The sequence below is a fragment of the Protopterus annectens genome, chromosome 2.part0 (genome assembly GCF_019279795.1).
Source record: "Protopterus annectens isolate FY-2018-M chromosome 2.part0, PAN1.0, whole genome shotgun sequence".
Taxonomy (NCBI): domain Eukaryota; kingdom Metazoa; phylum Chordata; order Ceratodontiformes; family Protopteridae; genus Protopterus; species Protopterus annectens.
Window position 1 is genome coordinate 1,364,498,649 of NC_056728.1, and position 72,089 is coordinate 1,364,570,737.

Below are 72,089 nucleotides of genomic sequence, written 5' to 3' on the forward strand. Positions count from 1 at the left end.
AAGCTATAGAGTGGATAGGTCTTATGCTTCAAGATTTTGGGGCTTCTAGGTTAGAAGTAGATTTAGTTACGGAATTGCTTGATATTGTCCTGACGTCCAACTATTTCACCTTTAATGGTGATTTTTTTCTTCAAAAATGTGGTGTGGCTATGGGATCGCCCTGTGGTGCTGGGGTAGCCAATTACGTCATGGGCTACTGGGAGGCCAACATATTAAGAAAAATCTCTGGACTGATGGAACCTGTTATGTATTATACCAGGTTCCTTGACGACATTTTTATACTGTTTAGGGGTTCGGAAGAGGAGGCTGCAGGTTTGGCTGACATTATGAATTCAACAACTGAATTTTTAAAATTCACATTTAAATTTTCAACATGTGAGATCGATTACCTAGATGTTAAGCTAGTAAAGGACCCTGTAAACGGTGGATTGACGTCAACAGTGTTTAATTCTTTCCTGCACTTTTCCAGCTTCCATCGGTCTATTGTAAAGGGACAGCTGGTGAGGGCAGGAAGAATGTGCAGTACTATGACTGATTTTGAGAAGGAATGTGAACTACTTAGGGAAATGTTCAGTAATCGAGGGTACCCTGACCAAATGTTATTAGATCTGATTAGTGAAGTCACTATTAAGAGAACCAATGGTTTTTATAAACCTTTATTACTCTATCGAGACCAGACACAATCTGACTTCAGTATTAATGTAGAGTCAGGTGAATTGAATTTGCATAATGAGGAGATAGCCAATTTTACACCTTTTAGTGAAGAACGTGACTTCTCTCTGAGTTTTATCACCACCTTTAGTAGAAATTCTAAGGGGATTTTGATGATAATACGTAAGAACTGGCATTTTATTTCCTCTAACCATTTTTTGACTGGAAAATTAGGTAGTAAACCCAGTTTTATTTTTAAGAGATCAAATAACCTTAAGGAGTTGTTACAAAGGGATGTGCCTCAAGATACATTCTATAAAAGGAAGGGGATGTTTAAATATGGGTTTAAATCCATCATTTATAACATTGCTTTCAGTTTATGGCCATTGATCATCCTTTTCATTGATTTTGGAGAATAGACAGGTTTTATTGTTGTAGTAGTATGCTTATTAAAATAGTTTAATTGACGGTCATAACCATACGTATGAGTCATTGTAGCGTATTGATATAATGTCCATCTGTGTTGAAAAAATAGGCACTATTGTAAATGTGAGGTAGATAGCTTTTGGTTTTAGATTATACCTTTTTATACATTAACTACTGGTGTGAATAATAGATTAAGGTAGCAATTTGTATTTGTTGGTTGTATATACATTTTACAATTGACATTTAATGTGCATGTTATTTTGATGTTTTTATTAAGTTTTACATTTCTTGTTGATACTTCAGTGTATTACTATTTAAAAGGACATACTTAAAAAGACATACAGAAAACGCAAAAATTGAAAACTGCTTGCTTTCAGGAAATTGAAAGTTGTCACTTCCTGAATTGCAGTATAAGTATGGAGAACACTTGTTTAAATTATATTTCCTCTGATGAAGCCACAGATTAGACAAGGACCTCGTTTTGGTTTATTTGGTTGGTTTTTCTTTTATTTTTTTACTGGCAAATGCCCAGTGTAGTATGAATCCTGACCATGGTACAGGACATGTCTCAGTCTCCCCCTACAAACATAGATAGCTGATAGACACCAGAAACTGGAGCAGCATGCACAGTCAGATAGAAAAGGAACCATAACACTTACATCTACCCCCCTCCCTATACAGGCTAAATAACATTTACACACTACACTGCTACACAGTCCTAACAGTCTGTCAACAATCACCAGAAATACACAGACCTCCCAACTGTACAGAGTCCCACAGAATGTCCAGGCTTTGTCCTCATATATAAGGCCTCGTCTACATAACATGTCTGGCATTCTGATACATCACTGGGTTGATATCAGGAATGAAGGCACTAAATAATGATATACCATACCCATCAACCTCTTACTGCATGACATCTGTACAAAGTCTGACATACTTGGGGGACAGAGGCCCAAAAACAAGGGCATATTTGAAATATTGCTTTTATAAACTGAGAAAGTTGCTGGTGTAACAGGGTTTGTTGTAACATATCTTTTCTGATGGATATAAAGTCAAAAACACAAATGGATGTTACCATTTACTGACTGCAATCGCCAGAGTATGCTACTGATTTTCCAAAGACAGAAAATGTCTGAGGACCACACCAAACAATAGAGTCCAAACTCTGGCCATTCTGTGGATACCTCTACAGTTGAGAGTTATGTCAACCACATAACACTGTCAGACTTAAAATCACACAGAAAATCCATGTCCATACAAACCCTGTTAAACTAGCATTAATCCAACTGTATAACAGCAATACTTGCATTCTGTCCCTATGTCTGGAACATTCTCCTCCATTTTGTTGGGCTGTCTCCACAGTTTTTATTGTAAGAGGTATTTCCAACTACCCTCTGTGATGCTGTTGTTCACACACCTCCATGAAGTCCTCCTCACAGGCAAGGAAAAGGGGCAATGCCCACATGAAGTCCTCAATTATAGGAGTGTGTTGCCATGCCATTGGCTATAGGAATAACAACACAGCTGTTCTGCATGCAATTAGCAGGTGGGGGACACCAATTGGTGCACAGGCCATCAACTCCTCATCAGCATTACCTACAAAAGACAAGCTGTTGCCTATGCAAAACAGATGTATACCATACATCTTGGAGAGAGAGAGAAATAGACAGACAAACAAACACACAAACAAGCCAAAAGAAATTGGAATCAAACCAACTATACTTGGAATAAAAAAAAGTATGTCAAACAAGTAAGCATGTAATGGAATGCAGTAGGGAGTATGTAATAATGGGAAATAGTAAGTTCAATAAATATGTCTCAACAAGACTTGCAGTACTGATATATTGCTGATCAGAACCTATGGCCATAGCATCTGGGTCTGTTTGCAGTGACATAGATCACAGGTCAGGCCCCTGAGTCACCCCAGGAAAGGATGGCTCACATATGACTACTACTGTACTTTGTGTTGAACAATACTTCCTGTGACACTGCTAGGCCAGCTACTGGAATGTTATAGATATCCATATGTTAATTGTGAATACAACTATACATGCATACATACATACATACATATAAATGTTTCAAGCACAGGCATTAATGCCCTTCTAGCTTACCAATATACCAAAACACTTGTTCCCATAATAAATGTCCAGGCTGTTCTTAAAAATATCTAAACTAGTCCTTGCTTTAATGTAATTTGGTAGTCTGTTCCAAGCATCAGCTACTCTGTCAGAGAACCAATCAGTACACTTCTCATTCCTATAGACTCTTCTACATAGGTTATCTGATGATTTTCTAGTACTTTTTAATAACCCCAAATATTCCCAGAGGTAGTTGTCCCTAAATGGCCAATATACCTGAATAAGATCTCCTCTTAAATATCTGTAAGAGACACTGTACAAGTTCAGATATTTTAGTCTTTCATAATAACTTAGATTTTCACATCCATGGATGCCCTTGGTATATTTCTGCTGTACTCTTTCCAGTTTATTCATGCTTGTTTTCCTATAGGGTTTCCATATTGTTATTCCATATTCAAGTTTGGGTCTAATGTAACTAACAAACAATGACTTTATTATGTTTGGTTTCCTAAACTTTATAAATCTTTTTATACAACCTAAATTTCTATAACTATCATTAGCCAGTTGGTTGATATGATTAGAAAAATTCATAGCTGAATCTACCCATATACCCAGGTCCTTAAATGAGTCTACAGTTTCAATCACTGTGTGCTGTATTAAATAATCACCTTTCAGTTTATGTCTCCCAAATCTCATATGCTTAGTTTTTGATGTATTTATCAACATATTATTCTCCTGTGCCCAAATAGTCAATTTAGTCAAATTGTTTTGCAGACATGCCTTATCTGTAACACTTGTAATCAGTTTACCCAATTTCAGGTCATCAGCATATAGACTGTAGAACACCTCAGATGAAAAAGTAAGGTCTGAAAGATACAATCTAAACAAGTAAAGGCCTAGGACACAGCCCTGTGGGACACCTTGACTGTAACAAAGGATTTCACCTGTTCAGTTGGTGTGTGATACTTGCCATGTGCTATCTGTAAGCCATGCAGCTATACATCTTATCAACAATACATCAATAACTAATTGTCTCAGAAATGTGGGAGACCTACACAAGGTATTTGCATAGTAAACTACTGTTGCAAACATGTGTATTGAACTGCATGTGATATACTGAGCTCATACCATTCAACTGTCCAGTGTTATGTACACTGAACATATGTGTGCCTCTTATTTGTAGTCATTTACTCATAGAGTTGTGTTATGTCTGGCAAATCATTGGCAAATCTGTGAAGACTGACATTACAATATCTCCTTCTTTTTCTTTTGACTGTTCCCATTAGGGGTCGCCACAACAGATCATCTGTTTCTATTTTTCTTGTCCTCTGCATCTTGCTGTATCACACCAACCACATGCATGTCCTCTTTCACCACATCCAAAAACCTTATCTTAGGCCTTCATCTCTTCCTCTTACCTGGCAGCTTCATCCTGACCATCCTTTTCCCTGTATACTCAGCATCCCTCCTCAGCACATGTCCAAACCAACTTAATCTTGCCTCTCTGGCTTTGTCTCCAAACCGTCCAATCTGGGCTGACCCTCTAATATACATATTCTTAATCCTGTCCACCCTTGTCACACCCAGTGCAAATCTTAACATCTTTAACTCTACCACGTCCAGCTCTGACTCCTGCTTTTTTGTCAGTGCCATTGTCTCCAACCCATATAACATAGCTGGTCTCACTACCCTCTTGTAGACCTTCCCTTTCACTCTTAATGTCTTCTCTGCCACAAATCACTCCTGACACTCTTCTCAACCCTCTCCATCCTGCCTGCACTCTCTTCTTCACCTCTTCCCCACAATCATCATTACTCTGAACTGTTGATTCCAAGTATGCAAACTCATCCACCTTTGCAAACTCTACTCCCTGCATCCTCACCATTCCTCTGTCCTCCCTCTCATTCACACAAATATATTCTGTCTTAGTCCTGCTGACCTTCATTCCTCCCCTCTCTAGAGCATATCTCCATGCCTCCAGGGTCTCCTCAACTTGCTCCCTTCTCTCACTACAGATCACAATGTCATCTGCAAACATCATAGTCAATGGGGACCTGTCCATCACCACTGCAAATAATAAAGGGCTCAGAGCTGATCCCTGATGTAATCCCACCTCCAACTTAAATGCATCCATCACTAACTGTGGCCTGTTTGGCAACAATATCACATACATGGCCATTGTTAGGGTACATGGACCACATATGCGTTTCAAACATCTGGATATTCCATAGACATCTGTACAGATGACTGGTATGGCCTGTAAAATAGTTTAACATGCTGCATGTGTGGCAGATGCCATTAACACACTATATAAAGTAATGCCATTGGGATGTGATAAACAGGAGTGGATGGTACACACATCAAAATGGTATACTCCACACATGATATGATTCATAAACACACAGTTGCTAGTACTGAGATTAGAATCCCTACCTACCTAGTTATTTCTACTATAGTGTTGCTCAATTATCAGATGCGCCACAGAGCTTATATAATTTCACCTTCTCCAAAAGTACTTCTAAGGTGAATGACATCAGCAGGCCTTATAAAGCAGGATGATGGGAAATGTACAGGATGGTGCACAACTCAAAATGGTATGACACACCCATGATATGATTCTCACCCAAGCACACACACAATTGCCAGTATTGAGATTAGAACCCCTCCCTATCTAGTTATTTCTACAATAGTGTTACGCAGTTATCAGATGTGCCACGGAGCTTATATAATTTCATTTTGTCCCAAGGTACTTCTAAGGTGAATGACATCAGCAGGCCTTGTAAAATAGGGTGATGGGAAGTGTACAGAGTGGTACACAACTCAAAATGGTATAACCCACACAGGAAAAAATCCTATCTCTCTATTTGTTTCCTGCCTTTCTATAACCAGCAGAGTCCAGTTTTCAGATTTTGCTGAATTCTGGGCTGTTTTGTAATTTCTGTGTTGCCCAGACCTTACTAAAATAGAAGGAAGCTTCTCTGTTCATCAGTGAGAGTGGTAAGCTTTGAGCAGCCTATCTGTCACAGGAGGAGTGGTTTTAGCTCAGAATCTGTAGTTTTACTGGCCATTTTGGGCTATTTCTATCCCTTTCATCTTTCTATTTAAAAACCTGTGTTTGCACGGTTTTGCGCATTGTGCAGCACCGTTTGACTTGGGTTAAACTATTCCTGGTGTCAGAAAGTCTGCTCTTCTAACTTTCCCTTAGAACAAGTCTTTTTTTCTAGTTTTAGCACTCAAGACTGTTTCCTTGTGCTCAGCACTTGTTCAAAACTTGTTGCAAGCACTAAATAATCTACAAATCACTGCAGCACTCAACTTTCCTCACTTGTTAGAAGGAAAACAGTTTTTAGTACTTAAATTAATAAGCACCTATCCAGGCATGTCTAAGGGTCAGATCCCGGTATTTTCCCCCTGAACACCTGATGAATCTGGGCATCTTGAGGCAATGTAGCAATTGCCTCATGTACACTGACAACCTTCTCCTCCTACCACCTAATACTACAACCTGTGAGAGATGTACTTATATAGCCAAACTGGAAGCCAAGTTCTTTCCCGCCAAGGCTGTACTAGAAAGTCAAGAGGAGAAGGTAAACACCTGCACCACACCACACTCAACACATAGTCTATCAAAACGTACACCACCTAAACTCACACATAGTAACACAAAACACACACCTACATTTGCAGAGGCTCTCAATAAAAATCTGCACAAACAACAGAAACCTCCATAGCCAAAACACAAGCAACCACAACCCCCCAACACTACCCAAATGACACATAGCCCACAAAATCAGTGTGCCACTCAACCTCAACCCATAAGGCAAAACAAAGTACCCAACACACTAGTCATAGGTGACTCTATAGTCAGGCACACTGATGTCCCACTCACCAGGCTAAACAAGGAGAAGGTTACTGTCAGCTGCCTGTCAGGTGCCAGAATCCGCCACATAATGCAAGCACTCAGGTCACTCCACAACAAGTATAAATATGACTCTGTCATTGCCCATGTTGGTGTGAATGACCTGAGAAATACCTCCCTGGACTACATGAAAAGAGACGTAGAGGAGCTCTCGGATCATGTAGCCCAGGCAGTTATGACCCTAGCCCTGAGTAGCATCCTGCCATCACCCAGAATGATACCACAATACAAAGACAAAATGATTGACTTCAACAATTGGCTAAGCTTCTGGTGTCATTCTAAGTGGATCCAGTGTCTGTCTACCTGGGACGATATGATTGACAGACCATGATGATTTGCCAGAGATGGCCTGCACCTATCGACCCTGGGATTCCAGATACTGGCTAAGGCTCTTGCCACCCCTATAGTGCCTTTTTTAGCCAAGGTTCAGATGACAAACTCACCACCATAGCAGGTAAAAGCAAGCAAAATCTGAGAGTAATGCTATTCAATGCTAGATGTCAAAACCTCAAAATTCACTCATTCGAGGCACTCCTTAAAATGTAGAACATTGACATCTGTGCAGTGAAGGAGATCTGGTTCAAGGATCCAAAGAGCAGCCCTACATTACCAGGATATAACTCATACCACACCTTTTGGCCACCTAACCTGGACCAAAATACTAAAGGAGGAGGCATGTCCATATTCATTAAGGATATCCACATCTCTAGGCTAGTTGTTCAACATAATGCATCTGAAATTATCCAAGTGCAACTAACACTGGGCAAGACTACAATCCAGGTTGTAGCTTGTTACAGATCCCCCACCATGCCCCAGGATCCCCACTCCACATTTCTTGATATACTGGGTAATATTAAGGTACAGTCCAATACCGTAATAATGGGCGATTTCAACTACCCCACCATCAACTGGGAAAACTACTCATGTACTAACACATTTGCTCAATGCTTTCTGGAATCCATAAATTCTAATGCCCTGGATCAGCTTGTCCATACCCCCACCAGGGGCAGCAATATCCTGGAACTGGTCATTACCAATATGGGCAACTGATGTTCCATGCCACAGGTCAACTCCTCGCTGGTCAGATCTGACCACAAGCTAATCACCCTAGACATCAATATCCCACCCCCACCCCCATTAAGGAAACCATCATAAAAAACTTCTCCAAGGCCAACTTCATGCTTCTTAAGACAGAAGTGGCAAGCTTCATGACACCCATACAGATGGAAATTAGAGGTATGACTGCTGAATCCTATACAAATGCACTATATAAGCACATACACGAGTGCATGGATTGTGCCATCTCCAACAGAACCAAGATGCTATCCTCCAAAAAAGGAAGCCAATCTGGTGATCCTCTGCCATAAACAAACTCCACAACAGAAGGAAGAAGCTGTTGCAAAAAAGAGTAAAATCCCCTGATTGCAGGAACTCCCTGGTCAGCCTCAGTAAGAAGCTGAGATCCTTCATAAAATTCTCCAAAGCTAGTTACGAAAATAAAATCATCACTAATTCTAAAGACAACCACAAAGCATTCTACAGCTATGTCAAGAATCTCATTGGCGACACTCAGATCTGCTCTGAGCTACAGCACAATGGCACTAGATATCCAGAACCAACTGATATTTCCAACACCTTGGCAGATAGGTTCAGTGCAAACTTCACACCCCCCCCAAAGGCCCCATTACTATACCGAAAGAATGCAAAGCCCCTGTAATCATGGCTGTACAAGTAAAGACTGCACTTTCCAAAGCTAAGAACACAGCATCCATGGGACCTGACAACATCATAGGCTACGTTTTGCATGAACTACAGAATGAACTGGCACCCTATCTAAGTACCATGTTCAATCATAGTCTCACTTCAGCCTTTGTGCTTACTGAATGGTGCACAGCAACAATTATCCCACTCCACAAAGGGGATGCCACCATGGACCCCAGGAACTACCACCCCATTAGCCTGATGAGCCTGGTGTGCAAGGCCATGGAATGCATCATCTTGGAGCTTATAAACAAGGACATAGGTAACTTCCAAATTCTGGACCCCACTCAGTTTGGGTTTGTAAAAGGCAGGTCATGTCTCCTAAACCTGATTGACTTTTTTGAAACAGTCACCAGAGCTGTGGATGAGAGTAAGGTGGTGCACACAGCCTATCTTGTCCTTGCCAAGGCTTTTGACACCATCCCCCACTCTGGAATTATAGATAAACTCACTAGACTGGGCATAAATCCCTATGTCACAAGATGGGTGACCAACTGGCTCACTGACAGAACCCACACAGTGAAAGTAGCCAACTCCAAATCCAACTTCAGACCAGTGACAAGTGGAGTACCACAGGGCTCATTCCTGGGTCCTCTCCTGTTTGGCATCTACTTCTCAGAAGTCCAGGCTAATACAGCAGGTCTTTGGCTAACGAAGTTCGCAGATGACTGCAAACTAGGTGTCATAATAGAATTGCCTAATTATGTGGACATTCTACAAAGGGGCCTCACTGAGACTGATGCTTGGTGTCAAAGTCATGGCCTCAAGCTCAATGCCAAGAAGTGCATTGTCATCAACTTTGGGAAAATACTTTACCCATGAACTACCACATAGGCGGTAGCCTACTAAACACCAAAAGTGTGATAAGAGACCTTGGAATACAGGTGGACAGTAGTCTCTCCTTTGATAATCACATTGCCACAGTAGTCAGGAAATCCTTTTATGTGGCACACCTCATCACAAAGGGGTTCACCTACAGAAAAAAAGAGGTCATTGTTCCTCTCTACTCATCCCTCATCAGACCCCATTATAGAGTACAATGCCCCATTTGGTATGTACCTTGCAATACATCTACAACAACTAGAATGGTCACAGAAATATCTTTCTAAGAGGATTACCAGTTGCAAACAGATGCCATACTCAGACAGTCTCAAAATACTCCAGCTCTACTCCATCACTTATCAAAACCCAGATCTGTTGGACATGCTAAACTTAAAGAAACCCCAATCCCTCTGAGCCACATGCTCCAGGGACCTAAACCTTGCCACTACAATAAATAGAATGTGCTGGAGGGATAGATTCATGTCTCAGAGACTTCCCATGCTCTGGAACAGGCTACCCATTCATGTCAAGCAAAGCTCCTCATTAGCCCTCTTTAAGAAAAATCTTGACAATTGGATGGGAAATAGGAAATTCACCCCAGGAATCACTTCTGTGGCTCTGCCAAACAGAGGCACAGGAAAATAACTTTCTTGGGTGACGAAAGCAAGGAAACTTTTTTGGCTAGGCTTATATAGATCCCAGGGCCTATAGTCTAGTACCTACCTATGAACATATATTTTTCTTACCCAAACACACAGTTGCCAGCATTGAGATTAGAACCCCTGTCTATTTAGTTATTTTTACTATAGTGTTACACAGTTATTCCATGCACTACAGAACTTACTGGGCTGATAAATGGCCAAAGGTGCTGATAAGTGGAATGACATCAGCAGGACTGATAAAGTAGGGCACTGGGTGGGAACTTATAAAAATACTTCTTCCTACAAACATACACACACACTTATACACCCACACACACATTTGCCGGATCAAAGAGTAGAACCCCTGCCTGTCTAGTCATTTGTACTACAGTATTATGCAGTTATTGCACTCTCTATAGAGCTTACTGGTTTAACACCTGGCCAAAGGTGCTGATAAGGGGAATGACATCAGCAGGACTGATAAAGTAGGGCACTTGGTGAGAAACCTATCAAAATACTTCTTCCTGCAAACATGCTCACTTACACACCTATTTGCTACATCTGAGAGTAGAACCCCCACCTGTTGAGTTATTTGTACTATAGCATTACACAGTTATCGTACTCGCTACTGAGCTTACTGGGCTGATAACTGGCCAAAGGTGCTGATAAGGGGAATGACATCAGCAGAACTGCTAAAGTAGGGCACTGGGAAGTGTTGTGGGTGGGAATGTCCAAAAACTGTTTTACCTACAAACAAACAAGCACACACTCACATTTACCAGGCCTGAGATTAGAACCCCTACCTATCTAGTTATTTGTACTATAGTGTTACACAGTTATCACACATGCTACAGAGTTTATAGTGATGATAGGTGTACAATGGCACTTCTAAGGTGAATGACAGCAGCAGATATTGTGAAGTAGGGCAATGTGAAGTGTACTAAGTGGGAACAGTCTCCTAATATGTAGACCTATAGACACACACACACACACACACACACACACACACACACACACACACACACACATACATGCAGGTGATCTGATATTATAACCCCAATCTCAGTACTATTACACAATGGGGCTCACCTTTTATGCTAGCATGCAACTATTTACAACTGGTATGCCACTTCCCACAGCAGGACATCACTGTATCCAAGTCAGGGTATCCGTGTGTGACTCACTCTATCTGTGTCCCCCTGTGTGTCTCTCTCTACACTGTCTGTCTCTCACTTCCCACATCTATGTGTGTGTATGCTTAACATATGTTATCTTTTGCCCATATATATATATGTCTGTGCATTACATACAACAGATACAGATATATCACATATGGGCCACCTACAGTTAGCTGTGGGTAATCCTGTCTGATGTGTGTGTGTAGGGACAGTTAAGGTGTACATAGCTGTCTGTATGCACAGACATATATACACAATACAGTCATATAGTCCGATGTGGGTTCCAACATGTCCTGTGATTCTCTAAGTGTAGGCATGCCCAGTGTGACCTTCTGTAGTTAGAGTGGGACTCCATTCCAGAGATAAGTGTATTCTGGTCCAGGGTTTTGTGCGCTATAGCCGTACCACTCAGGACTACACAGGACTTTCCTTGGGGTACTGGGATTGTTTAGCAGACATTTTTTCTGACATACATGTAGTCTGACTCTGCATTGTATTGTGTTATTACCTAGTAGCAGACATCCTCAAATCATCACAGAGCTTTACCAGAGGAATACTAGTTGTATGATGCATAGACCAATGTTATGAGGCCAGCTATGTACATTCTTGCCCAGCAAGGCCAGTTGTGAGGTGTGGCTACAGCCAGTTGAGTGATGATGCATTGTGTAAACAGTCCAGCAACTTCGTGATATACTGGCCGGGGTTCTCCTGCTTGTGTGGTATTTTTCTAACCTGAGATGTCATATCCTGGTGTGGGCATACCTGTCACCTGTACATTTTTTGGCAGATTGTCCAGGTGTTTGGCCAGAGGTTTCATCCAGTCTACATAAACTTGTGTTGTTATGCCACATTAGTTACATATAATTGAAGAGTGATGTTACAAAATAATAGACATTATGGTTTTAGACTACATAATCTTCAGACAATTCCCACTACTGCAAACCCCTCACCCTACCAACTTTCTCAGTATGTAAGGGCAATATTTACAACACATGCCTATCATTGTGCCTTTGTTCCACTTTTATTTCTGCCCTTGTCCAGATGTCTTGCTGTCAGAGGTTGGGAGTTATGGGCGTGTGTACAGAGTGCATTCTACTGTGCAGGCATATCCATTATATGTAACAGCAAACATAAAAAAAAGAGAATTATTGAAAATAACCACTGGCAACAGTACCAAAAAGCACTATATTCACAAAAGCCTTAGCACCTCTGCTACACAGCCTTTAAGAAGTCCATTATATGTGTAGTATAATCCACATAGCACTGTGACTTACAGGTATGACAGTGGCAGAGCAGTAGGTGTCACTGACATGCATAATAGTTGGCACTGCAGTTATCTGCACATAAGCCTGTCAAAGACAGCACTGTACCTAGGGCATTACAAGATGACAGCCAGGAGAACATGCTGGCCAGATTCTGACAGTATTAACCACACATATACATAGCTCATTGACCCCTGCATATTGTGGACATGCACCATGTTTTCATGTGTACTGGGACAGCCCTGCCAATGTGTGTTATGCTGCTATTTCCTTGCAATCATACATATTACCACATTTCTGTGGGTATATGGGGGGAATACCTGTCATCTGTACACATTTGCACAGACTGTGCTGATATTTGCTTTACATTTTGGTTCCATTTACCATACTATTGTGCCCTGTCTTGGGAACTAGAAGCATATCAGTAAAGATCACAGATCATATTGTAATGGCATACATTTGAGTTTCAGACTTCTTACCCTTCACAGCCTTACTGCAACTGCGAGACCTGCTGTGCTATCACTGTGTGAGTCTGTAGGGGGGAAATTCAACATTGCCACCATTTGTGGGCCTTTGCCAGACATTTCTCTCTGGTTTTCTACAGCTGACTTGCTGTGTGGGTCTGAGGGGTGAGTATGGGACCCCCACACTGACATCCATGCCTGTGACCTATGACCCCCCCAGTTAGTTGGTCTCACACATATACTGCAGTGTGATTTGCCACCTTGGGTACTACTGCATAATGTTGGGAGGTCAGTATTGGGCAGACATTTCCTGGTGTCCCACAACAGCTGCCCGTTGTCTGCTGCTATCCCATTAGGCCACCTCATTCTCTTGCATACATGCAGCATTACCATAGATATGCTACCAAAATATAGCAATCCATTCATTTATTGTTAAGAAGACTGACTTACCTTGTGCCTGCAGCAGTTGTGAGGATGGTGCTTGAGGGCCGTCTATGTTGGATGCACACAGTACACTGCCTATACATGGTAAGTTACAGGTAATGTGATGCATGTGTCATCCATTTTATTGTGTGTGCAAGACAGTGAGAGGTGTCAGTCCCTGGGTCCCTACAGTGTCAGTATGTGCAATGTGTTGCCTCTTTGCCACGGCCTGAGCATACTGGGCATGCCTCTGTCTGCCTACAGGTGCAGGCTCAGGGGCCTCCTCCTCTAAGTTGTGCCTGTGGGGACATTGCCAATGGTGGTGGGCTGTGTGGCCCTTCCCCATGCTGTTCCTGCTGCAGCTGTTTCTGCAGGATCATATTGTGTAGCATGCCACATACTATGAACATGCAGAGTACTGCAAGACTCCACCAGATATGTCAAGGCAGCTGAACCGTGACTTGAGCATCCCAAACACACACTCATTAATGATTCTGGTTTGTGTGTGTGCCTCATTATGGCATTCTTGTGTGAGTATGTGTGCATTTATGATGGGTGTCATCATCCACGGTATTATCCAGTGCATAGCCAGCATCCCCCACCAGATGGCCATATGGGATTCCCCCACTGGCAAATGCCTGGTACAGCTGTGATGAATGCCAGATGTGGAAGTCATGATAGCTTCCAGGGCTGCCAGCACATACATTCATGATAATGCCCTGTGCATTGCACACTACCTGGTAGTTGATGGAGGGGAAGCCCTTGTAATTTATGTAGACTCTACCCTGTTCACTGGGTGGTGCTTTGATGTGGATGTGTGTGCAGTGTATTGCACCCAGTACCTCCAGGTATTCTGCTACATTGTGGAAGAGACGCATATTGCTGGTACTGTCCCCATGGATATTGGGGAAGTAAATGTATTCACCGGCATGTGGTAGCATGGCATCCAGGAACTGGTGGAGTACCATGGAAGCAGATGCCTGTGAGACCCCCATGATGTCCCCAGTAGGTCTTTGGAAAGTACCTGTAGCTAGTATTTTTAAGGCTACACATACCTTGGTATCCACTGGGATGGGTTCCCCTCTGTTGGGTCTGGGTCTGAGTTGAGGCCAGCACAGCTTAAAGATATGCTGCAGTATGTCTCTGTCCACCCTGTAGAGCTCTACTATCTCCAGATCATGTAGCACCGGGTAAGTTACCCTGGGTCTGAACACTCTTCTCCTCCTCCTCCATCGGTGGTGGTTATCAGCATTATCCTCCTCACCGCCCTCAGCCTCTAACACATACTGATGGATCAAAGCAGTGGCAGCCCCTAACATTTTTCCAGTTAAGATTCCCCCACATGTGTACACCAATGGTGCAGAGTTTGTGGGAAAAATCAGACTGTAAGGTGTTTCCATAGTTTATACTGTTGTGCTGCAGATGCTGCCAGTATGATTGGCTGACTATGATGCATGCCACCTGCTAGCTATATAATTTGTACTTGACTGCTTTTATTCTATTATTTCCCTTTTTTTCCCCTTTTTTCCATTCCCATTTCCTCCCCTTTTAAGCCCTGAGGCAGGCCGCGCAAACCCAGTGCCCAAATGTAAGCAGTCCTGCTATTTCCGTTTTTTTTTTTGTTTTTTTTTTATCTTTTGTTTTTTGTTTTAGACCCGGTGCGTGCCACACAAACCTGTTTAGCTGATGTAAACACTGAGAAATGGCCCTCCCTGGACGTGAACATGCTTATCTGGGGGCCATGGAGCTCCAGTGTGCTTACACCATGCATGACACACCCAATTTTCATGTCTGCTTCTCCTCCTGCTTACACAATCATGTTATAGTACCTACACGATTAGATGCAGTTTGGCACTTAGCATATTTTTGTGATTCAGTAAGTTTCCCTACATTTGCATACACCACTGCCTTAGTCCCTAGTTACTGCACTACACCAGAGCCTTTCCCCTTAGCAACCATTGTTGCCTGGTATTGTTTTGATTCTGCATGCCATAGACTATAATGGGAAAATGCAGATTTCCCTTAAAATTGTGTTTTCACATTTTTTTTTATTTTTGGCACGATTCCGTTTGTGCGCTGCTGCCCTATGCTTAAACGGCCAACATCGACCAAAAAAAAAACTTTTATTTTTTAGAAAAATTAAACATTTTTCCATGCCGATGGCCATAGATTTGGCCATTGGCATGCCTAAAGATTATAATACATACTTTTATTTGAGCTGTCATGCCTCCATTTTAATTTTTGTAGATATATTTGACTAGTTGCCGAATACATTTCTGCATCTAATACTATTCTTGCACGGATGCCTCCCTGCTTGCTGAATCACTAATTCACCTCAGTTTTCACCAGCAAATGAGGTAATTAGCATTGTGCAGTAGTGTCCGTGAAGGAATAGTATAGGCAGGCTCGTGCATGTCATAACAGTAGTTTACAGGATCACTCGGCGGCCATATTCCATGCAGTAACACTCCGTGTAAGCATTACTGAATCCCAGGGTATGTCTGTAATGTGAAGATGCTAACAGTCTGATGCATTAAGTTTGACACCTGTTTGTTGAAATAGTAAGTTTTTCAAGCTGTATAAACTCATGTAACTGGTGGAGGAGCAAGAATCCATGTAGCAGAGCATTGTAGGCGATCACACATGTGATCTGCAAGTGTAATATAGGCATTGTGGTTGTCTGGGTGCTTTATTAGCATACAATCTAAGATATTTTATGTTCCTGATTTGGTGTTGGTTTTAATCAGGTCACTGTAAATTGGATGAATACCACAGCCAGGACATCAGTGATAGCCACATTATAAGTGTGCATGTGCCACAGTATGTTAAAGTCATGAAGTATTCATGGTTCATCATTGCAGTTCTCACTGAACCAAGATGAAGTCTATGGAAGTAGTAGTTTTGCTTTATCAGGTTTAATGCAGCTGAACTCTTGATTCAGAAATTGCTTTTGACATATTTGTACAGACAGTAGAAAAGGTTTCCTTCCAGAGATGCTTTGAGGTTGGTTTTGATTGAGTTGAACAAATCTATTACAAATAACTCAACAGCCCTGGCAATCCTTTCTATACACAATATAGCCTAGAATAATGAATTCATTATCAAGCATGTGATTCTGGCCTTGCGTCAGTGAATGCTAAAATATTGGGATATAACAATTCTATCCATTTTGGAAGTCTGTAAGAGGAGACAGACTTTTAAGCCTTCTGTATGCACACTTGAGTATGTGTGTGTATATATCTGATCCATGAGCTGTACAGATGTAATCAGGACTAGGATTAGATTTTATGTCACCTAAACCTAAAAGTTTCCATGTATGAAGCTGAAGTAGTTAGAGGGATAGATGATAAATCAGGCAGTTGTTTCATGTGTAGTAAGAAAGGGGGAAAAGTAATCTGGTCTTTAAATAATTATGTACTGGTACTAAAACCAACTTATCTTGAGAGAAATCTGAGAGGGAATGTAATAATATAGTTTATATTAGGCTATGAGAACTAATACATCAGATCCCTTTATCACTATAACTAAAAGGAGGCATTTCAGTAAGTGAAGAGGGTATTGTTTTCCAAAGCCTGAGTGGTCTAACCTGTCAGTTTTCCTAAAATAGGCATGAGAAACCATTTTCCAGTACTGGGATACTTGCAATAAATTGATGTACTGAAAAAGGGAGCCATTAGCTATAAACTTAAGGATGTGTAAAATGCACCACAGCCTCCAACACTTGGTCATTCACATCTGCACCCGTCCAGCAGGACTTGTGCTTCCACTCATGATACTGTGTCTGCAATACTATATCTGATACGGCTCTAATTTCTCTTCTGGTGACTATAACATTTAATCTAATGTCCACCCCAGTGAGCTTCCTGTCTCAGAAAGTGAGTTTTGCAAATGTCATAGGAAAACTAGGATCTTGTGTGAGTGTGTGTGTGTGTGTGTGTGTGTGTGTGTGTGTGTGTGTGTGTGTGTGTGTGTGTGTGTGTGTGTATAAAATTCCATTTCCCCATACCTAGAACCCTTTCACAGTTGTGTTTTCTGGTTAAGATCAAGTCACTCCATATTTTTGGTAGCAATATTCAGCCATCTCACTAAGTGCAATTCCTTTTGTATTCCAAAATTGTATTAAGGCCTATAATTCATATTTATTCATACTATAATTACCATTTGTCTTTGTTAATTTAATTTTAAACTAACCAATTAGTATTTTTGTAAGAATTTTACTAGGCACCTATTGCTGAGCTGATTATCTTGGAGAAACTATTTAATATGGAGAAATTATATCCCTTTAACTTTATAGGTAAGATGACTGATGGAGAAACCTCTGCTGTATGCTGTGGCACAGGAAACTATTCATTTCCATGTGAAGAAAAGCATTCAGGTTTAAATCATTAACATCACAAACAAATAAATACTAAATAAACTATCTGTTTTCCCTCATTCTGGCTAGAACATCACCTTGAGGTTTCATTCTCAGAGCCATATACTATACTTGTTTTAACATAAGTTTATTTTATTGCATGCAGTTGCCAAAAGTAATATGGGTCTATATTATAACATTTACAAAGATCGAATGTTATAATATCGAACCGGTAATATTGAACGCTGAAAACAGCGAAGGTGCAGGACACCAAATTCTTTCCCAGGAAAAGAATTTGGTGGACCATTGCTGTGGCTTCGCTGTTTTCAGTGTTCGATATGTTGGAGCATTACGGGTCGGGTTCAGGTAAGTGTGCGATTGTATGTAGGTTAGGGAGTGGGTTAGGTGAGTTACGGTTAGGGAGCAGGTCAGGTAAGTGTGCGGTTGTGTGGACGTTAGTGTTAGGACGCGGGTCAGGTAATTGTGCGATTGTGTGTAGGTTAGGGGTGGGTTAGGTAAGTTAGGGTTAGGGAGCGGGTCAGGTAAGTGTGTGGTTGTGTGTAGGTTAAGGGGCGGGTTAGGTGAGCTAGGGTTAGGGTGCGGGTGAGGTGAGTGTGCGATAGGGACGGACCTTAGAGTTAGGGTCGGGTTAAGGTAAGTGGATAGCTAGTAGTGTATGTAAAGTTTAGTTTAGGTTTAGGTGTAGGATTTTAAGTGTATGTGTGTGGATTGCTGTTTTTGTGTGTGTGTGTGTGTGTGTGTGTGTGTGTGTGTGTGTGTGTGTGTGTGTGTGTGTGTGTGTGTGTGTTGTGTGCATGTTTCTCGGAATAGTGATTTTTTTCCCTGGGAAAAAAAATCGCTATCCTGACTGTTCAATGTTTGCGGATTTCGGTGTTTAGTGTTCAATATTATAACATTCGATCTTTGTAGACTTCGATGTTATAATATAGACCCAAGTAATATACCTACCAGAATTTTGAATCAAAGTTTCATAGTTAGTTGGATTGCTGCTGATCTTGTGATAAGATGGTGACTTGAACTCATAACTCTATATTCTGGGAAATGCTAATTGGTACTGGCTTTAAAAAATGTGTGCATTCTCCCCATTAGCTTGCCATTGTGGTGAATAGTAGAGAGAAGAAACGGATGAGGGCGTGATCACAAAATAGATTACATCTTTGAGATGATGTGAGGAATAGCTAATGATTTATCTATGTACACAACTTAATCAAAAAGTTAAAAGCAACACTATGGCATTTTAAATTGCATCAGAAAACTGAAAGGAAAAAAAAAGAAAAATGCAAATATAACGTTATTAATAAACAATAAACTGATCATATAGCAACAGGCCATAATGAATATACCTGCAGAAAAATGCTTTGTAGCCTTGGTAATAAGTAATATGTCAGTGTGCTATAAAGACAAATGGGAAACATACCATAGATATGGACAGGTACTATACCTGCTGCCATAAGTAAAATTAAAAATTCATATTTTATGGTGCAAAACAACCTTCCTAGTGGTTTGCTACACAGAATCAATGTAACTAACTTCCTACTAATAGTGTCAAACAAAATTTTAAAAGTGAGCACATCCATACCCTAAGGTGACTCTCTGCAGAAGTACCAATTCGGACTTATGGAGTTGTGAAAGAGGGGAAAGATTAACCTGGTGAGATATATTCTGGGCAAGCTAGAAGCTGAATGGCTTCAGGGAGGAGCTAGACCAAATGTTTAAGAAAGTCACAAAGAAAAACACGGGAATATCAGAACTACATTTCCAAAGAGCAAACAACAATGAGGGAAAAGTTAGAAAATATCAAGCAGTACTATGGTTAATAAGTCTTATGGCAAAAAAGCAATAACCAGGTTGTGAAAACAAAATAAAGGACGAGCAAAGCAAGAAATTAAAAAAAATACTGTTACAGTAAAAGAAAGAGGAATAAGGGGAAATGGGGCAAAAATAAAATATTTAGATAAAACTGGCACCAGTGGGTATGATATAAGGAATATATAAAAGAAACTGAGCAATAAATTGGAAAGTAGGATGAGAACAAGAGATAGATGCTGATGAAGTGTAAAAGGGATATATGCAAATTGATGTAAATAGTTAATGAACAGGATCTGTTAAGATAGGAAGGAGAGCAGTATAAAAGGGGTATATAGAATGGGTCCAGACAATATCCCAAGCTGTTTTCTAAATATCATGAAACATGATCTTTTAGTCCCTTTGAATCACTATTTAACTGTAGCCTCCAAACAGGCTTCATGCCTCATGGTAAAAGAGAACAGCAACTGTCATCCCTCTGCATGCCATCTCCAGGCCCTGGCAACTACAGATCCATATGTCTCATTAGTCCCATATGCAAAGTCATGGAAAGAATTATCATGGAAATGATCAATGATGACAGAAGAATCCTCCAGACACTGGACCTAACCTTGTTTGGTTTCATCAAGAGCAGAACATGCTTACTCAACCTGGGGAACTTTAAGAAGGTCAACAAAGCAATGGATGAGGGCAAAATGGTTCACACTGCCTACCTTGACCTGGCCAAAGCATTTGACAGAATACCTTACTAAGGCATTGTTGACAAACTCAAGAGGTTAGATATAAATCCTTAGGTCATCCAGTGGATAGCCAGCTGGCTCACAGACAGGACCATGGAAGTTAGAATTGGGGAGTCCACCTCTACAAAGAGGCCTGTCACAAGTGGAGTCCATCATGGATTGGTGCTGGGACTGCTCCTTTTTGGCCTCTACTTCTCTGAAGTCAAGGCTAATGTAAAGGAGCTCTGGATAACCAAATCTGCAGGTGATTATGAATTAGGAGCAGTCATAGATGCCCCCACTGACACTGTTGTTCTCCATGAAAGACTGGCACAGACAAATGACTTTTGTCAGAGCCATGGACAAAAACTAAATGGCAAGAAATGCATAATAGTATCCTTTGTGAAGTCATCCACCCCTGGTAACTATGATATTGGCAATGGGTTTATATAACTTTGTCAAAAATTACCTTCATTGAACCTCCATTTATCGAACATAACTCAGTGAATGTTCTCTTCAGTGAATGTTCACATCAGTGAATGTTTTACACAGGGAAAGGAGTTAGTTGTCCACCAGTCTGACCATCGCACACAGCGTAGCATATCAAACCCACCAAGGTGGGGGGCTGTACCCCCACCACCCCCATACTTATATATACCAACTCCAAGATCGCACTACAGTGGGGAAAAGGGCAAATTTCCTACCACTGGCCAACTAACTCCACTCCCTGTATAAAGCATTCACTGATGTGAACATTTGCAGATTTATGTTTGATGAATGGAGGTTCAAGGAAGTTAATCTTCAACAAAGTAATATAGACCCATTGGCAATACGCCCTTAAGAGTCAGCCCATTAGTTAGGGACTTGAAAATACATGTAATCTAGCCTTTGACCATCACATAACTACAGTAGTGAGGAAATCATTACAGGTTGTGCAAGTTATGAATAAAGGTATGTCATCTAAGTCCAAGGAGGTTATTCTTCCACTGTATTTGGCATTGATTACACCTATCATTGAGTACAGTTTCTTCTTTGGTATGTACCTAACCAGGCACATCTAATGACTAGAATGTACACAGGGGTTCCACACTAAAAGAATATAGTGTGTAAGTAATATGTCCTATGCAGACCACCAGAAAGTCCTATCCCTGTATTCTGGCCCTATAGGCTGTTGAGGGGGAAGATCTATGCCTGGCATAAAAGGCATTGTTGGACCCCACCCTGATGGATCTCTTGCATATCTGCAAAATAAACAGCACAAGAATTATCCATTCTAAAGACTTAAACCTTGCTTGCAATATAGGACATGCAGGAGATACAGGTATGTACCCCAGAGACTACCCCTTCTCTGGATCAGGCTCCCCATTCATGTGAAGCAGAGCTTCTCCCTAACCCAATTCAAGTGTAACTTGAACAATTTGATGGGGAACAGGACATTCATCCCTGGCTTGGCCCCTATGTGTCCAATGGGCACAGGTAACCTTTAAACACTTCATATTCCAGGCATTAGCTTGTAATTGTTTCATCTCCCAAGCCCCTGCTTACACTTATCTAGGGTAAAAGAACTTGTTAGAGACTTGAGATGCATTACTAGGTTTAAGAAGGCCCCAGTGGTTGCTAGCCTAGTATACACCAATTAACTTATATAGATAACAACAGGGGCACTAGATAGGATGAAGGCTCAGAAAACAAACAAATAGAATAGAAATGGAACCAGAAAAGGTGGAAAGAGAAAGAAATGGAGACCATTCCATGCAATGCATAAGGACATCTGAATTAAAGAAAGATAAATAGAACAGGTAAAGTTGAACTTCACTTACCTAAATGAAAATGGTGTACATCCTAGTAATAGGCTGAGATCAAAAATATAACTAAGAAAACAAAGTCAGAATTTAAAGTGTATTTTCACACTTTCCTTAGAAAATGTAAATAACCATCTCTTAGTGATGGGAGTATTCTCCTTACCATATATTATATTATTCTTTAAATTGTTTGAGGCAAATGGTATGCTATTTTTGCAATAAATTTTCTTCATAAGCACTGTCTGTTGAATATTTTCTTGAAACTGAAAATGTTTGACATGACATCATGAAAGATTGTACCCACAATCACTCACTTCCTACATTAGTGTATAAGTTACCAGTTCCCATGCTACCTACCATGATAAGGGAAGAGTCTTATAACCTAGTAAGACAATTTGTCAGCTATTTGTCACAGGTGGAATGTCTATCCTTGAAAATTTAACACATTTGATGCTCTGTTAGGGAAACCATAATGTAAATAAGTAGCTGATCCTCTCATGAAGTGCGGTGCTCTTGATTGCCCATAATGCTTTGCATTCTGTCTATTTTAGTTTAATCAGATAGTAAGTCTTGTATGTTGTGCCTTATCCACAGTAGTTAGTTATGGAACAGAAGCATTATCTATCATGTTGCTGAATTACGCTGAATGTAACCTAATGCAGCGTAATTTCTACGTTGTATTGCATTTTTTTTTAAACTTTTGCTCTGTATTTTTTTTTCTTTCATTTCCTTTATACTAGCACAGATGCTTACCACCTAAATTGTTGCGACTGAAACGCTGGTTTTGCTAGGCGCGTTTCAGCTATTTTGCACCTGTGGTTGCGTGTTTAGGTTTAGGTTTTTACATTAGTATGTATATTACTGGTCATCACTGATTTAGTGTAACGCTAATGTTATTTGCTGGCTTTGGCGTACATTGTTGTTTGTTGGGCTACTATTTTGTAGGCAATACCATTTTACTTGCTTTGTGTAGCTGATTGACACGCTGCTTTTACTAGGCGCGTTTCAGCTTCATGCACTTTTGGCTGAGTGCTCAAGATAGGACGTTTATGTGTATTTCATGGGGTTTTAATTTCTGATTTAGTGTAACGCTAGGGATATTGCTAGTCTTGGCGTAACGTTTTTTTTGTGTGTGGACCACCACTTAACAGTCCTTGAACCTTAACTCCTTCTAACCTCAGGCGTGGGATGTTAGTTTTGTACTTACGTTTTATATATATAGAATGTACTGCTTTGGTTATTACTATCTCTTGTAATTGAAATACTATTTCCTTGCTTTGTGTAGTTTCTAGCGTTTTGGGCTAGCCTTATAATTTCAGTCTTGGTGCCGCCGACCTTAATGCTACTTCCTAGAAATGGGGTGCTAGCAGTTTTTGTGATCTACATAGCTTTTTTTTCTTTATGCATTTACCTGTGTCTTACTGCTGTTACCAATCGTTTTTACTTACTTCTCCCCGGGACGGGCAACGCAGACTTGTAGTGGATTTATTGGGGTGTTATAGTACTCTCTACCTCTATGCTTTCCTATTAAGCTATAGTTTAGGTACATTATGCGATTCCTTTTTTGTAAAGTGTTGGCCCTGTAGCATCTATGTCTAGCTTACATAGGGAAGGCTCTATTGTATATTGCTGGTGTACTGCTGGATAGTGGTTAAACCAGAATGGTAATTTAATGACATTAGCTTCTACTATTGCCGTTATTCTTGTGTTGGCTATGTCGCATTTGGCTTTTGCTTGAACTGTGTCCTGCTCAGTTACTTACGGAAGGTTCTTTTTAAGACAGCGCTGAAGCTGTAGGAATTACTTATTGTTTTCCCGCCTTATCACTGTCAGACTTCCTCTGGCAAGTTTTTAGCGTGCTGTACCACATTAATGCATTTGGATTAAGCTATTTGTTTCTGTACTGTGTTACTGCCCTCTGCTTTCACTGTTGTGTTTTGTATACCCTGATCCTGATGTGTTTATGCAGACAAAAGAAGTTGTAACCTTGTTTATGCAGACAAAAGAAGTAGTAACCTTACTCTTGACACTAAGCTGACAAATATTTGTACCTTGTGTTTATTGCCTAGTAGGTGTATACAATTGTTACTCCATGTACAAAATGATTTGCATGTCATAGCTCCATATTATTATATGCTGCTCATTGTTGTCTTTTTTCTTATCATTTCTCTACTAGCTGGTATAAGATACTTTTTCTCCACTCTCTTAACTCCTGGAAGTACTCGTTCTGGACTCCTAAGAACTGCTATAACCACCTGCCAAATCCTGCCTTGGGTTCCCCCCTGGGTTATCTAAACCACCCTGGACAAATCCACAGTAAACATTAGTGTATGTTACAGTGTTTGTTTTGATTTTATCAAGAGTATTACTTATGGTATTACTTATCCTCTACTCTTGTAACTTTAACTTGACTACTGCCAGTCACTGCCAGCAGCAAACCCCCCATCCCCCCAGTTTTATTTACTACTCTATCCCTTAGACTGCCTCTTCTCTTTCTTATTTCCTTGTTGTTTTTCTTTCCTTTCTGAGCCCTGACTATAGTCTTCAGTCCCTTAGTCTTATCAAACTATCTCTTGGCTGCACCTTCACCACCTCTACCTTTTCTAGGCTTCCCTTGAGCCTATCCCCATACTGTTTTTCTTTTCAGCCTCACTTATCTTAGTAATTTATCTTTTCTCTTCCCCTTTCCTCCACTTTTTACCCTTAGCTACCCACCTTTAGCCTGCCTCCTGCCCTTAAATTGCACCTTACTGATTGTTTTCTCTCCCACTTGCTCTCGCCTGGTTTTGTGTCTGCCCCGCTCCGCTCCCCTCCCTACCCCCATATCCCACCCACCCCTAGGGGTCCTTACCTTATAGCTCTCTAGACACTCCCCCACCTCCCTTGCCCTATCTCCATCCTTCTTAGTAGTTGTCCTCTCCTACTACCTATTATCTCTCTTTATTTTTTCTTCTCCTCCTCTTGCTACTCCCATCTCTACCATCCACCTCCACACTACCTTCTAGTTTCCTTGTACTCCTATTTATTTCACCTCTTTCAGTCATTTCTCTCCTATTCTTCACCCCTTACCTAGCCTAGCCACCCCTTGCACCTGCTACTTTCTTCCAGCATCTACCTATTATTAACAACCTCTATCCAGTTCTTGCTTTTCACTTTTTCTTTCTCATAAAACCCTACATCACTACTTATCTTATAACCACTACCTCTTGTACAAACTAATTCTCACTAACTATAGTATCCTAACACTTACTCAACACCATGCCTCCTACACTTAAACCCTTTCTCTCATACATCCTTCTCTTTACCATTATTCTAGCCTCTCTTTCTATATCCTACTATATCACCTTCTTTGAAAACAACTCTTTAAAGAAACAAAATCACCATCTCAAGCAAACACTACCATCCTCTTCTCTCACTACCCTTAATCACAGTAACATAACCTGTTCCACTACTTATCTTCTACCAAAATACCACAGAACAACACACATGTCATTCTACCTTAACAAAAAATATGCTAATAACTTACTTAAATTCCTTAAATTCTTATTCTATTACAATCATTACCTCCTCTTACATGGAGATATACATCCAAACCCTGGTACCTACACTAAGACTAATCCAAACACAAATAGACATCCTCTATCTATACCTCCACCTTGTATTAAAACATCTAACTATCTTCTAATAGCTCACCTTAATATTAGAAGCATTAATAACAAAGTTCATCATATCCATGCACTATTAAACTTGCATTCATTTGACATTTTATGTCTTACTGAAACATGGTTAAAACCCTCCACTCAGGACCAGGAAATAACCCCCCCTGGCTACAACATTCTCAGAAATGACCGCAAAACTAGGAAAGGTGGTGGTATAGCCATCTTCTACAAAACTAATCTCCAACTTTCCCTCCATAATGAACTTTCACTATTAGATCCTAAAGCTGAATCATTATCTACCAAACTCCAGATCAACAATAACAAATCAATCTATCTAATTTGTATGTATCTTCCCCCTGGTAATAATACTCAGACTCTAGAAAACTTACTTAGTTCAACATCCAACCAACAACCCCAAGAAACCATAATACTAGGTGACTTTAACATTGACTGGATAACCTGCTCAAACCAAAACCCAACTAACCATATTAATCTCTATGGTTTCTCGCAATTAATAACAACTCCTACTAGAACCAATAAACAAAATAGAAAAGAAACAACTCTTGATTGGATCCTCACTAATAACCACCCCAGCATTTATACCCCAGGAACCCTTCCTGATTGTATCAGTGACCATATGCTTACATATGTCATAAGACAAAAAGTGAATATTCCACATACTCATAAACTAAAAACATCCCGCTCAAAAAAGTTCTTTAACCCTGATAACTTCCTTACAGAATTGCAAGCATGTAACTGGTCACCACTAACTTACCTTGAACTTAATAAAGCAGTAACCTACTTTAATGCAAACTTTCTTCAAATCCTTGACCATCATGCCCCTTTTCACACTACTAGAATGAGAACCAAATCTGCTCCATGGCTGTCTAAGCAAACAAAAGAAAAAATGGTCCTTAGAAATAAAATCTGGGCCAAATGGAGAGCCAGTAGATGTCCATCTGATCATCTCCTTTTCAAACAATTAAGAAATGCCACCAAAAAAGATACTGTTAAAGATAAAAAGGAATATTATCTTCACCTTCAACAAAGTAGTCAAAATACCCCTCAAAAATTCTGGGCAAGCATTAATAAACTTCTTAAACTAGGACATTCACCTACTCCTACCCCTACAGGCTTTCACCCCAACAATGCTACACAGATCCCTGATGCCTTTAATAACTATTTTACAGAAGCCATTCAATCCCTAGCTAACTCATTACCTATACCATCTGTAACCTTACCAAAAACCTCTCTGCCCTCATCTAGGGACTTCCAAATTCAACCCGTTGCCACATCCCTTATTTATAAGCTTCTTAAGAAACTCAAACCATGCACCCCATCTGCTGACCAACTCCCATCTGAATACCTACAAATAGCTGCTAAAGCTATCAAATATCCTGTATCTATACTGATTAATAGGACTATCACTGAAGGAACAATCCCCACCTTATGGAAAATATCTCATATAATTCCCCTACATAAAGGAGGCTCATCAAATGAACTCTCAAATTTTCGCCCTATTGCCTTACTTTCCCCATTAGCCAAGATTATGGAAAGATGTGTTCACAAACAAATGCTTAGCTACCTTCTACAAAACAAACTTCTAGCTAACTGTCAACATGGTTTTAGACCTTTCCACAGTACTACAACTGCCCTCCTTTCCTTCTCTGACTCCATTAACAAAAATAGGAACAATAATTGTTTCTCCTCAGCACTTTTCATAGATCTTTCTAAAGCCTTTGATATGGTTAACCACAATATACTTCTGGACAAACTAAACCTTTTTTCTCTCAGCCCACACTCTTTACAGTGGTTTAGGAGCTATCTCCACAACAGGCAACAAGCAGTCCTTTGGGAGAACAACCTATCTTCCTTACTCTCAGTAAATATTGGTGTTCCACAAGGATCAATCCTAGGTCCCCTTCTTTTTTCCTTATTTATCAATGACCTACATCTGAATATACCACAAGCCACCTGCATTCAATATGCTGATGACTCAACGCTAATCTGCACTGCAAAAAATATTCCCTCCCTCCAGTCCCTCACCCAAACAGTCTTCCAAAATGTTGAAAATTGGTTTTTGCAACACTGCCTCCTCCTTAACCCCAAAAAAACTAAACTTCTTCTCTTTACTCCTACTCAAAAATCTCCCACTCCTCTCTTCACTATCTCTTCAAATAATGCAACCTGTATCAACCCTGACAAGACCACGTGGCTGCTAGGTGTAACTATTGATAACCATCTCAATTATGATGAACACATTAACACCACTATTAAAAATGTCAACAAAAAAATTGGGACACTCTACAGAATTAAACCCTTTCTTACCCCTGAAACTAGAAAAACCATTGCACAGACACACCTGATCTCCACCCTCTTTTATGCCTCACCTATCTATACTAACTTATCCAAAAACAACACTACCAAACTCTCTATCTGCTACAATAGTATAGCCAGATTCATTACTGCTACTCCCCTAAGAACTCACCATTGTCTTAACCTCAAACAACTAGATTGGTTAGAGCTAAATAACCACTTATTCTATCAACAACTACTTATCATTCATAAGACCCTTTACTACCCTGAGGTAACCCCTAGCCTTACAAAACTGATTATACCATATAAAAACCTAGCCACACTCCGTTCTGCTAATAAACTACTAGTATCTCTACCTAAATCATATAATAAAGCTGGTGATTCATTACTTGCAAACTCAATAGGGAAAATCTGGAATCAACTCCCTCAAGAAATAACTAATCAAAACTCTACCTCTCTTTTCAAAAAACACATTAAAGAACATCTCAAAACAAAATGGATATGTCCGTGTGCTAATCCTGACTGAAATCATGTCCTCACTCTCCAAGTTCTTCCACCCTATCCCCCTTACTTAGCTCCTCTCTAAACTTTCAGGAGTTTGAGAGTCATTATCTAAGAACTGGGCTTTTACCAGTTAACTTTGTTCTGTCTGTATAACTTCATCCTGTGTTACTGTTACTGTTTTTATAAGTCTAATATAGTAGTATGTAGTATAAGTTTATCTCCTATTTTTAGTATTTGTTTTGTATTGAAACATTTTTTTTCTTCCTACCTTGTATTTTTACTCATATTATGCCTAACGTGATAAATCTTTGTTTATTTGCCTGTACTGGAGCTTTTCTCCCCGGGCCTCTACTGAAAACGGATATTGTGTCCAGTTGGACTAGCCCGGTCAACAAATGTAAAATAAAAAATAAAAAATAAATAATCTGTATAAAATTTATTGCCAATGCCTAACTTGACATCATTTTGTGTAAGTGGTCATAACAAAAAAAATGAGTCAACAGTAAATTAAAATATCATAAAAGTCATAATCTTTATTTTGTTTTCAAACCATTTGCTGCTTTAACATGAGGAATATATCCAGAAATAAAAGTAACTATAAAACACAAACGTATGAGAAATACAACAATACACTTTCTAGGAAGCAGTAGATCTGACCAGCTATGAGGATATAACAAATGCACCGTACATTAAGACTGTACAGAAACTGTAAACAATTCAGCTTGTATAATAAAAATATAAACATTAAAAATAGTGCGCATAAGAACAATATATACAGAGTAATGTTCAGGAAGATGACTAAAACAAGTAGACTGGTAAGAACTAAAAAGGATATTAGTATGCTGCGATGTATAAGGTTTAAGAAGACAGCAATGGAAATTGGATGTACAGTGTTTGTATACAGTGTTGGGAATGCTACTGAGATTTTCATTTTTCATTATTATTAACGTGTGTGAACTTAAAAAAATATGTAAAATGCAGATTATGCAAAGTTAAGGAAAGATGAAAAAGTGACAGAAACTAAAGAATGTGAAATTGCTTTCAATACTTAACTAAAACATATGGTACATGTTCTAGGGACTGCTATGTTAAAGTTGTAATCAAAGACCAAGAAAAGAAATTACCTTTAGCTGTTGCTAGCAGGTCTTAGCAAGTGTGTTTGTATGAGGTTGACAAAAGAAATGAGGGTAGACTGCAATTCTACCTAGCATATCAAGGAAAAACATAGAATGAAATGAAATCCAGGTAACCTTACTTGACTCATAATAAGTTGCAGGAAAGATAAAAGTACATTTTAGTTAAGCGCTTTCATCTTTTGGCAAAATGGACTTCATCAGAACTAAAGTTACTATGCAGAACACACATTAAATACACAACAAATTAATGTAAAATTAATGTAAAGTAACCAGTCACTTGGCTCAAAATCAAATCACCTGCTTGCATTCAGTCAACCCCCCCATTTGTAAATAAAAATGAATGTGTCGCATATAAAATACAATTTTTTTTCAGTCAATTTATGTTTCAAATAACATACACTTGATTTTCCAATAAAAAGAAAACAAATAAAAGATTATAACACAATTAATTAATTAATTAAAACTACTCCAGTCAAATTTAACCATGCAAAATAAGGGTTTTGCCTGGTTCGTCTAGATTTTATTCCACGTTTTTTCTCAATATACTGGTTATTTTTGGTTGCCTTTTTTGTAGCTCTCAGTGTTCTTTCTGCCATCAGCATTTTTTGGTTACTAGACTAAAACTATGTAAATCATTTCTCTGAGACCAAGCAAAGAGCTTTAAAGTGATATCACGTATAAGCATACAAAATAATTTTAAAAAATCTGAGCACAATGAAGGGGATTTCTGAAAAGATACATCTGAACAGTAATTTACTTTTCTGTTTTTTTTTTAATCTATTGTCATTCACTGTGAATTTAAGAACAAAATTAGAAGTATATATTATTAAGTGAAGTTTGCAAGAAAAACAGCTGAACCTGTAAATTTTCGTAGTAGGCTAAATGAATTGCTCTGGTTATGAAACCAGATCTATCAGAATCTATTGTAAGTTCATGCCTACATTTAAAAGAGTATCATAATTAAAAGAGTAGCTGATCTCCAAGGTGGAAATGTGTTTTTTGTGCTAGCTGGTGGTAACTAATTTTCAAAACTGAACGTGAGCCATATGATAACACAAACTGTGTTAGAGTAATGTTCTAAAAAATATGTTGGCAGGATGGTACTGCACCAAGAAAGTACATCTCATTTCTATATCTGTTTCTAGATGAAGAAGGAGCACTGAGACTTGTCTGATGACAAATGGTAGGACGTAAAGAAAATATATTTGAAAAAAGCATGATATGGAGTCCCCATTAGGGTGCATCTGGATAAAACAGAACACCTTTCCAAGTGTAACCCCACACTTAATATATTTCAAATAACAATGGAACTCATACTGCAAAGTGTTGAAAATGTCATGGTTTACTTGGATATTACTTTAGTAACAGACAGAACATAAAAAAATACATCTGCTTTGTTTGGGCATGGTACAAACATACTTATAAAAAGCTAAATTATGGTTATAAAGAGCAAAATGCATATTTTTAAAAAAGGAAATAGTGCATCTATGATACAGATGCTACTGGGTTGTATCGTTTCAGAAAGAAATTGCAAGCAATTCTTCAAGCACCATATGTAAGTAATATGATATGACTGAAAAGTTTATCTGGAATGTTAAACTACTGTTAACACATTTTTGTGAAGATTGTTCAGTGTGATAGCTATAAATATATATATATATATATATATATATATATATATATATATATATATATATATATATATATATATATATTTATTATATATATCTATATATATTTATTATATATATATATATATATATATATATATATATATATATATATATATATATATGTGTGTGTGTGTGTGTGCATGTGTGTGTCACTATATAAAAATGTTAACTTATGCTGGAGTCCAGATTAAGGCAGAGATGTTGAAGTTTTGAAATAACTGCTTCAGTCTTACTTGTGCAATATGAAGGCAACAAACCACACTGACACTGTCATGTTTTTCATTTGCATATAGTTATGCACTTTTAAATAAAATACCAGATGGATCATCTAAATTTGCAGGTTTTGTATGTAGAACATGGACACATGCAGAAAAAAACAATCTGTCAAAAAAGTCCTGTGATGACTTTTTAAGGGAGAGAAGTTTCATAACAATATTTATGGGTTCAAATTTACCATTTAAACAGGTCACAAGCAACTCATTTACTTATTTACTGAGATGAAAGCTGTACCACAAATGTCTCAAAAAATATCACTTGATTAAAATACTAAGAAGAGATTATGGTAGTGGAGGTATTTTAGTAGATTAACACTCTCTCACAGTAATTTAGTTTCTTCAGGAAAAAAAAGTATGGTATTCGAATATTTGTATATTGCAACATTGAAAGCTATATAAATTAAATTGAAGGCAAGTAAAAATACTGCAATGTTCAGAGTTCTGGGATATATTATGAGATGCTTTATTGGATATAGAAATCCTGAACTCACAGTTTTCACTTATGAAAAAGATTAAATGAGCAAACAGGCTGCTTGTATTTCAGCCAAAGTCATAACCACACTACAAGCTACATATATGGTGTTACAATTATACAAGTGTCATACTTGCAGCATTTATATTAAAGTTTGGCCAAACATTGATTCTGACTTACTGAGAGGGTGGTAACCAGCTCTACTACATGTCAGAAACACAGGCAGTGTCCTGCTACTGATCTGTTACAGCTACAGAAATATCATATTAAACCATGAAAAACGACTTCATGTTGATTATTCTGGTCAGTTGTTTTGAAAAATGTTTCTGGTCATTATGAATGTTTATTTGTAGTGGGTGGATCATATTGTGTCAGAGATAATTAATGAAAACTTACAGAAATATTTCAAAAGTAGTGGCTTATCAGAAAATAATAGGCAGCATACCTGAAATGTACAGAATTCACAAAGTTTGTAAGGAAGAATGGAATTATTGCAATTACCTCTGCTCCTTATCTATTATTATATGTATTAGCAGAAAAAGCAATGCAGATAGTTAAAGGGTGTATGACAAAAGTGACTGCTGGACATCATGGAACTGTAATTGCTATGCCTTTGTTTAGTATCCTAACCAAATACCTTCCAGGATGTTAATGGGAAGAAAATCAAGATATACCTTGAATTTACTTTATCCTAATAACACAAGAAAGTTTATGCAAACCAGGGCATACAAACTAAATGTAAAGATAGCACACTGAAACTGCATGCATTTGAGACAAACTTTCCAAAGCATTCATGTAATTGATGCCGTTAAATGTATTTAAATTTCAGAATGTTTAAAAAAGGTCGTGTAGTCACACTATATACTATAAAAAAGTGATGCCATAGGAGAAAGATTCAAGTAGAACAGAGAACGCGTATAGTATAATTGTAAAATGTATTGTCCTTTGCCTGCCTTCTGCCTGTGTCATTTGGACCAGCCCAGCATGCTGGTTAACTAATAACAAATTAATAGCAAGTGAATTGGTAAATGTGAGAAATGCTGGCTCAGTGAAGAATGGATACTAAGCAATGGCAAAATCATGCAAAGACATGCTGACCATATTCCAGAAAGGAAATAGGCTCTGGTTAGGTCTGAAAATGTCTGAGCTGATACTACACCAAGTGAGGTCATGGCTGAAGAGAAGCACAGCCTTCCTTTCCCCTGTGGCTATGAACACTGCCACTGAGCCAAGAAGGTGTTCGGCAGTCCACTGAACACAGCATTCTGGACAAAACACTAATGGAAATAGAGGCTAAGCCAAGTGTACCTGGTCCTGCTTCTCAGCCAGAAGTAAAGAAGCATGCATGGCTCAGAAGACCATGTGCATATGGAAGACTTAATACAATTATTCTAGTAAGATCTGCTTGTTGCAGATATATAATAGTGATGGTAGAGTGCCTTATGGAGGAGGATTGCAATGATGTGTAATTCAAGAATGCAGCGTTGCTCCTATTTGTCAATGTTCTTTTCCCTGCCTTATTTAGATAGGTATGTATATAGGAAAAATAGCTATGAGGTAGTCTGAGTCTCAAAAGTAGTTGAAGTTAAGCAGGTTTCATGTGCATACTTGTTGTGATATATCTGTTGTTGTTGTTTAGAATAAAAAAGTGTAATGTTTTTCATTTTTAATATTCCCAATTCTTGAAACTAAAGAGTAATAAGGTCACACAGACAAACCAATTAGCTAACACTACAAGAAAAACCTAGCCAAGCTAGAGTTTTCACTGTGTGATTCCTTAAACCTCCTGAAATAGAGGCCCATGGGATATATGCTAATGATCCCTTAAGGATGTCAAGTGTTTGAACTGTATAGCTTCTGAATGTTCATGACATTTTACTTTTTCTTTTTAAGTCTTTCTGGTTATATTCAGGCCAATAAAGCAAAACCCCGTTAACTGTGACCATGCATGTTTCAGCCTTCTTATGACCTCATCAGTAAAGCGCAAGTGGACTGTTTGGCTATACTTTAGAAACACAGGGTCCTTATACCCAGCTGATGTCCATAACCATTAAGCTGTCTGCAAAATATCCCAACTAACATCCAAACCAACGAGTAAAAAGGTCACACAAACCAATTAGTAAAACTACATAAAAAGCATTCAGAAGCCATATAGCTGAAACACTTAATGTTCTTAAGGAGTCATTTGTATATATCCTATGGGCTTCTATTTCAGGAGGTTTAAGGTATCGCACAATTCTTGGGACGAGAAGAAATGGTATGCCATGACTAGAAAATACACCTGAAAGTGGTATATTTAAAAAATAACAAATTAAAAGTTTATGTAAATGGTTTGAATTGTATCTCAAGAATTTATATGTTTTCTAAATATCTTCTTTCCAAAGTCAGGAAACCAAAGGAAACTAGAAAGAAAAAAATAATGTGAATTGTTCATATTTATCACTAAAACATATACTGCACACAGAGAAATAGAAGAAAAACAATGCAAGTAAAGTGTTGAGAAAGCAACCAAAGAGTTTATAAAGCAACATATCCATGTTCCACAATGATAAGTTACATTTTGGCTTGCTTAATATTAACACAGTCTTTCAGGAAAAAAGGTTGACTGTTTCTGTTCAGTTCTTTTTAATAAACTGGTGAACTTTTTAATAAAATCAAAATACTTTACTGCTGTATCTGTTTATAGTTCTCCAGAATTTTCCCAAGTGTTTGTATTTCAATCAAATGGTTTCATATTTCATGCATCACAAGTGTTGAATATGTCAGTTTAAGATTTCCATACAGCAATAGTTTCTTGAGTAACAAAAACCTTTTGTGTATGATTTGTAAAATGAAGTGTGGTACACGATTTGCTTGAAAAGTAATATCATCTGTCCAACAAATATCAAAACCACCTCTTTGCCAAATGGTCAAGATTGCTTTATCTACTTCTCCTATAAAGCTGTTAGCTAATATTGTCTCATTGTTAGTATAACTACTGCTTTGTTAAAAAAAATGGGTATAGCTACTTTTTAAGCAGTTGATCCAGGTACAACCATTCAAAGCTGCAAGTATTGTAACAGAGAAAACAGGAAATGTGTTCATAAAGATTCCAACAAAAATGTCATTTCTGATGCTTAGAATGCAAGTAGAGTATTCTGTGAATGAGCTTAGTTTCCAATAACATTTCTAAATTATTGATATGTAATTGCTGTTTAATGCAGCCTCACTAGTTCAGTTATAAAAGAAAACATATCAGAAATACCATGCCTTTACTGTAAGAGTGGTAGTCTTGTATTAATTTATACATTTAATACTTGTATTTTTGTTCAATAATTCAAGTGATTATCATGAGGATTAATGAAAATTTTAGATGTTTAAATCTGTCAAAATCTACTTTACCATATTGTTAATATTAATGTGGGCAAATATTTAAAAAATTAATATTTAGAAAGAAGCATCATGGCAAAGTATTTTACAAGGAAGGCAAGAAACATTTTTGGTTCAGAAGCTGCATACCATATAACGATTAATCTGAGAAAAAAATCAGATGTACAGAAGGAGCAAAAAGTAACCACAAAATGTTTGATATTGTTATGTGATTTTTTGCATAACAATTTCAGCAAATATAGAAATAATGAAAGAAAATATTAACTGAAAGGCCTTATTTTTGTCTGTTGTAGTATTAAATTGAAACAGAGACATCAACGATACTGCAAACATATAACTAAGTTATTATTTTAGTATAATTTGTTTAATAATTAGTGTGTTTGCCTTTAAAACACAAATTAACTACTACATACAGATTGTTGTAGTAGAACCTTACCCAGTGATACTACTTTTTTCTGCCACAAAGTGCGGCTACTCTTTCTGTCATTCAACACTATGAAACTCAAACCTCAGTCACAGATACATGCACTGGCCCAGATTCATGAACGCCTTCATTTCGCACTAAGAATGTGAGCATGTTGCAGAACAGCAAACTCGCTAATTGGTATTCGTTCAACAGCTCTGCAAGCTGTGCCCATCTTCAAAACAAAGGTAACTGGCAAAATACACTAATGGAGGCAGAGGTAGGTGAAATACACACCAATTAAGAAATTCAACATGTCAGAGCAATTAAGGAATGTATAAAGTGTGTGTGTACATGCCATGCACTGCATTCCAATATTCTTTAGAATACAGCCAGGAACACACACTTAGGAGAAATTGGTAGGGTTTGCTGCTGCAACTGTTATTAACCTGTACGTGCAACAGACTTTAATACAAGGTGTTTCTGCTGCTGCTGCCAGAACTCAGTCTATAAGAAGGGTCTTCAGATTCCATTTGACTTATCATGGACTTCACAGTATAGAATTTGTAGAGCACTACAGGGTGGATAGGGATACCTTAGAGTAAATATGCAACCTGCCACCCTCACCTGAGGCCCTGGAAAATAAAGGAACCCATCCCAGTATGAACCTAGGTATGTGTAGTATTACATACACTAGTTACAGGAGCTATTCAAAGACACGCAAGGGATATTTTAGGGGTGTCACAGGCCTCAGCCTGCAGAACATTGCATCAATTTCTAAATGCAATGTTACAACATGTAAGGGACATATCTGGTTTCTGTGTACCTAAGAGCAGAGAGCTAAAACGATGCAAAATTTCTATGACATTGCACACTTCTGAGGTTCTGGGGGCCATAGACTGCACAAACATCAAAATAAAAGCCTCAACCTTGGGGGCAGGAAAGGAAAGACATCAACAGGAAATAATATCACTCTGTCAACTGTCAGGTAATGTGTAATGCCCAAGGAACCATCTACAATGTGAGTGCAGGTAACCCTGGCAGTTTTCATGACACATATAGCACACCTGTGATCTGTATGCAAGGTTTGCTAGGGGTGACTTTGCACAAAACTATCTAGTGGGGGATGCAGGTTATGCCCTGGAACCTTCACTCATGATACTCATAAGAAACCCACACAACCCCACTGAGCAAGAATATAATAATGCCCATGCTCAGAATAAGAATATTATTGATGGTCTATTTCATTCACTCAGATCTAGATTCTTCTGATGGTGCTCTGAAGTACAACCCAGTCACCACAGTTAAAATGCTCACAGTCTGTGTCATGTTGCACTATATAGGATCATAGGATTATAGTAAGTTACTGGCCCCAGAGCCTTTTTAATCCTAGCCATTCATGACTTAATTTTCCCAATTATCAATGCCCACAGGCTAGAATATCTTTGCCATATACCTTTGCCTTAGGACATCTACAAACTGGCCCTGTCCATAAGGGCCACAGGCAACAAGCCATGGGTGAATTTGTTATTTCCCATCCATTAGTACAAATTGTGTTTGAATAGGTTTTGGGAACAGCTCTGTTTCACATGAATGGGGAAAGTAAATACTAGGCAAATCAGTCTGCAGACTATTACACATGTAACCAATAACCAGAAAGTGATGAAAGGTGAGATGAAAGCCTATACCCTTGTATCTGTAAGGTAAATATGCTAATCATTATGCCAATCTCAACCCAAATTGTCAGGGAACAGCTGAAACAAGGCCAATAAGGCAAAGGCCCACAGTTCCCAGCACCACAGGCAGGACCAGCAGACACAGATGAGGAAACTAAGGAAGAGCCAGAATCCATGAATGATCCTGTTAGATGTAGGCATGTACAAAATGCTATGGCCCTGGCTAAGAGATAGAGGATAGTACACACATTTAATACGTAAATGAAAACCTAAAAAGCTAAGCACCTACAAGTAGTAACACTGATGCATGCAAAAGTAGTAGCCTTTACTTACCCATGAAATTCTTGTATTCTGTGAGCCTCAGACAGAGTCAACCCTAGAAATACAACTTTTAGCATCAGTATTAACCATGATAAGGGATTTATTTATTTATTTATTTTATTTATTTAACATTTGTTAACCGAAAAATTCCGATTTGGAACAAAGTCATTTTTCAGTGGAGGCCAAGGGAGAAACACTCCAGATGCATGTCTTTGTGATATAGGAGGAAACCAGAGCACCCGGAGGAAGCCCACACTTTACCTGTAAAGAAGCGATAGAAATGATTACCCTTATATGTAAGTATTGTACATAAATAAGAAAATAAGATAATATATGGTTTAACTCTACAGGAATGTCAGCAGTACCTCATGAGTGATAAAGGCAAAAAATACAAATCTGACAAATACTGTGAATTATGTATTAAAGTTACCATATGCCAGGAGTTGCACTGCAAGTTCCTGCTCTATGTGAATATGCACATGTAATACCCAAGTGTAACCCACGACACCCTCCCCCAAAAAACACAATGACAAACCTGGTAAGCCTGAAAAAATGTGTAATCTCTTAAAAGACAGCAGCATAAACAATGAATCAATTGTAGGAAATGAAACTGTTACCATTTGGGACAAGCGTTGTCGATGTCAGGAGTATATAATGGGCTTACAGTTGTTGGTCTATAGTGCAACCTTCACATTGCTACTAGTGAAATACAAATGTCACATCTTCAGTGAAATATTGCTTGAAAGACGTAACATTAGCTGGGGATACTTCACATAAAACTGCTATATCTTCTATAGCAACACAAATGGACAAACTGCAGGCATCACACAATGTTATCTGAAATATATGCCATCACAAGTGTTTAAATCATTTATTTGTACAGAAATATCACAAACCTTGACATGAATTGTATGAAAGTCTGAAAAAAACATTATTGCAATTGCAGCAGTCAAACAGCAGTATATCAAGCTGGTAAATTCAGTCTCCCCCTCCTATGATACAAGTGCCTTAGCAACGGGTTGTGCTTATATAGTCCAGATTAGCCATTCTGGACACTGTGAAAATGTAAATCAGGTGTGAACTCATCCTTCCTGAATCACATAATCTGCTTGAAGTGCTGGTCAAGTAAACATGATGTGAGGACCTCCACAATGCCTTTCATGCACCCTAGCCATACAAGAACAAGTTTTGAAAAGTGAGGCTTGCTAAGGGCTTGCAAGTGTGACTCATTAGCAGTAGTACATGAATAATTGGATGTTTAACCCTTATGCCAATGTGATGTACACTTACAGAGGGTATGGCAGGAAGAAAAAAATTACAAAAGAAATATGAGATTACTTTGGCTTACTTAGAAGAGAAAATGTGATAACTTATTTCTAAATATGTGCTTAAAAGGTAAATATGCCATATCTAAATAAATGGAAAGCATAATGTCATAACCTTACAAATGTATCAAAATACATTTATTGTTCATAAAACAGAGGGAAGAACACACTCTTGTACTTCATACATTTCTCATCACAGTGTCATGATTTGTTAGGTTAACTGTTGCAGATATCAAAAGCATGCAGATATCAACTGTGAAATGACAAAGGTCAACTTGATAAAATGTATATATTCCTCATTAAAAGTAAAGTGAATATCAGAGCTTGAGTATATATACTCAATTTTCTCTGCCTCATAAACACTTTTTTTGTATATATCACTTATGTTAATCTTCCCAAGGTTTCATGTTAGTGCCATGGTATCAAGGTTCAAATTAAGAGATGGCGATGTCTGCATGAAAATAGGGATATTTAATGTCCTTAATGTCCACATTTTCATCTTATAAAAGCATATAGTCTGGAAAATCATCATACATACACAACTTTCCTTGTTCTTTTATTTATTGATTTATTTATTTATTTTTATTTGGCTTCATCTTTTGTGCAAAGCTTAGCATTGTGTCTTGGTGACTATTGGCATTGGTGACTGTTGGCATTCACTAGCAGTGAATGATGGTTCACTTCTCAAGGGAAGAAATCTGAAGTTTATTTTGGAATGCCATTAGTAGCACAAATGAGACTAGCACCAGTGCACTTCTGTCAGCACTCCAGATAGTACTACGGGAAGAATATTTATTTTTCAATAAACTTTCTCTATGGCACAAGGTGTTAATAAAGTAAGATGGAAGAAACAGCAGAGGCAATCCAGGATATGCATCTAGACTAGAGATATCTTTACTGAAGGGATCTGAAGGATATTTGTCACATACTGTTTTATTATGACTCAAAAAACATATCTCTGTGTCATGAGTCTTAAATACCTTACCTATATGCTGTGTGAAATGGTGTTAACTATAACACTTAATCATATTTAATTGCAATAAAATTTCAATATGTATAATGCTACAAATACTTAGCATTAACTGGCAAAAAGTCGCTATGTAACTTTCTCTGTGGCTCAAGTTGTTAATGTAGAAAAATGTGTAATAGCAACAATATTGCAGGGTTTAATTCATGCCTTTGATAATTTTATAGAATTATTCACAGTGATAGAAATGTTTTGTTGTTGGAAATTGAAGTATTCATAGTAGTAATAACAAATTTGGTATTTTTCCATTAAACCTTTACCACTTCATGCTGCTGTGTTTTGCCTCTATTCTGCAAGTCTGGAAACCCTAATTCAACAGTTTAGTAAAGGAAAAAAGTGATACCTGGATATTAGTAGTAAAACTGAGTTTTATTTTGCAGCAAGATGTCCTTTGCAAGCAGATGTAAAATGTTTTCTTAACTGTTTAAAGTGAAAATGAAAGACTTTGAAAGAGTGGGTGTCTCCTTTCTTGATTTCACAAGTGTCTGGAGCCCATTTTAGACAGATGACTTAGTAAGCTGGTTCTGCAGGGAATGAAAGATAGACGGTCATTTGGTTAGAGTGCTGGCTAAATGACTCTAACAACTGAAAGTGTACAGTAGAATTGATGTTCAATCTGCTTAATTAAGTGCAGTAGAGGAAGGAAGGTGAGCTGTAATCAGTTGAGCATATTTGTGTTCCACTTAATTTAGAGTTTAGAAATGAAGCACATTTTCTTCATTTTGTATATTAAAGGGCATAAGATTATATACTGCTGTAACTGGTCAAAGGAGAAATCTCTGTAGCAGTCTGTTTGTTTTACCTTTGCTTTTACCCATCTGGGACATATTAATGACTTGCTAAATTACATATTTTCAAAAAAGTGACTATGAATGTGTAAACTACACAGTGTATACTGTGTACAGGTTTCTTGTAATATGCCAGTGTAATTAAAGTATTTACTGACCCCCTCTCAACTTTTGCATCTTGAGTTAAAGACAAAGCCCAAAATAATTAGGAAGAAGGCCCCACATTAGTAGCAGTTTTTAAGCACTGTTACTGATGTCTTAGAATTTCTGAAAATAATTCTCAATTTTAGGAAGGATGGTGCAAAAGTTTGAGAACAAGTTACTGCATCCCTCCAAATTCTGGACAATTGACCAACTGTAGCAGTGTGTTTTTCTTTTTTTCATCTTTGTCAGTGGTGTAGGAAAGAAGGCAATCCAAATTGCCAACGGAATAGCAGCAAAACACAGCAGTGCAAAGTGGTAGGGGTTTAACGGAAAAGTACCACAAATTTAGATATGCATGATTAAAAATATGATGTTTACTAAAGTGTGAGAAAATGAATAATAACATGATGAATGTAAAAATATTTATAATAAATTCTGGATTAATTATCAATATCTCCCAAGTAGTGACTAGGCCAGCAATAAATTTCCATTAAAATATGACATTATTACTTGTATATGGTGTGCCAAAAATGTGCTTATGTAATTTCCTCTGTGGCCCCTTTTTCAAGAATTTGTCATTATCTGAAGGCCTGATGATATATAGCAGAAATGCAACTTATGTGGCAAGCATTGATAAAAGGATGAATGTGGCAGAGTAATGCCAAAAGTCCTGTATTTATTGCTAGATATAACCTTTAGTTGGATTTTTTATTGTTTTTGCTTCTGCTTGTAAGCTGCTTGGCTGCACACAACAAAGGTTCACATCTGAAGGCAAAAACTCACATTTAATTTGCAATGCCATTAGTAGCACAAATGAGACTGGTACTGTTACATTTAATCTGGACAATACTGAGTAAATAAAATACACCTGCAGGATACCGTTTTCTGTGGCTCAAGGTGTTACTGCATTAAGTTTGAAGAAACAGCGGAGGTAATAGAGGGTTTGAAACCAGATTACAGACAGTTTTACTGAGGGTGGAAAGAATAAATAGAGTCACAGAGTTTTATTAGCAACTGAACATGAAGTAAGACTGACTATTGAAAATATTACATTTGCAACACAACTATATGTGATGCTTTCTATAGAAGTCAACTATAATATGTCTAAAGTATGTTAAGCATAACAATGATAGTTAATTTAAACTACAGTTGCTTAGGTATAATCTGTACAATATTTATTGTAGAGTATGTCATGTAAAGTATGTATTTATGTATGGCACCTATCCTAATATGTTTTACTCAGGTCAAGCAACTCCATGCTTATGAAATTTATTTACAGAAAAAAATACTGGCTTTTACTTATAACTTCAGTACTATGATGACTGAAAGTGACACACACATATAGGCAAGTCTTAATTAGATCTCCACTCATGCTGAAATTGTTACATCTTGAGTTACAACTTAAAAATGAAAGTTCTCTTGTAGCATTGGCAGCTAATAAAAAAACAGTTAGCATTTTAGCCTTCTTTTAGTAAACTGGTCAATCTCCAAGTAGTATTACTCAAAGTTTGTATTTTGTATATTCTACCAACCTATTGTGTACCGATTAATAACATTTTACCTCTAAACTACAATAATTATAATCAACATCATAAATTATTTGATGAATTTACAGTGAAACGTGTGTAAATACGGAGAGGATCACACATGGCCAAGTCTCACTGCCATGTTTCATACCTCCATTGTATTTTGAACAAATCATTTCCAATGTCTCTGTCAGGCCATTTTTGCACTCCCACTTGTGCAAATGCAGCTAGCAAGGTTGTTAGTCATTGCATACAGGCTTGTAAATGCAGGATCTGAATTGGGTGTCAGTTTGGACATATAGTTTTAAGTGTCTTTCAGTAGACATGACAAGTGAATGTGAGGAAGGTGATCCAATCAGAGCCTAAAGGTGATATGAAGAGGAGCCCAGGATTTGTGACACTCTTCATAAAACACAACAGCCATTGGCTTCTGCAGGAAGACTATACCAGATCTCAGTACAAGCTTCACACTTAGAATGCTTGGCCAAGGCTGTCTCCAGTGCAACTGGCATGCCACACATTGGAGAACAATGTTGTCACTAATATAGTGATATGAGGAGGTGCAAATAGGACCTCCTGAGCCAATAGGTGGCAGAATTTAGGACTGGAAACAACCCTGACTTGTCTAAGTGTAGTGACCCATCACCAGTCAATGATATACCATGGCTTGGCCAGGCAATACAGTTATTCATTATGCTTCTGTTATTTATTGATTTTTTTTGTCCATTTCTGTTCTGTACAGCTGCTGAAGAGACAGCCCAGAACAGACAGGCACATCAGGTACATCAGGAAAGATTGGCCCATCTCAGAGAAGTATGGATTAGACATTAATACATGCAAGATCATAATTTTCAGGACATCATTCCATATAAGCTTGAGTAGGCTTACCTCACCTTTATATCAATTATACATGCCTGCTCCAATAGCTCTTGATCATTGCATTATGTAAGGAGCAAATCAGCTTAGCTGTGTGTTTAATTCCTAGCAACTGCAATTAGATTTTATTACAGGATAGTAAGTAAAAATTATTTACAGCAGATTAAATAATCTTATATATTCCATTCCATTTCTGTAACTGGATGTATTTACTTCAAATGCATACACCATATGTGCCATAGTCACCTAACTTTTACCAGAGACTGGTGCATTTTATATGTTGAGCAGGCTGCAAAGTTAAATGTACACTATACGGGATGTTACAATCATAATTACTGTTATGAAGTATGCTGCACACAAACTTCCGTGCTTCATAGTGTTTTAATAGTGTTGGATTCCACCAGCATTAATATGCTTGGTCCCTTATTTTTTTCATAATCAGACACAAAATGTTCATACCTTCCTAAAAATAACTGCAGAACATTTGGTAAAATCAAGGCTTTATATGTTAATAAGCATAGAACACTAAACACATTTTAAAAATATTGTTGCTATGCACACATAGGGATGAATTAATTTGCATTTCCATTCATTTTCTGAAGTCTTTTAATTATGACACCTACATGTATGTTAGTGACTGTATTACCCAGTGATGTCATACAAGCACATACGGTTGCAAAAGAAGCAGTACAACATGCCTCAGATATGTGGGCTAAGTATCCACCTGTAGTATCCATATAATGATAACTTTACTGCAATTAGCATGACAAATATCCAAATCATGACGTACAAAACGTTAACATAACACACATTTGTTCTGAATTGGATCAGCATTAGAACTGTGTATGTCTACTCTCCTTTTTGCTTGAATGATGGCTTGGAGCAACATAGACTACTGCTAATTCCCTTTCTAAGTTCACAACCCCAAAGCAAAATTGCACATGAAGTAATATTATGCTATAATTCATGCAAATGAGCTTGTCAGCGATGTATTTCAGGAAGTAATTTTGACAAGAGGAAAGTAATGTGAGTGGCTTGTATTACTTCTGTATGTTGTAATGGACTGCTGTATTCAAGATTAGACACATTAACTGTGATGCTGTCTAAACACTTCATTATGTAAAGTAATGTCTGCATTTCCAACATGTTTAGACTTGCAAATAATGTACAGTGGTGTGGGACCATTTCACACATACTTTCTCAGTGCTATTAGCCAGTGCACTGTCATATTTTTGACCTGTCTGTTTGTATTTATACTGCATATTGTCCAAATATGAGAAAATGTTGAAAATTTCAAAACAAAGGATTACTATTTCCATACAATCATTCTAAGTTGAACACTCAGGAATGCTTGCTTAGCAATCCACTGTTTCACAGGGGTAATTATCATAAATATACCACACTATGAAACAGTATATGAATGACAGAATAGATAAGTTCTTTGAGCATTACCTAATTACTTATGATTAACACATTGCTGTTACTTCTGCTTTTCAAGACATATTCATTTTCATCCAAACTTGCAATGCACACTAGCTTCTCTGCAGCACACTAGCATGGTAATCCTTACAAATATTCAGTACCCCATATTTAAAATCAGACTTCTCCTATGGTACTTGCAGATGATACAATGTACTGTAGAGTGTGTAATTCTATAAGGCATTCAAGTACACTGGTGTGTGTGTGTGTGTGTGTGTGTGTGTGTGTGTGTGTGTGTGTGTGTGTGTGTGTGTGTGTGTGTGTGTGTGTGTACGTGTGTCTGTCCATCTGTTGCATTATGTAGGACTGGCTTCACCAAAGCATCTGATGAGTACACTTTTACTCATGACATTTATTTAAATTTGGAGAGGCCCCTCCCCCATCAATTTCTTCCACTTTTATCACAAACATCTTTCCTGCAACACACTGGTAAGGTAATCCTTTCAAAAACACACTCTCTCAGTGCTGTAGTCAGATTTCTCCTGTGGTACTTTTTGTTGATAATGTATAGTCTAGCTTGTGTAACTAGAAAGGGAGGTGGTTTAAATCCAGCACTATAGAACTGACATTAGTGTGTGTGTGTGTGTGTGTGTGTGTGTGTGTGTGTGTGTGTGTGTGTGTGTGTGTGTGTGTGTGTGTGTGTGTGTGTATGTGTGTGTGTGTGTGTGTGTGTGTGTGTAGTGTTATGCAGGACAGCTTTTACCAGCACATCTGATGTCGACACTTCAACTCAGGAGACAAATTTAAACAAGGATATGGCTCTCCCATCAGTTTGTTGCATTTTTAGACAAAACACATTCTGTGCAACACATTTGTGATGTCATCCTTTCAAATGTGCACTATCACACTTGTAAGCAAACATCTTGTGTGGCACTTGTGATTCATTCAATGTCCTCTAACTTATTAACTTAGTTAAGTAGTTGATTCAAAGCCAGACATTACCCCATAAACTCCATTGTGTCAGTGTCTGAGTGACTGTACATAGAGGTTGCATGAATGTACATATAGCTAAGTCTGGTGTCACCCACATATCTGATGTGTACATATATAACTGGATAAGTCTATTCCAGTACTTTCTGTCCATTTTACCCCAGGCCAGTGGTTTGTTAAACACTGATGAGGCCATTTGTTGAAACATGCTTTTTTCAACATAGTTGAAAGCATTCGCCTGTGTCATGAGGAAATGATGCAATGTTCTGTAGCTTGTTGGTTTAGTAAGCCATGAGTTTGAATCTGGAATTACCTACGTATTGCACAAGATTGTATTTCTACAGTTACAGGGATGACTATGTTATGCAACTATCATGCAATCTTTTTGGACAAAGAAACAAAGAACACCAACCAGTTTAATGGCACACATATGCTTTGCACACTAAGATGATGCAATGCCTTCAGGCAGACTCTCTTTCACATTTGAAGTAAGACATCACCTGTAACACATGCAGTTGAGATACTATCTTATAGCATGTGTACTTGTGTAGGTAGGTGTTCAAAACATGCAGTGACTGAAAAGTGTGTAAGTCAGTATACTGCTATGCATTAATTACATCCACCAAAGTTTTAATGTGTGTTTTCATTACTTAATAATGTTATTGGAGTGATTGCACAGGTGTCTGTGATTCTTCTTAGTATTTCCACATTGTCACAGGTGTCTGCAATGCATTAATAATGTCACCATCATTTCTTTCATACACATAAGGCACTGATAGGCTTACAATTCTTTCACTGCTATGAATGTGCTAACATCAATCACATGGACATAATTTGTTACCTTTTAGAGAATGGGTGACCTATAGATCACACCCTGATTGGAGATCGAACTTTCTCAAGCAGGGAGTTAATTGACAAGTGATGCCCACTGAAAAATGAGTCTGCCACTTCACAGTAGTATATCAAGCTACTGTGGAGCATGGACTAAAAAAAGTAACGGGCACCATTATTTTATGAATGCTAAGCAGTGCTTTTGCTGTTTAGCAAGTGTAAAAAAATAAATGAAACTGAAATAAGTGTGTGTGTGTGTGTGTGTGTGTGTGTGTGTGTGTGTGTGTGTGTGTGTGTGTGTGTGTGTGTGTGTGTGTGTGTGTGTGTGTTTGTGTGTTTGTATGTGAGTTTGAGAGAGTGTGTGAGAGAGGCAGTGAAGAGTGAGAACGATTAAGAGATGCCTGGCAGCAGCAGTATCATTAAAGAGGTTTGCATGCCTCTCTACCACACCTCTCAACCTCTCAGCACAAGAAATCTGGACTGAGCCACAAATAACAGGGTACATACGACCAAAAATAGTGACAGATATTAAATATTGCTCTTATAAACTTAGTTGCTAAAATAACCGGGTTTCCATTAGCATGTATTTTCTTAAGGATATGAAGTCTGAAACTCAAATGTCTGTCATTAATTAATGATGTCAACCCCCAGTGATTTGCCAGAAAACTATACATTTTATGAGGATGGGACCAAACAGATGAGCCACAAATCTGGACATTCTGCAAAAAATCTGGACAGTTGAGAGGTATGCTGTGTTGACCCATAGCTCAAGATATCTGGATAAACCTAAAATAAACAGGGGACAAAGGCTCATAATAGGAACATATTTTACTTGATTAGTAGTATTTGTGTTAGCATACATTTTCTGAAACAAAGGTGGGTGTGTGTGTGAGAGAGTGAGTGAGTGGGACTGACCAATGGCGGCAGCAGCAGTAAAGAGATTTTCATACCTCTGGAACTTTTACTGAAGAAATCTGGATTAAGCCTAAAATAAAGAGGGAACCAAGGATCAAAAATAGGAACAGATTTTAATTATTCCTCTTATTAAATTACAAACTTGCATAAATAAAAGGATTTGTGTTAGCATATGTTTTCTGAAGAAAATAATAGCCTGAAACTCAAATGTAAGCCATTATTTAGTAACTTCAATCTCCATTGACTGCCAACAAACCAAACATTTTAGGAGTAAGGGACCAAAAAGATAAAGTAAATACCTGGACATTTTTAAGTGTTATATTTTGGATGTAAAATGCTTCCTCCAACACCATGAACGTCTGCTACAGCAAGTGTGAAATATTAGATGGAGGAACTATTTTACATCAAAAATACATTAAAAATATAGTAAAAAAATAAATAAGTAACTAAATCACAACAATTTTACAAACATCACATTCTCTAACCACAGTAATGCCTTCCAGGGTGTGTGTTATTGTGGAAATAATGCCCTTCCAGGGGGTGTAGAGGCCTTAACTGTGACATAATTTAAAACAGACTGTTGAAGTATATGGTGAGAGTTAACTATACAAAGTTGTAAATCATGAAAGTTATTTAGTATATAGAAAAGTAGTAACTAGTATAACAAGTAATAATTTTAAACAGATATATGATATTAGAGATTCTATTAAATATTTTTCTTTTTTAATTAGCAGTAATATAAGACAAATACAGTAGACAGATGTTTGCATTTAGTAGGTTTAAATGGAGTAAAACCAAATAAATATTCTCCATCTTTAAAATATTGGTATTTCAAGCTATTCAAAACAGATATTTATTAAAATTTAGTTATTCAGGAAAATAAATGAATCAGAGAGGGAGGAGTGTATATATTTAATGTCCGAGTTTCTTACGGAATAGATTTTTCTTCTTGCTAACACTGAAATGTCAGCTGGAAATCATTGATATTGAAATACTGAGCTAGAAAGAATACAGCAAATGCAAGTAATGATGTGATGAGAGAAATAAATGAAAACATAAATCTATAACAATTAGAATATGGTGAGGTCTTAATCATTATACTGAATAACAATGTGGAAGAGTAATATAAAGAAAGGACTGTTTAAGACTATACAAAAAATACATTTGAGTTAGGGCTAGAAAATGAAGTAATACCCGTACTAGTAAATAATAACTTGTTAGGTTTTCCTATTGTTCCTTATTTTTTATTATGTTAAAAAGTTCAGCAAAATAAAGATAAGTATTTAGGTTAACAAAACATTAGAAAATATTTTGCTATGTAGAATAAATGTTCATTTTTATAGAACACTGATTTAAGTGTTAGTAGAGTTAAAGTTGGCGTAAAAATAATTGCAGAGTAGACAGCCTCCAATACAGCAAATGTGCGTGGTGGGAACTGGACATGGAGACAAAAATGAAGGTCTTAGGAAGACAGTTTATCAATGGCAACTGATTAAATGTTTTGTGGTCTGTATGTGAATGAGAAAATTTAACAGAAGAGTTGAATTCCAATGACAGAAAGACTATCTACTTGTATATTTATTTATTTATTGCTTGTATTATCAACGGCATGAGATTAGAACTGCCTTGTCCTGATGGGCATGTCATAGTGCATGGAGACTGGAACACTATTAATAATGATAACCCCTCCTCTCACATTAACCTACATGGTTTTATACTAGACTGATACTCACAAATAAAGTTAACAAACAATACATTTTAACAGACCTCCTTTAAAGCTGATCTGAGGAGCATGTGAATGGAATTGTTTAAAATCACCCCATGGCTGTATATCCTTACTTATCAACACCTTGATCAGCATAATAATACCATCAAGACTGTTAAAAAAAAAAAATTGGATATATATCATCAAACCTTTTCTAACCAAGCCAAAAGAACCAAAAATTGCTCAATCTCATCTCCTATCTACTCTCTATATACCCCCCCATTTATACAAAACCAAAAAATCAATCTTAATAAACTTGCAACCTGTTACAACACCTGATTAACCTTTTCTATACACACTTGGACATGTATCTCAACAAATGTAAAATAAATAAAATAAAATAAATGTGAAGTAAGTGATTGTATAATGAAGCAAATATACCAGTTGTGCCAATTATGCCTTATCAACTAAAGGATAGTGATGTTGAATATATTTCAGAAATAAGTATGATTAATGAAATATATTAGTATTTCCGTATTTCCTGTTGGTTATTCTGATGGATGATAAGTTGACAATTTGGTCAAATAAGGGGCATGATACTGATTGGTAGAGCATGCAAAACAGATGATACCTGAGTGCACAAAAATGTGGTATGGATGAAGATGTGCTAGGTTAATGTTGACGTTGCTGTCATGGATGTGACCTCAATGAGGAGGGCAGGAATGAGTATAATTGATTTAGACACTAGTTTATATGTTAAAATACTAAACAAAAGAAGCTAATATGTGGAGAAAGGTTATATCTTAAGAGCTGAAGCAGCCAGGGAGGTATTAGAGGGGTTTCAGCTCAATGTTGTCCTACGATAATGTGATAGGTAAGCATGCACCTGGTGTGAGGAGCTGAGGCAATGTTCAGTATGCTGTTGCCTTAGTAAGCCATGGATTAAATCCATGATTATCTACACGTTGTACATGACTGGGATTCGACCATCACTGTGACAATTGCACTATGTCTGGCAATTGGTGAAGCAGATTAAGGCTGTGAGCTGTAGTTGCTATGGCACAGGGTTTGCCTCCCTCAGCCCTCATTTTTCTACTGTGTGACCTTGACAAGTTATTTAATCTGTCAGTGGTCCTGGATCAATAATGAAAAGGGACTGTGTGCCAGCTAGTTAACAAGGGGGTGTTACTATAGTGGCAGTCTGGTGCAATGGCTAGAACATTAGACTTCTAGTAAAATGGTAAAAGGCATTCAAATATTGTGTCACTTTATAAACAAAGGTATGGAATCTAGGTCCAAGGAGGTCATTCTTCCACTATACTCTGCATTCATCAGACCTGTCATTGAGTACAATGCACCCTTAAGTATATACCTGACCAGGCACATTCAACAACTGGAACATCCACAGAGGTTTCTCACTAAAAGAATACATAACTAATATATTCTAGGCAGACCACCCCAAATACCTATCATGTATTCTGTCTCTTATAGGCTGTTGAAGGAGATCAATGCATGACATACAAAGCAGTGTCAGATCCCACCCAGATGGAACTACTGGATATCTAAAAAACAAACAGCACTAGAATTACCATTCTAAAGACTTAAACCTTGTCTATAATATAAATAGGACATGCTGGAGAAACAGGTATGTATCCCAGACACTACCCTTGTCTGGAATATGCTCCCCATCCATGTGAAGCGCAGAGTTCCTCCTTAACCCAATTCAAGTGTTACCTTGGACATTTGGATGGGGGACAGGAAATTCTTCTCTGGTTTGGCAACTATGTCTCTAATGGACACAGGCAGCTTGTAAACTTTTCATCTCCCAGGCTTCTGCTTGTAAATGTCTCATCTCCCAAGCTTCTGCTTACAGTTATCAAGGGTAACAGAATTTATCAGAGATTTGGAATGCATAACTAGGCTTAAAAAGCCCCCAGTGATCATTAGCCAAACATACACCTATGAACCTACGAACCTATGAGGTGGTCTTTGGGAAAGAGGCTAAGAAGCCCCAAATTCTAAAAAAAAGATACAGAATAGCAGTAACAAACAAGGAGCCTATACAAATTTACTATGAAAAATGGTGTAACTGGCATTAAGTAAGTGAAGCATATAAAAATAATTATGTACCCTAAAACTGACATGGTTGTTAAGAGACCTATATATATATATATATATATATATTATACCATTTATCTCTATAATACGTGTAATGAAAATGGATAGAATTATACCTTTAGATGTGTAGCTTCATGCCATTACAGTGAAAGTAATCATACCACAGGGACAAGATGGATGCTTTAATAACACAATAAATAAAAATGTAGCACAGTAAAACAAGAAATTAAGAAAACAAATAGAATATGTGTCGTCAAAAAGCAATTAGAGACATCAAAATGAGTGAATAGTGTGAGTTTTGCTGTGAAGTAAGATAAGATTCACATCTGTATTGATCTTCAGGATTTGAATAAGGTGATTAAAATAGAACATTACCTATTACTTAAAGGGAAATAAGCTCATGACAGCCAAATGCTAAGTTTTTTTTCTCAATAATAGATGCAAGCTAGACATACTGGCAGACAAGTCTAGATGAACAATGCTCTGAATTTTCTTCTTTTAATACAGCCTCCATGGGACACGACAACATTCCAGGCTGCATCCTACATGAACTCAGGCATGAGCTCTCAGCACCATTAGTCACCCTATTCAACCAAAGCCTGGGCACTGGCTTCATCTCAGCCAAATGGAGAACAGCCACTGTCATCCCTCTTCACAAAGTTAGAGTGTCCACTGACCCAGGAAATTATAGGCCCATCAGCCTAACTAGCCTGATCTGCAAGGCCATGGAATGCATTATCATGGGCCTTATAAACAAGGACATTGGCAACCTCCAAACACTTGACCCCCACACAGTTTGGTTTTGTCAAAGGGAAATCATGCCTGTTAAACTAGGACAAATTCTTTGAAACAGTCACCAAAGCCATGGACGAGGGGAAGACAGTACACACTGCCTACCTTGACCTAGCCAAAGCCTTCGACACTATTCCCCACTCAGGCATAATAAATAAACTCTCTCAGCTAGGCATCAACCCGTATGTTACCAGATGGGTAGCTAACTGGCACACTGACAGAACCCACTCAGTCAAAATCGGGGAAGCCACCTCTAGTAGTACACCCGTAATGAGCAGTGTACCCCAAGGATCGGTGTTGGGGTCTCTACTGTTTGGGATACACTTTTCTGAGGTGAAGCCAAAACCAGTGGTCTGTGGCTGACCAGGTTTGCACATAACTGCAAACTGTGCGCTGTCTTAATTTCTCCTAGTGATGTGAACATCCTCCAAAAGGGCCTTACCAAAACCAATGACTGGTGCCAGAAGCATGGCCTCAAACTATATGCCAAGAAATGCATCATTATCCCCTTTGGGGAAAATGGTATCCTCACTAATTATCACATTAATAACAACATACTAAGCACACAATCATTCATAAGGGACTTGGGCACCCAGGTTGTTAGCAACTTGACTTTTGACCACCATGTTGCCTCTGTTGTTTGGAAGACTTTCTACATGGCCCACCTCAGAAGTAAGGGTATTTCATCCAGGAACAAGGAGGTCATAACATCCTTGTACTCCTCCCTTATCAGACCCATTATTGAGTACAATGCACCCTTTGGCATGTACCTTGCTAAACACATGAAGCAGCTGGAGAGACCACAGAGATTCCTGACCAGGAAAAACAGGGTCTCAAACACCTATCCTATACAGATAGGCTAAAAGCCCTGTCCCTCTACTCAGTCTTGTACAGACTGCTCAGAGGTGACCTGTATCTGGCATACAAGGCTGTCTCAGACCCAGCCTCGATGGAGTTGCTGCATATCCATAAGTCAAACTCCACTAATGCAACCCGCACACTAGACCTCAACCTGGTCTGTGATATTAACAGAACTTGTTGGAAGGAGAGATCTGTGTCCCAAAGACTCTCTCATCTGTGGAATAGGCTCCCTCTCCATGTCAAGAGGAGCCTGGATGACTGGATAAAAGCAGAAAATACACCCCTGGGAGCCCACCTGTGTCCATGCTGAACAAGGGAAACAGGTGATAACTTTGTGGGAACATGGGCAACATTCTTGGCTAGGCTTATAAAGGCCTCTGAGCCAATAGCATAGTATCGTCCTATAAACCTATGAAAGTACTGTTCCTGAGACACCCATTTGGTATTTCATCAACACCAGAAATGCTCCAAAGAGTTGTTGCCCGAAGAACTGAAGGCATGGAATGTGTTGTAAAAATAGGCAATGGTATATTAGTATGATTCACATACAATAAGAACACGAGAACAAACAAATTAAGCTGCTGAATATACTAATGCAGCATAATTTTAAGTCAAATAAATGTAAATTCAGAGTGACAGTATATAGTCTGAAATACATGTGTCATATTCTGACATCAGAAGTTCTGAAACCTGATCCAGAAATAAAATCTGCACAATTCTACACATGCTAAAGACATAAGACTGTCTGATATTATGAGTCTATACACTTCATGAAGTCACTAAACATTGAATCCTTATTCATCTAACTTAATACATCAAAAGCTAACTCCACTGAATGTTCACTTCAGCAAATTTTATTCCCAGGAAAACTAACTAGTTGGCCATCATTGGGCATTTGCCCTTTTCCCCACTGTAATGCGATCTCAGAGTTGGTATATTAAGTTAGGGGGTGGGGGACACAGCCCCTCACTTGGGTGGGTTTTAAATAATGTAGTTCTTGTGATGGTCATTAGGTTGGTCCACTAGTTAGTTTTCCTGGGAATATCCTGGCTTTGTAGCATTCTTCACCAGAATAGAATAACTTCTGTACTCCTTTTTCTCTATTATTCTTCCTCAGCTCTCCTCCTTTTTTTACAGCATCATCATCCTCCTCACCCTCTACCAATTCCCCTCTTAATCACTCCCCCCTTTTCTTTCAAGCTATGTCTGTAATAGCTAACCAGTCTCTCAAATGTCTTGGACCCTGAATTAGTGCATCGTTATTACTGTCCACCCATTCTGTCAACTGTAACTGCATCAGTAAAACCCGCACTTAAGCCTACTACCAAATGTATAGTGAATCTCGTGCCATTGTAAAAGATATATATTCAGTTTTCTACAGATCATGTTCATTATATTGTATATCTTGCATTCTGTTTATTATTTTATTATTTTGTGTGATCAGTGCGTGTTGGAGCTTTTCTTCCTGGGTTTCCACTGGAAAGGGGCTTGATGTTTGATTGTTGATGTGTAAAAATTTTAAATATATTTAAGTAATTAGTTATACTTTTGACTAAACCATCTTGTCTTGTTGTGTACCCCTTTTTTCTTGTCTTTTCCAGGTGATGCAGGCCATCCATTTGAACCATTGCTGATGACTCCAGTCCATAACCCTACTGGGGATGCAGAGAAAAGGTGTAAAACTACTCTATCCCAGACACAGACTGACAAACAATGAGTGTTTGGCCTGCTGAAAGCCTATTTCCATTGCATGAATAAGCCTGGGAATACCCTTCAGTATGAACCTGCTACAGCATGCAGGATGATTACCATGTGTTGTATTTGGCACAGCATGATCATTTATTGGTTTGGTGGTTAAGAAGCTGCTGCTATTTGTCCTTCCACCAGTGACAGTGTCAGTGGCCCACCAGCAGCTGTAGTATAGAACCCGTGCAGTAGGCTCAAGCATGACCGTGACATTCAAGTTAGTGTTACCTCTCATATAAAAAAACACATAAAATTGATGCATGCAGTGCTATGTGTGAGCTATGCTGTGTGGTGCAAAGCCTACTGTCACTGTGAATCAGATTGTCCTTATCTTAAATGAAAAAAAAATACATACATACATACATATATTTATATATATATATATATATATATATATATATATATATATATATATATATATATATGTGTGTGTGTGTGTGTGGTTGTGCGTGCACCATATACTTATTTTTTCTTGAGTGTAGTTATCTGCATTATATATCTATTTTATTTAGTGGCAGCATACATTCAGATTCTTGCCTGACTGTTCACTGAGATCTATGCATTAAACTGCATTGGCAGTAAGCAAAATTTTGAATATGACAATTTCTACTGTATGGCTGTATGTGATTAGTTTAGAGGTCTGCAGTGAAATATTTAGGTTATATGCATAGTAGTAGTACTGATTATGTATAAAAATTCATTACATGAGAAATCATGGAGGACTTGACTAAGTTATTGGAAGAAATGTGTGCATGCAAGTATGTATTGCTACAGTATTCCACCTTGCAGTTTACATGTGGTGTTCACTTCCACTGAAAAGGAAAAATGTAACTTATGGTATGGTCTAATGTTTCTGTATTCTTTTCAGATATATAAGAAATAACATTTTAACTCTATCAAGGCACTGCACATTAGATTAATTCCTTCTGTCATAGACACCAGTATTTTTGGCATCGTAAGTACTAGCAATCAGCATTGGTAGAGTGCTAAGGGTGAACCGCAATACTGATAGTGTTGCTTGCAGGATTTATTGTACCATTGTGATCATACATCCTTCATCTTTAGTAAGCTCACAGTACTGCTCGGTATTATAGTCTGGTTCCCCACCTTTTTAATTATTATTTTCTAACTCTTCTCATATTTTAAGCATGATAGGTAAGCATGCACCTGGTGTGAGGAGCTGAGGCAATGTTCAGTATGCTGTTGCCTTAGTAAGCCATGGATTAAATCCATGATTATCTACACGTTGTACATGACTGGGATTCGACCATCACTGTGACAATTGCACTATGTCTGGCAATTGGTGAAGCAGATTAAGGCTGTGAGCTGTAGTTGCTATGGCACAGGGTTTGCCTCCCTCAGCCCTCATTTTTCTACTGTGTGACCTTGACAAGTTATTTAATCTGTCAGTGGTCCTGGATCAATAATGAAAAGGGACTGTGTGTCCAGCTAGTTAACAAGGGGGTGTTACTATAGTGGCAGTCTGGTGCAATGGCTAGAACATTAGACTTCTAGTAAAATGGTAAAAGGCATTCAAATATTGTGTCACTTTATAAACAAAGGTATGGAATCTAGGTCCAAGGAGGTCATTCTTCCACTATACTCTGCATTCATCAGACCTGTCATTGAGTACAATGCACCCTTAAGTATATACCTGACCAGGCACATTCAACAACTGGAACATCCACAGAGGTTTCTCACTAAAAGAATACATAACTAATATATTCTAGGCAGACCACCCCAAATACCTATCATGTATTCTGTCTCTTATAGGCTGTTGAAGGAGATCAATGCATGACATACAAAGCAGTGTCAGATCCCACCCAGATGGAACTACTGGATATCTAAAAAACAAACAGCACTAGAATTACCATTCTAAAGACTTAAACCTTGTCTATAATATAAATAGGACATGCTGGAGAAACAGGTATGTATCCCAGACACTACCCCTTGTCTGGAATATGCTCCCCATCCATGTGAAGTGCAGAGTTCCTCCTTAACCCAATTCAAGTGTTACCTTGGACATTTGGATGGTGGACAGGAAATTCCTCTCTGGTTTGGCAACTATGTCTCTAATGGACACAGGCAGCTTGTAAACTTTTCATCTCCCAGGCTTCTGCTTGTAAATGTCTCATCTCCCAAGCTTCTGCTTACAGTTATCAAGGGTAACAGAATTTATCAGAGATTTGGAATGCATAACTAGGCTTAAAAAGCCCCCAGTGATCATTAGCCAAACATACACCTATGAACCTACGAACCTATGAGGTGGTCTTTGGGAAAGAGGCTAAGAAGCCCCAAATTCTAAAAAAAAGATACAGAATAGCAGTAACAAACAAGGAGCCTATACAAATTTACTATGAAAAATGGTGTAACTGGCATTAAGTAAGTGAAGCATATAAAAATAATTATGTACCCTAAAACTGACATGGTTGTTAAGAGACCTAGTTGGTTAAATGACACAATTAGCTTTCACCCTAAATGGAAAAGAATATATATATATATATATATATATATATATATATATATATATATATATATATATATATTATACCATTTATCTCTATAATACGTGTAATGAAAATGGATAGAATTATACCTTTAGATGTGTAGCTTCATGCCATTACAGTGAAAGTAATCATACCACAGGGACAAGATGAATGCTTTAATAACACAATAAATAAAAATGTAGCACAGTAAAACAAGAAATTAAGAAAACAAATAGAATATGTGTCGTCAAAAGCAATTAGAGACATCAAAATGAGTGAATAGTGTGAGTTTTGCTGTGAAGTAAGATAAGATTCACATCTGTATTGATCTTCAGGATTTGAATAAGGTGATTAAAATAGAACATTACCTATTACTTAAAGGGAAATAAGCTCATGACAGCCAAATGCTAAGTTTTTTCTCAATAATAGATGCAAGCTAGACATACTGGCAGACAAGTCTAGATGAACAATGCTCTGAATTTTCTTCTTTTAATACAGCCTCCATGGGACACGGCAACATTCCAGGCTGCATCCTACATGAACTCAGGCATGAGCTCTCAGCACCATTAGTCACCCTATTCAACCAAAGCCTGGGCACTGGCTTCATCTCAGCCAAATGGAGGACAGCCACTGTCATCCCTCTTCACAAAGTTAGAGTGTCCACTGACCCAGGAAATTATAGGCCCATCAGCCTAACTAGCCTGATCTGCAAGGCCATGGAATGCATTATCATGGGCCTTATAAACAAGGACATTGGCAACCTCCAAACACTTGACCTCACACAGTTTGGTTTTGTCAAAGGGAAATCATGCCTGTTAAACTTGGTCAAATTCTTTGAAACAGTCACCAAAGCCATGGACGAGGGGAAGACAGTACACACTGCCTACCTTGACCTAGCCAAAGCCTTCGACACTATTCCCCACTCAGGCATAATAAATAAACTCTCTCAGCTAGGCATCAACCCGTATGTTACCAGATGGGTAGCTAACTGGCACACTGACAGAACCCACTCAGTCAAAATCGGGGAAGCCACCTCTAGTAGTACACCCGTAATGAGCAGTGTACCCCAAGGATCGGTGTTGGGGTCTCTACTGTTTGGGATACACTTTTCTGAGGTGAAGCCAAAACCAGTGGTCTGGGGCTGACCAGGTTTGCACATAACTGCAAACTGTGCGCTGTCTTAATTTCTCCTAGTGATGTGAACATCCTCCAAAAGGGCCTTACCAAAACCAATGACTGGTGCCAGAAGCATGGCCTCAAACTATATGCCAAGAAATGCATCATTATCCCCTTTGGGGAAAATGGTATCCTCACTAATTATCACATTAATAACAACATACTAAGCACACAATCATTCATAAGGGACTTGGGCACCCAGGTTGTTAGCAACTTGACTTTTGACCACCATGTTGCCTCTGTTGTTTGGAAGGCTTTCTACATGGCCCACCTCAGAAGTAAGGGTATTTCATCCAGGAACAAGGAGGTCATAACATCCTTGTACTCCTCCCTTATCAGACCCATTATTGAGTACAATGCACCCTTTGGCATGTACCTTGCTAAACACATGAAGCAGCTGGAGAGACCACAGAGATTCCTGACCAGCAAAAAACAGGGTCTCAAACACCTATCCTATACAGATAGGCTAAAGCCCTGTCCCTCTACTCAGTCTTGTACAGACTGCTCAGAGGTGACCTGTATCTGGCATACAAGGCTGTCTCAGACCCAGCCTCGATGGAGTTGCTGCATATCCATAAGTCAAACTCCACTAATGCAACCCGCACACTAGACCTCAACCTGGTCTGTGATATTAACAGAACTTGTTGGAAGTTGAGATCTGTGTCCCAAAGACTCTCTCATCTGTGGAATAGGCTCCCTCTCCATGTGAAGAGGAGCCTGGATGACTGGATGAAAGCAGAAAATACACCCCTGGGAGCCCACCTGTGTCCATGCTGAACAAGGGAAACAGGTGATAACTTTAATGGGAACATGGGCAACATTCTTGGCTAGGCTTATAAAGGCCTCTGAGCCAATAGCATAGTATCGTCCTATAAACCTATGAAAGTACTGTTCCTGAGACACCCATTTGGTATTTCATCAACACCAGAAATTCTCCAAAGAGTTGTTGCCCGAAGAACTGAAGGCATGGAATGTGTTGTAAAATAGGCAATGGTATATTAGTATGATTCACATACAATAAGAACACGAGGACAAACAAATTAAGCTGCTGAATATACTAATGCAGCATAATTTTAAGTCAAATAAATGTAAATTCAGAGTGACAGTATATAGTCTGAAATACATGTGTCATATTCTGACATCAGAAGTTCTGAAACCTGATCCAGAAATAAAATCTGCACAATTCTACACATGCTAAAGACATAAGACTGTCTGATATTATGAGTCTATACACTTCATCGAAGTCACTAAACATTGAATCCTTATTCATCTAACTTAATACATCAAAAGCTAACTCCACTGAATGTTCACTTCAGCAAATTTTATTCCCAGGAAAACTAACTAGTTGGCCATCATTGGGCATTTGCCCTTTTCCCCACTGTAATGCGATCTCGGAGTTGGTATATTAAGTTAGGGGGTGGGGGACACAGCCCCTCACTTGGGTGGGTTTTAAATAATGTAGTTCTTGTGATGGTCATTAGGTTGGTCCACTAGTTAGTTTTCCTGGGAATATCCTGGCTTTGTAGCATTCTTCACCAGAATAGAATAACTTCTGTACTCCTTTTTCTCTATTATTCTTCCTCAGCTCTCCTCCTTTTTACAGCATCATCATCCTCCTCACCCTCTACCAATTCCCTCTTAATCACTCCCCCCTTTTCTTTCAAGCTATGTCTGTAATAGCTAACCAGTCTCTCAAATGTCTTGGACCCTGAATTAGTGCATCGTTATTACTGTCCACCCATTCTGTCAACTGTAACTGCATCAGTAAAACCCGCACTTAAGCCTACTACCAAATGTATAGTGAATCTCATGCCATTGTAAAAGATATATATTCAGTTTTCTACAGATCATGTTCATTATATTGTATATCTTGCATTCTGTTTATTATTTTATTATTTTGTGTGATCAGTACGTGTTGGAGCTTTTCTTCCTGGGTTTCCACTGGAAAGGGGGCTTGATGTTTGATTGTTGATGTGTAAAAATTTTAAATATATTTAAGTAATTAGTTATACTTTTGACTAAACCATCTTGTCTTGTTGTGTACCCCCCTTTTTTTCTTGTCTTTTCCAGGTGATGCAGGCCATCCATTTGAACCATTGCTGATGACTCCAGTCCATAACCCTACTGGGGATGCAGAGAAAAGGTGTAAAACTACTCTATCCCAGACACAGACTGACAAACAATGAGTGTTTGGCCTGCTGAAAGCCTATTTCCATTGCATGAATAAGCCTGGGAATACCCTTCAGTATGAACCTGCTACAGCATGCAGGATGATTACCATGTGTTGTATTTGGCACAGCATGATCATTTATTGGTTTGGTGGTTAAGAAGCTGCTGCTATTTGTCCTTCCACCAGTGACAGTGTCAGTGGCCCACCAGCAGCTGTAGTATAGAACCCGTGCAGTAGGCTCAAGCATGACCGTGACATTCAAGTTAGTGTTACCTCTCATATAAAAAAACACATAAAATTGATGCATGCAGTGCTATGTGTGAGCTATGCTGTGTGGTGCAAAGCCTACTGTCACTGTGAATCAGATTGTCCTTATCTTAAATGAAAAAAAAATACATACATACATACATATATTTATATATATATATATATATATATATATATATATATATATATATATGTGTGTGTGTGTGTGTGTGTGTGTGTATGTGTGCGTGCACCATATACTTATTTTTTCTTGAGTGTAGTTATCTGCATTATATATCTATTTTATTTAGTGGCAGCATACATTCAGATTCTTGCCTGACTGTTCACTGAGATCTATGCATTAAACTGCATTGGCAGTAAGCAAAATTTTGAATATGACAATTTCTACTGTATGGCTGTATGTGATTAGTTTAGAGGTCTGCAGTGAAATATTTAGGTTATATGCATAGTAGTAGTACTGATTATGTATAAAAATTCATTACATGAGAAATCATGGAGGACTTGACTAAGTTATTGGAAGAAATGTGTGCATGCAAGTATGTATTGCTACAGTATTCCACCTTGCAGTTTACATGTGGTGTTCACTTCCACTGAAAAGGAAAAATGTAACTTATGGTATGGTCTAATGTTTCTGTATTCTTTTCAGATATATAAGAAATAACATTTTAACTCTATCAAGGCACTGCACATTAGATTAATTCCTTCTGTCATAGACACCAGTATTTTTGGCATCGTAAGTACTAGCAATCAGCATTGGTAGAGTGCTAAGGGTGAACCGCAATACTGATAGTGTTGCTTGCAGGATTTATTGTACCATTGTGATCATACATCCTTCATCTTTAGTAAGCTCACAGTACTGCTCGGTATTATAGTCTGGTTCCCCACCTTTTAATTATTATTTTCTAACTCTTCTCATATTTTAAGCATGATAGGTAAGCATGCACCTGGTGTGAGGAGCTGAGGCAATGTTCAGTATGCTGTTGCCTTAGTAAGCCATGGATTAAATCCATGATTATCTACACGTTGTACATGACTGGGATTCGACCATCACTGTGACAATTGCACTATGTCTGGCAATTGGTGAAGCAGATTAAGGCTGTGAGCTGTAGTTGCTATGGCACAGGGTTTGCCTCCCTCAGCCCTCATTTTTCTACTGTGTGACCTTGACAAGTTATTTAATCTGTCAGTGGTCCTGGATCAATAATGAAAAGGGACTGTGTGTCCAGCTAGTTAACAAGGGGGTGTTACTATAGTGGCAGTCTGGTGCAATGGCTAGAACATTAGACTTCTAGTAAAATGGTAAAAGGCATTCAAATATTGTGTCACTTTATAAACAAAGGTATGGAATCTAGGTCCAAGGAGGTCATTCTTCCACTATACTCTGCATTCATCAGACCTGTCATTGAGTACAATGCACCCTTAAGTATATACCTGACCAGGCACATTCAACAACTGGAACATCCACAGAGGTTTCTCACTAAAAGAATACATAACTAATATATTCTAGGCAGACCACCCCAAATACCTATCATGTATTCTGTCTCTTATAGGCTGTTGAAGGGAGATCAATGCATGACATACAAAGCAGTGTCAGATCCCACCCAGATGGAACTACTGGATATCTAAAAAACAAACAGCACTAGAATTACCATTCTAAAGACTTAAACCTTGTCTATAATATAAATAGGACATGCTGGAGAAGCAGGTATGTATCCCAGACACTACCCCTTGTCTGGAATATGCTCCCCATCCATGTGAAGCAGAGTTCCTCCTTAACCCAATTCAAGTGTTACCTTGGACATTTGGATGGGGGACAGGAAATTCTTCTCTGGTTTGGCAACTATGTCTCTAATGGACACAGGCAGCTTGTAAACTTTTCATCTCCCAGGCTTCTGCTTGTAAATGTCTCATCTCCCAAGCTTCTGCTTACAGTTATCAAGGGTAACAGAATTTATCAGAGATTTGGAATGCATAACTAGGCTTAAAAAGCCCCCAGTGATCATTAGCCAAACATACACCTATGAACCTACGAACCTATGAGGTGGTCTTTGGGAAAGAGGCTAAGAAGCCCCAAATTCTAAAAAAAAGATACAGAATAGCAGTAACAAACAAGGAGCCTATACAAATTTACTATGAAAAATGGTGTAACTGGCATTAAGTAAGTGAAGCATATAAAAATAATTATGTACCCTAAAACTGACATGGTTGTTAAGAGACCTAGTTGGTTAAATGACACAATTAGCTTTCACCCTAAATGGAAAAGAATATATATATATATATATATATATATATATATATATATATATATATATATATTATACCATTTATCTCTATAATACGTGTAATGAAAATGGATAGAATTATACCTTTAGATGTGTAGCTTCATGCCATTACAGTGAAAGTAATCATACCACAGGGACAAGATGAATGCTTTAATAACACAATAAATAAAAATGTAGCACAGTAAAACAAGAAATTAAGAAAACAAATAGAATATGTGTCGTCAAAAAGCAATTAGAGACATCAAAATGAGTGAATAGTGTGAGTTTTGCTGTGAAGTAAGATAAGATTCACATCTGTATTGATCTTCAGGATTTGAATAAGGTGATTAAAATAGAACATTACCTATTACTTAAAGGGAAATAAGCTCATGACAGCCAAATGCTAAGTTTTTTCTCAATAATAGATGCAAGCTAGACATACTGGCAGACAAGTCTAGATGAACAATGCTCTGAATTTTCTTCTTTTAATACAGCCTCCATGGGACACGGCAACATTCCAGGCTGCATCCTACATGAACTCAGGCATGAGCTCTCAGCACCATTAGTCACCCTATTCAACCAAAGCCTGGGCACTGGCTTCATCTCAGCCAAATGGAGGACAGCCACTGTCATCCCTCTTCACAAAGTTAGAGTGTCCACTGACCCAGGAAATTATAGGCCCATCAGCCTAACTAGCCTGATCTGCAAGGCCATGGAATGCATTATCATGGGCCTTATAAACAAGGACATTGGCAACCTCCAAACACTTGACCCCCACACAGTTTGGTTTTGTCAAAGGGAAATCATGCCTGTTAAACTTGGTCAAATTCTTTGAAACAGTCACCAAAGCCATGGACGAGGGGAAGACAGTACACACTGCCTACCTTGACCTAGCCAAAGCCTTGACACTATTCCCCACTCAGGCATAATAAATAAACTCTCTCAGCTAGGCATCAACCCGTATGTTACCAGATGGGTAGCTAACTGGCACACTGACAGAACCCACTCAGTCAAAATCGGGGAAGCCACCTCTAGTAGTACACCCGTAATGAGCAGTGTACCCCAAGGATCGGTGTTGGGGTCTCTACTGTTTGGGATACACTTTTCTGAGGTGAAGCCAAAACCAGTGGTCTGGGGCTGACCAGGTTTGCACATAACTGCAAACTGTGCGCTGTCTTAATTTCTCCTAGTGATGTGAACATCCTCCAAAAGGGCCTTACCAAAACCAATGACTGGTGCCAGAAGCATGGCCTCAAACTATATGCCAAGAAATGCATCATTATCCCCTTTGGGGAAAATGGTATCCTCACTAATTATCACATTAATAACAACATACTAAGCACACAATCATTCATAAGGGACTTGGGCACCCAGGTTGTTAGCAACTTGACTTTTGACCACCATGTTGCCTCTGTTGTTTGGAAGGCTTTCTACATGGCCCACCTCAGAAGTAAGGGTATTTCATCCAGGAACAAGGAGGTCATAACATCCTTGTACTCCTCCCTTATCAGACCCATTATTGAGTACAATGCACCCTTTGGCATGTACCTTGCTAAACACATGAAGCAGCTGGAGAGACCACAGAGATTCCTGACCAGGAAAAAACAGGGTCTCAAACACCTATCCTATACAGATAGGCTAAAAGCCCTGTCCCTCTACTCAGTCTTGTACAGACTGCTCAGAGGTGACCTGTATCTGGCATACAAGGCTGTCTCAGACCCAGCCTCGATGGAGTTGCTGCATATCCATAAGTCAAACTCCACTAATGCAACCCGCACACTAGACCTCAACCTGGTCTGTGATATTAACAGAACTTGTTGGAAGTTGAGATCTGTGTCCCAAAGACTCTCTCATCTGTGGAATAGGCTCCCTCTCCATGTGAAGAGGAGCCTGGATGACTGGATGAAAGCAGAAAATACACCCCTGGGAGCCCACCTGTGTCCATGCTGAACAAGGGAAACAGGTGATAACTTTGTGGGAACATGGGCAACATTCTTGGCTAGGCTTATAAAGGCCTCTGAGCCAATAGCATAGTATCGTCCTATAAACCTATGAAAGTACTGTTCCTGAGACACCCATTTGGTATTTCATCAACACCAGAAATTCTCCAAAGAGTTGTTGCCCGAAGAACTGAAGGCATGGAATGTGTTGTAAAAATAGGCAATGGTATATTAGTATGATTCACATACAATAAGAACACGAGGACAAACAAATTAAGCTGCTGAATATACTAATGCAGCATAATTTTAAGTCAAATAAATGTAAATTCAGAGTGACAGTATATAGTCTGAAATACATGTGTCATATTCTGACATCAGAAGTTCTGAAACCTGATCCAGAAATAAAATCTGCACAATTCTACACATGCTAAAGACATAAGACTGTCTGATATTATGAGTCTATACACTTCATCGAAGTCACTAAACATTGAATCCTTATTCATCTAACTTAATACATCAAAAGCTAACTCCACTGAATGTTCACTTCAGCAAATTTTATTCCCAGGAAAACTAACTAGTTGGCCATCATTGGGCATTTGCCCTTTTCCCCACTGTAATGCGATCTCGGAGTTGGTATATTAAGTTAGGGGGTGGGGGACACAGCCCCTCACTTGGGTGGGTTTTAAATAATGTAGTTCTTGTGATGGTCATTAGGTTGGTCCACTAGTTAGTTTTCCTGGGAATATCCTGGCTTTGTAGCATTCTTCACCAGAATAGAATAACTTCTGTACTCCTTTTTCTCTATTATTCTTCCTCAGCTCTCCTCCTTTTTTTACAGCATCATCATCCTCCTCACCCTCTACCAATTCCCCTCTTAATCACTCCCCCCTTTTCTTTCAAGCTATGTCTGTAATAGCTAACCAGTCTCTCAAATGTCTTGGACCCTGAATTAGTGCATCGTTATTACTGTCCACCCATTCTGTCAACTGTAACTGCATCAGTAAAACCCGCACTTAAGCCTACTACCAAATGTATAGTGAATCTCATGCCATTGTAAAAGATATATATTCAGTTTTCTACAGATCATGTTCATTATATTGTATATCTTGCATTCTGTTTATTATTTTATTATTTTGTGTGATCAGTACGTGTTGGAGCTTTTCTTCCTGGGTTTCCACTGGAAAGGGGGCTTGATGTTTGATTGTTGATGTGTAAAAATTTTAAATATATTTAAGTAATTAGTTATACTTTTGACTAAACCATCTTGTCTTGTTGTGTACCCCCCTTTTTTTCTTGTCTTTTCCAGGTGATGCAGGCCATCCATTTGAACCATTGCTGATGACTCCAGTCCATAACCCTACTGGGGATGCAGAGAAAAGGTGTAAAACTACTCTATCCCAGACACAGACTGACAAACAATGAGTGTTTGGCCTGCTGAAAGCCTATTTCCATTGCATGAATAAGCCTGGGAATACCCTTCAGTATGAACCTGCTACAGCATGCAGGATGATTACCATGTGTTGTATTTGGCACAGCATGATCATTTATTGGTTTGGTGGTTAAGAAGCTGCTGCTATTTGTCCTTCCACCAGTGACAGTGTCAGTGGCCCACCAGCAGCTGTAGTATAGAACCCGTGCAGTAGGCTCAAGCATGACCGTGACATTCAAGTTAGTGTTACCTCTCATATAAAAAAACACATAAAATTGATGCATGCAGTGCTATGTGTGAGCTATGCTGTGTGGTGCAAAGCCTACTGTCACTGTGAATCAGATTGTCCTTATCTTAAATGAAAAAATACATACATACATACATATATTTATATATATATATATATATATATATATATATATATATATATATATATATGTGTGTGTGTGTGTGTGTGTGTATGTGTGCGTGCACCATATACTTATTTTTTCTTGAGTGTAGTTATCTGCATTATATATCTATTTTATTTAGTGGCAGCATACATTCAGATTCTTGCCTGACTGTTCACTGAGATCTATGCATTAAACTGCATTGGCAGTAAGCAAAATTTTGAATATGACAATTTCTACTGTATGGCTGTATGTGATTAGTTTAGAGGTCTGCAGTGAAATATTTAGGTTATATGCATAGTAGTAGTACTGATTATGTATAAAAATTCATTACATGAGAAATCATGGAGGACTTGACTAAGTTATTGGAAGAAATGTGTGCATGCAAGTATGTATTGCTACAGTATTCCACCTTGCAGTTTACATGTGGTGTTCACTTCCACTGAAAAGGAAAAATGTAACTTATGGTATGGTCTAATGTTTCTGTATTCTTTTCAGATATATAAGAAATAACATTTTAACTCTATCAAGGCACTGCACATTAGATTAATTCCTTCTGTCATAGACACCAGTATTTTTGGCATCGTAAGTACTAGCAATCAGCATTGGTAGAGTGCTAAGGGTGAACCGGCAATACTGATAGTGTTGCTTGCAGGATTTATTGTACCATTGTGATCATACATCCTTCATCTTTAGTAAGCTCACAGTACTGCTCGGTATTATAGTCTGGTTCCCCACCTTTTTAATTATTATTTTCTAACTCTTCTCATATTTTAAGCATGATAGGTAAGCATGCACCTGGTGTGAGGAGCTGAGGCAATGTTCAGTATGCTGTTGCCTTAGTAAGCCATGGATTAAATCCATGATTATCTACACGTTGTACATGACTGGGATTCGACCATCACTGTGACAATTGCACTATGTCTGGCAATTGGTGAAGCAGATTAAGGCTGTGAGCTGTAGTTGCTATGGCACAGGGTTTGCCTCCCTCAGCCCTCATTTTTCTACTGTGTGACCTTGACAAGTTATTTAATCTGTCAGTGGTCCTGGATCAATAATGAAAAGGGACTGTGTGTCCAGCTAGTTAACAAGGGGGTGTTACTATAGTGGCAGTCTGGTGCAATGGCTAGAACATTAGACTTCTAGTAAAATGGTAAAAGGCATTCAAATATTGTGTCACTTTATAAACAAAGGTATGGAATCTAGGTCCAAGGAGGTCATTCTTCCACTATACTCTGCATTCATCAGACCTGTCATTGAGTACAATGCACCCTTAAGTATATACCTGACCAGGCACATTCAACAACTGGAACATCCACAGAGGTTTCTCACTAAAAGAATACATAACTAATATATTCTAGGCAGACCACCCCAAATACCTATCATGTATTCTGTCTCTTATAGGCTGTTGAAGGGAGATCAATGCATGACATACAAAGCAGTGTCAGATCCCACCCAGATGGAACTACTGGATATCTAAAAAACAAACAGCACTAGAATTACCATTCTAAAGACTTAAACCTTGTCTATAATATAAATAGGACATGCTGGAGAAACAGGTATGTATCCCAGACACTACCCCTTGTCTGGAATATGCTCCCCATCCATGTGAAGCAGAGTTCCTCCTTAACCCAATTCAAGTGTTACCTTGGACATTTGGATGGGGACAGGAAATTCTTCTCTGGTTTGGCAACTATGTCTCTAATGGACACAGGCAGCTTGTAAACTTTTCATCTCCCAGGCTTCTGCTTGTAAATGTCTCATCTCCCAAGCTTCTGCTTATAGTTATCAAGGGTAACAGAATTTATCAGAGATTTGGAATGCATAACTAGGCTTAAAAGCCCCCAGTGATCATTAGCCAAACATACACCTATGAACCTACGAACCTATGAGGTGGTCTTTGGGAAAGAGGCTAAGAAGCCCCAAATTCTAAAAAAGATACAGAATAGCAGTAACAAACAAGGAGCCTATACAAATTTACTATGAAAAATGGTGTAACTGGCATTAAGTAAGTGAAGCATATAAAAATAATTATGTACCCTAAAACTGACATGGTTGTTAAGAGACCTAGTTGGTTAAATGACACAATTAGCTTTCACCCTAAATGGAAAAGAATATATATATATATATATATATATATATATATATATATATATATATATATATATATTATACCATTTATCTCTATAATACGTGTAATGAAAATGGATAGAATTATACCTTTAGATGTGTAGCTTCATGCCATTACAGTGAAAGTAATCATACCACAGGGACAAGATGAATGCTTTAATAACACAATAAATAAAAATGTAGCACAGTAAAACAAGAAATTAAGAAAACAAATAGAATATGTGTCGTCAAAAAGCAATTAGAGACATCAAAATGAGTGAATAGTGTGAGTTTTGCTGTGAAGTAAGATAAGATTCACATCTGTATTGATCTTCAGGATTTGAATAAGGTGATTAAAATAGAACATTACCTATTACTTAAAGGGAAATAAGCTCATGACAGCCAAATGCTAAGTTTTTTTTCTCAATAATAGATGCAAGCTAGACATACTGGCAGACAAGTCTAGATGAACAATGCTCTGAATTTTCTTCTTTTAATACAGCCTCCATGGGACACGGCAACATTCCAGGCTGCATCCTACATGAACTCAGGCATGAGCTCTCAGCACCATTAGTCACCCTATTCAACCAAAGCCTGGGCACTGGCTTCATCTCAGCCAAATGGAGGACAGCCACTGTCATCCCTCTTCACAAAGTTAGAGTGTCCACTGACCCAGGAAATTATAGGCCCATCAGCCTAACTAGCCTGATCTGCAAGGCCATGGAATGCATTATCATGGGCCTTATAAACAAGGACATTGGCAACCTCCAAACACTTGACCCCCACACAGTTTGGTTTTGTCAAAGGGAAATCATGCCTGTTAAACTTGGACAAATTCTTTGAAACAGTCACCAAAGCCATGGACGAGGGGAAGACAGTACACACTGCCTACCTTGACCTAGCCAAAGCCTTCGACACTATTCCCCACTCAGGCATAATAAATAAACTCTCTCAGCTAGGCATCAACCCGTATGTTACCAGATGGGTAGCTAACTGGCACACTGACAGAACCCACTCAGTCAAAATCGGGGAAGCCACCTCTAGTAGTACACCCGTAATGAGCAGTGTACCCCAAGGATCGGTGTTGGGGTCTCTACTGTTTGGGATACACTTTTCTGAGGTGAAGCCAAAACCAGTGGTCTGGGGCTGACCAGGTTTGCACATAACTGCAAACTGTGCGCTGTCTTAATTTCTCCTAGTGATGTGAACATCCTCCAAAAGGGCCTTACCAAAACCAATGACTGGTGCCAGAAGCATGGCCTCAAACTATATGCCAAGAAATGCATCATTATCCCCTTTGGGGAAAATGGTATCCTCACTAATTATCACATTAATAACAACATACTAAGCACACAATCATTCATAAGGGACTTGGGCACCCAGGTTGTTAGCAACTTGACTTTTGACCACCATGTTGCCTCTGTTGTTTGGAAGGCTTTCTACATGGCCCACCTCAGAAGTAAGGGTATTTCATCCAGGAACAAGGAGGTCATAACATCCTTGTACTCCTCCCTTATCAGACCCATTATTGAGTACAATGCACCCTTTGGCATGTACCTTGCTAAACACATGAAGCAGCTGGAGAGACCACAGAGATTCCTGACCAGGAAAAAACAGGGTCTCAAACACCTATCCTATACAGATAGGCTAAAAGCCCTGTCCCTCTACTCAGTCTTGTACAGACTGCTCAGAGGTGACCTGTATCTGGCATACAAGGCTGTCTCAGACCCAGCCTCGATGGAGTTGCTGCATATCCATAAGTCAAACTCCACTAATGCAACCCGCACACTAGACCTCAACCTGGTCTGTGATATTAACAGAACTTGTTGGAAGGAGAGATCTGTGTCCCAAAGACTCTCTCATCTGTGGAATAGGCTCCCTCTCCATGTGAAGAGGAGCCTGGATGACTGGATGAAAGCAGAAAATACACCCCTGGGAGCCCACCTGTGTCCATGCTGAACAAGGGAAACAGGTGATAACTTTGTGGGAACATGGGCAACATTCTTGGCTAGGCTTATAAAGGCCTCTGAGCCAATAGCATAGTATCGTCCTATAAACCTATGAAAGTACTGTTCCTGAGACACCCATTTGGTATTTCATCAACACCAGAAATTCTCCAAAGAGTTGTTGCCCGAAGAACTGAAGGCATGGAATGTGTTGTAAAAATAGGCAATGGTATATTAGTATGATTCACATACAATAAGAACACGAGAACAAACAAATTAAGCTGCTGAATATACTAATGCAGCATAATTTTAAGTCAAATAAATGTAAATTCAGAGTGACAGTATATAGTCTGAAATACATGTGTCATATTCTGACATCAGAAGTTCTGAAACCTGATCCAGAAATAAAATCTGCACAATTCTACACATGCTAAAGACATAAGACTGTCTGATATTATGAGTCTATACACTTCATCGAAGTCACTAAACATTGAATCCTTATTCATCTAACTTAATACATCAAAAGCTAACTCCACTGAATGTTCACTTCAGCAAATTTTATTCCCAGGAAAACTAACTAGTTGGCCATCATTGGGCATTTGCCCTTTTCCCCACTGTAATGCGATCTCGGAGTTGGTATATTAAGTTAGGGGGTGGGGGACACAGCCCCTCACTTGGGTGGGTTTTAAATAATGTAGTTCTTGTGATGGTCATTA